At 41.5% G+C, this 70,189-nt stretch overlaps 7 protein-coding genes, 1 long non-coding RNA gene and 1 other non-coding gene across 15 annotated transcripts; all 9 read left to right on the forward strand.

Annotated features, from left to right (window-relative positions):
- Positions 1-10,574: 10,574 nt before the first annotated feature.
- Positions 10,575-16,519, forward strand: LOC125530902 (DNA (cytosine-5)-methyltransferase CMT3). 4 transcript variants are annotated; one of them, XM_087527714.1, is made up of 20 exons: positions 10,873-10,891; positions 10,998-11,097; positions 11,685-11,810; positions 11,891-12,130; positions 12,207-12,306; positions 13,181-13,335; positions 13,424-13,489; positions 13,572-13,784; positions 13,863-13,921; positions 14,028-14,094; positions 14,182-14,511; positions 14,597-14,665; positions 14,751-14,837; positions 14,903-14,990; positions 15,133-15,254; positions 15,336-15,440; positions 15,521-15,564; positions 15,656-15,725; positions 15,851-15,954; positions 16,050-16,519. In XM_087527714.1, the coding sequence occupies exons 3-20, from the start codon at positions 11,796-11,798 to the stop codon at positions 16,231-16,233; spliced, it is 2,118 nt and encodes a 705-aa protein (XP_087383840.1). In that variant the 5' UTR covers positions 10,873-10,891; positions 10,998-11,097; positions 11,685-11,795; the 3' UTR covers positions 16,234-16,519. The 4 variants fall into 4 exon arrangements, with proteins under 4 accessions (XP_087383842.1, XP_087383839.1, XP_087383840.1 ...); XM_087527715.1 differs by having other exon boundaries at positions 11,685-11,798; XM_087527713.1 differs by lacking the exon at positions 11,685-11,810 and having other exon boundaries at positions 10,576-10,891.
- Positions 16,520-17,171: 652 nt separating this feature from the next.
- On the forward strand, positions 17,172-18,161 carry LOC147963221 (transcription termination factor MTERF15, mitochondrial-like). Its single transcript, XM_087529518.1, has one exon. The coding sequence runs from the start codon at positions 17,172-17,174 to the stop codon at positions 18,159-18,161; it is 990 nt and encodes a 329-aa protein (XP_087385644.1).
- Positions 18,162-19,045: 884 nt separating this feature from the next.
- On the forward strand, positions 19,046-22,127 carry LOC147963222 (uncharacterized). 2 transcript variants are annotated; one of them, XR_015608305.1, is made up of 3 exons: positions 19,046-20,492; positions 21,120-21,179; positions 21,271-22,127. It is a non-coding gene; the product is annotated as an uncharacterized LOC147963222 (long non-coding RNA). The 2 variants fall into 2 exon arrangements; XR_015608304.1 differs by having other exon boundaries at positions 19,046-21,179.
- A 395-nt stretch (positions 22,128-22,522) lies between these two features.
- On the forward strand, positions 22,523-23,831 carry LOC147963223 (protein Rf1, mitochondrial-like). Its single transcript, XM_087528071.1, has 2 exons — positions 22,523-22,651; positions 23,155-23,831. Exons 1-2 carry the CDS (start codon positions 22,567-22,569, stop codon positions 23,754-23,756), a joined length of 687 nt encoding a protein of 228 aa, XP_087384197.1. The 5' UTR covers positions 22,523-22,566; the 3' UTR covers positions 23,757-23,831.
- On the forward strand, positions 22,925-22,995 carry TRNAG-GCC (transfer RNA glycine (anticodon GCC)). The gene has a single exon. It is a non-coding gene; the product is annotated as a tRNA-Gly (tRNA).
- Positions 23,832-34,473: 10,642 nt separating the features above from the next.
- LOC125511148 (uncharacterized) lies at positions 34,474-36,077 on the forward strand. The gene is given in 3 exon segments (XM_087527719.1): positions 34,474-34,985; positions 34,988-35,766; positions 35,768-36,077. Coding segments are annotated over 3 exon segments (1,188 nt in total). The 5' UTR covers positions 34,474-34,612; the 3' UTR covers positions 35,804-36,077.
- A 2,016-nt stretch (positions 36,078-38,093) lies between these two features.
- LOC147963224 (transcription termination factor MTERF8, chloroplastic-like) lies at positions 38,094-40,221 on the forward strand. The gene has a single exon (XM_087527718.1). The coding sequence runs from the start codon at positions 38,897-38,899 to the stop codon at positions 40,115-40,117; it is 1,221 nt and encodes a 406-aa protein (XP_087383844.1). The 5' UTR covers positions 38,094-38,896; the 3' UTR covers positions 40,118-40,221.
- Positions 40,222-40,643: 422 nt separating this feature from the next.
- Positions 40,644-42,972, forward strand: LOC147963225 (uncharacterized). Of its 3 annotated transcripts, XM_087527722.1 has the most exons (3): positions 40,647-40,802; positions 42,287-42,553; positions 42,638-42,972. In XM_087527722.1, exons 2-3 carry the CDS (start codon positions 42,332-42,334, stop codon positions 42,749-42,751), a joined length of 336 nt encoding a protein of 111 aa, XP_087383848.1. In that variant the 5' UTR covers positions 40,647-40,802; positions 42,287-42,331; the 3' UTR covers positions 42,752-42,972. The 3 variants fall into 3 exon arrangements, with proteins under 3 accessions (XP_087383847.1, XP_087383848.1, XP_087383846.1); XM_087527721.1 differs by having other exon boundaries at positions 40,644-40,802; positions 42,296-42,972; XM_087527720.1 differs by having other exon boundaries at positions 42,287-42,972.
- Positions 42,973-46,140: 3,168 nt separating this feature from the next.
- Positions 46,141-51,381, forward strand: LOC125513823 (NEDD8-conjugating enzyme Ubc12). The gene is made up of 6 exons (XM_048679032.2): positions 46,141-46,378; positions 47,190-47,302; positions 49,563-49,671; positions 50,629-50,707; positions 50,779-50,895; positions 51,078-51,381. The coding sequence occupies exons 2-6, from the start codon at positions 47,194-47,196 to the stop codon at positions 51,213-51,215; spliced, it is 552 nt and encodes a 183-aa protein (XP_048534989.2). The 5' UTR covers positions 46,141-46,378; positions 47,190-47,193; the 3' UTR covers positions 51,216-51,381.
- Positions 51,382-70,189: the final 18,808 nt, after the last annotated feature.

The following is a 70,189-nucleotide window of genomic DNA, read 5'->3' on the forward strand; positions in this document are numbered from 1 at the left end:
AATTTTCGCCCATTCAGAAGGAAACGTGTCAAATTTGAACTGCAGCTGCCTTATACTCTTTATTTTTTCCAAAAATTGTTTCTAGTTACATAAGTATCTATTTAATCATAAATACATGGTTTTGTGGTGATACGTCGTGGTTTGGACAGTGGCCCAGGGCCCCAACTCCAAAGCGCGTAGACTCGCATGCCCGCCGCGTGGTCACCGCCTGACCGTGGCATTGCCATGCGTTCTGGGTAGACTAGGCATGTCTAGTAGGTTGGGAACTCCTCAGGTAGATGCTAGGAAGAAAATAACAACAGAAGGATCTCACGAGGAGACCGAACTATGCTCAAAAATGAATTAGCAGCCAAGTGTTTGATAAGCAGTACGGGAAATTCACAAGGCTAATGGGCCTGAGTTTTGGCTGAGGATGATCATCTACTAGGGAGACTGTCTTGGCAAATTTTCAGCTCAAATGGAGGAGTTTGGATGGCACTTTCTTTGCAAAGTACCACATCGGGCAGAAATATGGATGTTGAATCTGGGCTCAAATGGATAAGTGGATTGAGCTGAAATTTTGTGGAGTATGGTAATTTGGGCATATTAAAGCACTGTAAAAGTTTTATACCATTTGGATAATCCTAGCTTGTACTTCCTTCACAAAGCTTCTCTCTGGATAGAAACTTTATAAATTTGCTGAGGAAGATTTAATAGGAAAATGGAGCTGAATATTGGAATGTGGCAATGATTTTTATATGTAAGATGGTACAAAAAGTTTGAGGACAATACGAGGTGTCTAGATAGCACTTCCTTTGCAATGTGCCAATTTGGACAGAAAATAGAAATTGAAGTTGGGCTTACATAGATGATAGGATTATGCTGAAATTCGGTGTAGGGGGTTTCTATAGTCAGGGTAATGTCCTGGCAAGTTTTCAGCAATTATAAAGCAATATAAAATGTAGTTGCTTCACAAACTAAAAATATTACCACGAACAAAGATTCGATGGTGAGCTCACATGTATTGTTAGATAGAGGTAAACTTTTGTGTAGAGTTATGACTTTGGCATATAGAATATGTCACAAAAATTAAACTCATAACGATATTCCTATCTTGTACTTCCTTCACAATGCTTCTAGGTGGACATAAACTTTGGAAATTTGCTGAGGAAGATTTACTAGGCAAATGGACCTGAATTTTATCATGCGGCAATGATTTGGATAGGAAAGAGTGCCCAAAAATTTTGAGGGCAATCAAGAATATATAAATAGCACTTCCTTCACAAAGTGTTTTTCTGAACAAAATAGGAAAATGAATATTGTTGAATTATTTTTGAACTAGGCAAGGAAGGTTTTGTACATATTTGACAAAGATATGACCCAAAGAATTTATGAATTTTTTTTGGGAATTTTGGGAATGACAGAAATATAGGTTGCTTCACAACCTAGGGCAAAAACTGACACATGGACATGACACATAGGCAAAACTGATGAGGTGACGCCTAGTCATAGCAACCCACCACAATTTACAAGGTTATGACCATCTATATTGGTCATGATCAGCTAGAAATAAGGCAGCGGACCAGTGCTATATGCTTTATGACCATTTCGTGTAAGGAAATTACGACCTTTCTGACCAAAATGGTCGTTATAGTTTAGGGTTTGGAGCCCCCCGAACAGCTTTTGACCAATTGGTCTTAAATGGTCATAGATCTATGACCAATTCTTCTAGGGTCACTGACAGAAGGTCACTAGTAGACATATTTCTTGTAGTGCCATAAGGTTGGATAACACCGATGGTACTGAAGAAGTTTAGCTCTGCATTGCTCTTGGTTGTACCTTTTGCCTGTATCGTGGTACTTACATTTATAGCTACTTGGTTATGTAGCATCACTCTTCATCTTATCTTAAATATTCTCCATTTTTTCTTATATTGTCACATCTATATTTACTCAACAAAATGTAGAATAAAGGCAATGCTTATGAAGAAGATTCTGTGGTAAACTTCTTGAATTGCCCCCCATCAGCATAGACAAGGGCTTTATAGAGCCTACCTTCACCAATAATGTAAGTTTGTCCTTCTCAAGCCTTCAAACTTTGTTGTGTATATTTGGTTAGGCATGACTGCAACAGCTGTTTATTTTTGGTGTTTGCATCAAATTGCATGTTTAAAGTTTATTATGTACTCTAGTTCATAAACAAAAGTTTGTCCTTCTCAATTTAAGTTTTCAGTTATACAACCAAGTTCCTTCTTCATACCATGTAAATTAAACTATACAGAGCAAGTGATCTTATTTTGCCAATCTAAAATGGGATAAATTGACAGCACACTAACCATTGATACTTATGAGTTCTTGATCTGTAATCCAGTGGTGTTGTGAAGCTGTCAACTCCTTCACAATGTCATTTCATGCCATGTCTTGACCTGAACAATACCATATTGTGTTAATGCTATTTTAAATTGTGTCACTTTATTCGTCAGTAAGAAATGTGATGAATTGTCAGCACTGATACTTATATGTGCAAAACTTGTCATCTGTCTGCTTGTTTATTTTTCAAAGTGAGGAGGATATAAGTGTCAAACAAGTGCAGTCTCACCAGCTTGCTCAGCTTCTTGCGCTGCAGCTCCCGAGCAGGGCTAACCTTTCTTGAACTCTATTGAAGTGCTGCCGGCTTTGTATATTATTTTGTCGGCGTGTTTAGTTGCACTGGTGGCGATCTTTGACGCCCAGTGTATGTAATCTGCTGTCTGCTTGAGGTTTTTTTCTTATACATGATGCTGCAGTTATTTTACTGTATATATATCCTGTCTTCGTAGTAAACCGGCCAAACGGCCGTCATGCAAATCACCATGTATGATCCGCATCATGGGCCCCGTCATCTTGGTCCGTTAACAGGCCTAAATGTAAACTGGCCCACTAGTAGATTCGGGCCTTTAATAGGCCGAGTAAACCGCCGGCCCTATTTTCCCAAGAAAACTCAATGGGCCTTTAGGAGGCTGAAAGGTAGGTTGGGCCTGAAACGTGTCGAACAGCTCACGGGCCGGCAGCAGGACGAAATAGACCCCGGCCCATGAATGTGCCAATCAAATCATGGGCTTATAACAGGCCAAAATTGTCTTAGTCCTTGTTTGGCCCAATCAGATTATCGGCTGCGAGCAGGCCGGATGCAAACCGAGCCGTAGTTAGGACCAACTATATGACATGCTTTTAACATGCCAAAATTAATATAGGGCCGAAATGTTAAACGGGCCCTTAACAGGCCGAAACTAATATCAGGCCGAATTACTAAATGGGCCTTTAGCAAGTGGGCCCAAAAGCACAGCATCCAATTAACGGGCCAAATCTGATATGGGCCATAATTTAGCCCAAATCCTCTTAAAGGGTCGGACCTGATCTGGCCGTAATTTGGCCCAGAACGTGGTAGGCTTTTAATGGGCCGAATCTCATATGGGCCATTATTAGGCCTGGAACGTGGCAGACCATTAATGGACCGGATCAAATATGGGTCAGCATTTGGCCCAGCAAAAAAAAGTTTGATTCAGAGGGAGAAGAAGCGGCAGAAATTAGAACAGAAATATCATTTGATTCGACATGGCAGCCAGTTAATGGGTCGGCCTATTAGGGTCCTCAAAATCTTGTGGGCCTACAGCTGGGCCGGCCCATTAATGTCGGCGAAATCTCATGGGCCTTTAACTGGGCCGGCCCATTATGGTCCACAAAAATCTTGTGGGCCTTCACCTAGGTCGGCCCATTATGGCCCGCAAAAATCTTGTGGGCCTTTACCTGGGTCGGCCCATTATGGCCCGTAAAATCTTGTGGGCCTTTAGCTGGGCCGGCCCATTATGTTCCGCAAAATCTTGTGGGCCTTTAGTTGGGCCGGCCCATTTAAACTTTATGGGCCACTTTTGGGTCGGTCCACGTGTTAACATATCATAGGCGCATCTCGCCCATTGGATGAGTGACACCTGTGCCAACGCGGAGCTGACACGTGTTTCCTACAGCCAATGATGATTTTACACGTGGAAAATCCCCATTGGTTCGGGCTTTTAACGGGTTATCGGATCCAAAACCGGACCCGATAGCTTAATGGCGTTCCGTTACGGTGGATGCCACGTGTCGGTCACCCTTGACGAAAGCACTTTTGTGACGCGCGATTTATCGTCATGGAAGTGGACACTTCCGTGATGATAATTTTGGTAATGTCATGGAACACTTCTACGACAGCACAGGTATGACTATCTTGATTCTGTCATAAATTTGTCATGGATCTACATGCATGACAGAAAACGTGACCTACTGTGACAAACATGTATCATCACGAAAGTGTATTTTTTGTAGTGAAACCTTCAAATGAAATTCTGTTTTGTATGCTCGAATAGCTCATGTATTAACTAGGGCTATCTATATCTTCCATGCTAGGTGGGTTATTCTCACGATGAGTGGACTCCACTCATCATTCACGAGAAAATGGCCGGTAACCGGAATGCCCAGTCCCATGCTCAAATCAAATCAAAATAATTGCAAACAAAACTCCTCCAGGATTGTTGTTAGTTGGATGGCACCCATTGTTTCGGACAAGCCATGGATTGATGTTTGTTGGTGTTGGGGGAGTATAAATTTTACCGTTCTGTTTGGGAACCGCCTATAATGTGTGTAGCATGGAAGATATCGAGATCTCTTGGTTGTTATGTAGACAATGAAAGTATGCCACTTAAAATATTATTTATCTCTATTTCAAAACTCGAGCTCTGGCACCTCTGCAAATCCCTTCTTCCGTCTGTAAAGGGCCTATCTATTTATTTCTATGTTGAGTCATCATCCTCTTATTAAAAAGCACCAGTTGGAGAGCACCGCTGTCATTCGCATGCATTGCTATTAATTTATATTGAGTATGAATGTGCTTGGATCTCTTTTACCATGAATTACAATGTCTAGTCAGTCCTTGATCTTCAGGGGTGCTCTGCATTTATGTTTTGCGGTCTCAGAAAGGGCTAGCGAGATACCATCTTGTTATATCATGTTATGATTGTTTTGAGAAAGTGTTGACATCCGAGATTTATTATTATTGCTCGCTAGTTGATTATGCCATTGATATGAGTAAACATGAGACCTAAATGTTACTGTGAATATGGTTAGTTCATAATCTTTGCTGAAAACTTGAATGCTGGCTTTACATATTTGCAACAACAAGATCAAACAGAGTTTGTAAAAGTTTTTCTTTATCACTTTCAGTTTGCCAACTGAATTGCTTGAGGACAAGCAATTGTTTAAGCTTGGGGGAGTTGATACGTCTCCAACGTATCTACTTTTCCAAACACTTTTGCCCTTGTTTTGGACTCTAACTTGCATGATTTGAATGGAACTAACCCGGACTGACGTTGTTTTCAGCAGAACTGCCATGGTGTTATTTTTGTGCAAAAAAAAAAGTTCTCAGAATGACATGAAAATCCACGGAGACACGTTTTGGAATTAATGAAAAATACTGGCAAAAGAATCAGTATCAGGGGACCCACACCTTGTCCACAAGGGTGCAGGGCGCCCCCCCCCCCGGGGGCGCACCCCCTGCCTCGTGGGTCCCCTGGGACTCCACCGACCTCAACTCCAACTCCATATATTCACTTTCGGGGAGGAAAAAATCAAAGAGAAGGATTCATCGCGTTTTACGATACGGAGCCGCCGCCAAACCCTAATCTTCCTCGGGAGGGCTGATCTGGAGTCCGTTTGGGGCTCCGGAGAGGGGAATCCATCGCCATCGTCATCATCAACTATCCTCTGTCACCAATTTCATGATGCTCACCGTCGTGCGTGAGTAATTCCATCGTAGGCTTGCTGGACGGTGATGGGTTGGATGAGATTTACCATGTAATCAAGTTAGTTTTGTTAGGGTTTGATTCCTAGTATCCATTATGTTCTAAGATTGATGTTGCTATGACTTTGCTATGCTTAATGCTTGTCACTAGGGTCCGAGTGACATGATTTCAGATCTGAACCTATTATGTTTTCATGAATATATGTGAGTTCTTGATCCTATCTTGCAAGTCAATAGTCACCTACTATGTGTTATGATCCGGCAACCCCGAAGTGACAATAATCGGGACCACTCCCGGTGATGACCGTAGTTTGAGGAGTTCATGTATTCACTAAGTGTTAATGCTTTGGTCCGGTACTCCATTAAAAGGAGGCCTTAATATCCCTTAGTTTTCAATAGGACCCCGCTGCCACGGGAGGGTAGGATAAAAGATGTCATGCAAGTTCTTTTCCATAAGCATGTATGATTATATTCGGAATACATGCCTACATTACATTGATGAACTAGAGCTAGTTCTGTGTAACCCCATGTTATAACTATTGCATGAGGAATCGCATCTGACATAATTATCCATCATTGATCCATTGCCTACGAGCTTTTCACATATTGATCTTTGCTTAGTTACTTTTCTGTTGCCACTGTTACGATTTCTACAAAAACTGCTATTGTTACTTTTGCCACCATTACCGTTACTTCCATACTACTTTGCTACTAAATACTTTGTTGTAGATATTAAGTCTTCCAGGTGTGATTGAATTGACAACTCAACTGCTAATACTTGAGAATATTCTTTGGGTCCCCTTGTGTCGAATCAATAAATTTGGGTTGAATGCTCTACCCTCGAAAACTGTTGCGATCCCCTATACTTGTGGGTTATCACACCACATGTTGGAGGATCCATAACAATATAACTTCTATGCAAATACACACAACCATAACTCATTACGTTGTATTCCTTGTCCATCTTCAACTAATTTGCTCAAGTTTGAAAATAATTAATGGGTATTAGCAATCATAAAAGATGTCCAAAATAATATATTTGTATGTGAAAGTTCTCTTCCTTATACTAATCATTCATGAATTGCTTGTATGACCAATATTGTGATTGTCAAGCTTCAAAAAAATCACTTTCTAGACCCAATGTGAAGCTACTACTAGGCATGAACATATTGAAGGAAATATGCCCTAGAGGCAATAATAAAGTTGATATTTTATATTTCCTTATTCATGATAAAGGTTTATTATTCATGCTAAAATTTTATTGATCGGAAACTTAATAATTTCACAAATTAAACAAAGTTCTCAAATTTTGTTCGGTAATTCAAAAAATCTTTGAGGAATTTCAAAAAATGTCCGCTTTCAAATAAAATATTGGCGTTTTTTGAAAAAAAACAAATAGTTTCAACATTTGTGTTTTTATTTTCACCCTTTTCAAAAAACAATTGTATAGAAATTTCAAATTTCGTTCACATTGTTTCAAAAAATTCTCCATGTTTTCAAAAATTTGTTCAAATAATTCAAAAAACTATATAGTTCAGTAAATGATTAGGCTGCACTAAAATGTTGGCGTTTTTTGAAAAAAAACAAATAGTTTCAACATTTGTGTTTTGATTTTCACCCTTTTCAAAAAACAATTGTATAGAAATTTCAAATATCGTTCACATTGTTTCAAAAAATTCTCCATGTTTTCAAAAATTTGTTCAAATAATTCAAAAAACTATACAGTTCAGTAAATGATTAGGCTGCACTAAATATCCCGCTTTAGTGAATTCTTAAAACCATTGCGCTAAAGTCTTTCACTAGTAGTCATTCGCCCTAGTGGCTAGCATCACTCGTCAACGATCTGTGCATCACTAGTTCGGCCAGCCTGTGCGTCGGCGCGCAGAGAGCTCCCATGGATTCAAGCCTGGGTCTCCTCCATGAGAAGTAGTGAAGCTAACCACTAGGTTAGCACAGTGTTCGTGATAAATGCTAGGGCGCGCCCTACTTATAGATAAAAAGTGTCGGGTTTACTCCTTTTTCTGTTTCTTGTTTTATTTTATTTTTCTCTGCCTTTTTTCATTTGTTTCTTCAGTTTTTTCATTTTCTCTTTCCTTTGATTTATTTTGTTTTCATTTTTTTGGGTTTTTTTGTTTCTTTTTGTTTTTCATTCTACATTCTTATATACATGATCATTTTTTTTCAAATACTTGTTCAACATTTTTCAAATACTTGTTCAATATTTTTCAAATACTTGTTCAACATTTCTAAAATACCTGCTCAACATTTATATATGTATGATTAAAAATTCAAATACTTGTTCAACCTTTTTTCAAATACATGTTCAGCATTTTTATATACATGATCAATATTATTTCCAAATACTTGTTCAATATTTTTTAAATACTTGTTCAGCATTTTTCAAATACATATTCTACATTTAAAAATACGTGTTCAACATTTTTATATTAATGATCAACATTTTTTTCAAATACTTGTTAATTAATTTTAAAACACTTTTTCAGCATTTTTAAAATGCGTATTCTACATTTAAAAAAATACTTGTTCAGCATTTTTATATACATGATCAATATTATTTCCAAATACTTGTTCAATATTTTTTAAATACTTGTTCAGCATTTTTCAAATACATATTCTACATTTAAAAATACGTGTTCAACATTTTTATATTAATGATCAACATTTTTTTCAAATACTTGTTAATTAATTTTAAAACACTTTTTCAGCATTTTTAAAATGCGTATTCTACATTTAAAAAATACTTGTTCAACATTTTTATATACATGATCAATATTATTTCCAAATACTTGTTCAATATTTTTTAAATACTTGTTCAGCATTTTTAAAATACATATTCTACATTTAAAAATACGTGTTCAACATTTTTATATTAATGATCAACATTTTTTCAAATACTTGTTAATTAATTTTAAAACACTTTTTCAGCATTTTTAAAATGTGTATTCTACATTTAAAAAATACTTGTTCAACATTTTTATATACATGATCAATATTATTTCCAAATACTTGTTCAATATTTTTTAAATACTTGTTCAGCATTTTTAAAATACATATTCTACATTTAAAAATACGTGTTCAACATTTTTATATTAATGATCAACATTTTTTTCAAATACTTGTTAATTAATTTTAAAACACTTTTTCAGCATCTTTAAAATGCGTATTCTACATTTAAAAAATACTTGTTCAACATTTTTATATACATGATCAATATTATTTCCAAATACTTGTTCAATATTTTTTAAATACTTGTTCAGCATTTTTAAAATACATATTCTACATTTAAAAATACGTGTTCAACATTTTTATATTAATGATCAACATTTTTTTCAAATACTTGTTAATTAATTTTAAAACACTTTTTCAGCATCTTTAAAATGCGTATTCTACATTTAAAAAATACTTGTTCAACATTTTTATATACATGATCAATATTATTTCCAAATACTTGTTCAATATTTTTTAAATACTTGTTCAGCATTTTTAAAATACATATTCTACATTTAAAAATACGTGTTCAACATTTTTATATTAATGATCAACATTTTTTCAAATACTTGTTAATTAATTTTAAAACACTTTTTCAGCATTTTTAAAATGCGTATTCTACATTTAAAAAATACTTGTTCAACATTTTTATATACATGATCAATATTATTTCCAAATACTTGTTCAATATTTTTTAAATACTTGTTCAGCATTTTTAAAATACATATTCTACATTTAAAATACGTGTTCAACATTTTTATATTAATGATCAACATTTTTTTCAAATACTTGTTAATTAATTTTAAAACACCTTTTCAGCATTTTTAAAATGCGTATTCTACATTTAAAAAATACTTGTTCAACATTTTTATATACATGATCAATATTATTTCCAAATACTTGTTCAATATTTTTTAAATACTTGTTCAGCATTTTTAAAATACATATTCTACATTTAAAAATACGTGTTCAACATTTTTATATTAATGATCAACATTTTTTTCAAATACTTGTTAATTAATTTTAAAACACCTTTTCAGCATTTTTAAAATGCGTATTCTACATTTAAAAAATACTTGTTCAACATTTTTATATACATGATCAATATTATTTCCAAATACTTGTTCAATATTTTTTAAATACTTGTTCAGCATTTTTAAAATACATATTCTACATTTAAAAATACGTTTTCAACATTTTTATATTAATGATCAACATTTTTTTCAAATACTTGTTAATTAATTTTAAAACACTTTTTCAGCATTTTTAAAATGCGTATTCTACATTTAAAAAATACTTGTTCAACATTTTTATATACATGATCAACATTTTTTCAAATACTTGTTCAAATTTTTTTAAATACTTGTTCAACAGTTTTCAAATACATGTTCTACATTTTAAAAGTACTTGTTCAAAAATTCTATATACATGATCAACATTTTTTCAAATACTTGTTCAACATATTTCAAGTAGTCGTACAACATTTTACAAATACTTGATCAACATTTTCAAATGTTTCTTGAAGAGTGTTTTTGTAAACAAAAGTATACAGAAAAATAAAAATACTTGTTCAACATTTTCAAATTCTTGAAGAATGGTATAATATGATATTTTAAAGTATAAACAAAAGCGAAAAAGCGAAAAAGAAAACAGAAAACGTAAAAAATATACAGGAAAAAGAGCTTATGGCCTCCCGCAGTAGTGGGCCGGCCCAGCTCGAGTGGATTTGCTTGCTTCCACCCGAACGGGCTCGCACTGAGCGGAGCGGGCTCCAATCCATCCCCGACATACTGCTCAAAAAAATAAAATAAAAATCCATCCCCGACATTGGTGCCCCGGAGGCGGAGACGCCGGCACTGGCACCAGTGACCCCCACCAACCGGCCGCTCTCCTCTTCCCCCCACTCTCCACAACCCGCAATGGCGCCGGCCCGCAAGCGGAGGTCCGCCGAAGAGCCGCCGCTCGTCGTGACCGAGCGCGCGACAAGGGGGCGTCCGCCCAGGGAGGATGGCGACCCCGAGTTCGTCGGGGACCCCATCCCCGCCGACGAAGCTCGGGCCAAGTTTCCCCACCGCTACCACCGCCAGCGCAGGTAGCTCACGCCCCCTCCCCTTGTGTCTGTTCTCTGAGCGTGTGTGTGGTGTGTGGATACTGTGCTGAATGCTTAGGGATTTCTGCATCCGCGTTCGTCTGGGCAGAAATGGGGAGGAGGAGGAGGAGGTGAAGGCGCGCTGCCATTACCGGGCAGCCAAGGTGGAAGGAATCGTCTATAACCTCCGTGACGATGTGTATGTAGTGGTAATCGTCTTCCTCTGCTTATCAACATGTTTGCTCCTCAATGGAGTATCTTTTACTACATGTTTCCAGTTATGCTTGCTGCTGATGAATGGTTGCTCCTTTATTTAGGCCGCCATGGTTAGTATCACTCTGTCATACGCTTCTGCTGTGAAATCGATGACCCTATCGTCATTGTTAATTAGCATGACTACTCTACTTCTCTGTAGAAAATTTGATGCATTTCCTCTGGTACCCAATTAGGCCCATGTGACTCTGCATATGGCTGCTGCTGTAAAAGAATCCTTGCTATCTTTTAGACTTTTTCATGCTACTGTTCTGCCCCCACAACTCATGTGACCGCTGTTATGCTTGCTGCTATGATTGCCTTTTTTGTTGTTGTTGTTGTTGTTGTTGTTGTTGTTGTTGTTGTTGCTAATTATTAGACTGTCATCATAATGCTTCTTTTCAACAGCTCATGCCATAGCGGTTATGCATGCTGCTGTGAAGTACTTGATGGCTGACCGTCATCTTAATGCTCTGTTCATGCACCTGATGTGATTGACATCGTGCTTCCTGCTTTGAAATACTCGCTCGCCTTAATGCCGCAGTTTGTACAAAATGAACTGGGGGGAGTACTATCTCAGTTCTTTTATAGCGGCAGATAAAACGGACCGGAGGGAGTACCGAACTGCATCCATACGACACCTTTCGCCGTGAATATGGTTTCTGCTGATGTAAAGAAAATCCTTGCTATCTGTCAGATGTTTGCATAGGTTTTTTCATTCCTGATTCCTTTATCATCATTTCTGTTTAGGCTGAGGAAGGAAAGCCCCATTTCATTGGTAGGATCACCGAACTTTTTGAGGGAACAGACCACGTCAAGTACTTCAACTGCCGTTGGTTCTTCCGATCGGAGGACACGGTGATCTCGACTGCGGAATTGGTTGATGATCATAGTCATGATCCCAAGCGGGTCTTCCTCTCTGACGAGAGGAACGACAACCCGCTTGACTGTATTGTGTCCAAGGTTAAAATACTGCAAGTCGATCCCAAGGTTACTGCTCTTGTTCAGAACTGTGTGTCCCCTCCTTAATGAAATGGTTCTCACTTTGTTGAACTCCACGTTTTAGCTTGATCTGGAAGCAAAAGCCCAACTAGCGGCTGACAGCGATCTGTACTATGACATGTCGTACACTGTGCCCTACTCTACCTTTGAAAATATCACAAATGGTAATTGCTGCTGTGACCTTTGTACTCATTTCAGTTATGCAAGCTTTTTATTGACCTATCTAATGCTTTAAACATGTTCAATACTGTTGCTATAATTTGCTGTAACTCTGTTTAGTTTTGTAAATTAACTCCTAAGAGTTGAACATTTTAACCAACATGTGAAATTTTTTTCCCATCAGACCATGTTGATCATAATCTGGTTTAAGTTAAAATCTAAACTCATTGTCTTATGCCCATGCTTTCTTCCTTCAAAATGTTATTTCAACCTGATACGTTCAATAGAAATTAGGATGTAACTCGTTTGTTAAAACAGTCAGTAAATATCATAAATGGCAATTATTGCTGCTAACCTATAACTCTGTTCAATTATGCAAGCTAATTATTGGCCTCCTTAATGTTTAAATATTTCCAATATTGTTGCTAAGTTTAACCTGTTTAGTCATGTAAATTAACTCCTGGGAGATAAACATTTTAGAGAATATGTAAAAACAAATCCCATCTGTCCATGTCGATCATAATCTAGGATTCTAGGTTAAGTTTAACCCAATCTCATTGTCCATGCTTTCTGCGTTTGGAATGTTAATTCTGCGGATAGGTTTGGTAGACATTAGGATGACATATTTTTTCTGTGCATGTAAGCTGTGTTCAAACATGCAAGAATATTTTTGGTAGAAAAAGATAGAATTAACTAAGGGGCATCATGGGCCTAGGAATTTTCATCTATTAGTTAACTTATCTTTGGTAGATACCACCTATAATCTTGGGCAATTAGGACATGAGCGCATCAGCATGTTCAGTAATTTTAATGATCTGTTGAATAATCTTGCCAGTTCAGTATTATAAATTTATAACTGAAGGTGTGTTTTGCGTGTAGATATAAATGAAATTTCAGGGATTTCTTCGGATGCTGATTCGGAGGTTGACACCTCTGTGGCAACCGCAACGCTACTTGACCTTTATTCTGGTTGCGGTGGCATGTCCACTGGATTGTGCTTGGGCGCTGCACTAGCTGGATTGAAACTTGAGACGGTATTACTTAGGCTTATATTTATTTGGAGAATAATTTGTCGACCACCCTTCATTATGTCTATAATTGCTTTCTTTTTTATATTTGTAGAGGTGGGCTGTTGATTTTAACAGCTACGCGTGCAATAGCTTGAAGTCCAACCATCCCAAGACCGAGGTTGGCTCATGAATCTTTAATTCTTTTTGGCTGGTACAAATCCTCTTGTTCTATCTTGACTAGATGTGATTTCTGAATATAGGTGCGGAACGAGAAGGCGGATGATTTTCTATCTCTTTTAAAAGAATGGGCAGTTCTATGTGACCAATATGTCCATGGTAATAATGCTGAGGCACCTCCTCCGATGGACGATGAGGAGGAAGAGGGTGAACTCGAAAAGGACGAATATGTCGTGCAAAAACTCACTGATATCTGCTATGGTGGCATTGATAGGAAAAGTTGCATTTATTTCAAAGTGCTACACTGTCCATCTAGCTCATTTCTAGTGCTCATACTTCTGTTACTTAGGTTGGTGTGATATTTTCTTGAACAGGTGCAATGGAAGGGATATGGCCCCGAAGAGGATACCTGGGAGCCCATTAAAAACCTTAGGTTTGTATCTAATTTGACATATTCCTATTACATAATAATGTCTATTTCCGTTGCAGTTATCCAGAAAGATCTATGTACAGTTCACTGATTCTTTTTTAATGTTCAGTGATTGCCCTTTAAAAATAAAGGAGTTTGTTCAAGAAGGCCACATGCGAAAAGTATTACCATTGCCTGTGAGTACTTGCTATTCTTTCTCCGTAATTTTGTACCTGAATATCAGGTTCCTGATGTTGTTTATTTGTTCTGTTATACTTTTAAAGGGTGACGTAGATGTCTTGTGTGGGGGGCCGCCTTGTCAAGGGATAAGCGGGTTAAATCGGTTCAGAAACCGTGACGACCCACTAAATGATGATAAGAATAGGCAGCTGGTCACTTTTATGAACATCGTTTCCTATTTGCGGCCGAAGTTCGTTTTGATGGAAAATGTGGTGGATATACTGCAATTTGCCGAAGGATATCTAGGTAGGTATGCGTTGAGCCGGTTGGTGGCTATGAACTACCAGTCTCGGCTGGGTATTATGTTAGCAGGTTGTTACGGGCTTCCACAGTTCCGCATGCGCACCTTCCTATGGGGTGCCCTCACTACAATGGTTTGTTTTAATATTCTTTGTCACTTACAGTTTTTGTTACAAATTTATTTCTGAGATGATTGATCAGTTGTATTTGGATATGCAGGTACTCCCAAAACATCCTCTCCCCACACATAATGTTGTTATACGAGGCGGGGCGCCGAATGCATTCACGGTAAGCAAAACTATAATAAAATTAAGACCGTAATGATATCCTATGAGAAGTGAAAATATGCTGACGAGCTTATTTTTTGTTGCAGCAAAGCATTGTGGCATATGACGAAATTCAAAATCCAACCTTGAAGAATGCCTTGGTTCTTGAAGATGCGATCTCAGATTTGCCGAAGGCATGTATTTACTTGACTTTTGTATGTCATATTTTCCACATATAGTCTTACATCTGTTTATGCAGGTTGGTAACGATCAAGCTGATGACGTACTTGAATACCTTGCGAAACCAAAGACAGAATTTCAGCGCTACATTCGTCTTAGCCGTAAAGGTAACCATATAGCTCTTTTGATAAGACGAATATACACTCATCTTTTTGTTTGTGAAAAATCCTTTCCTTTTGCATTTCACATTTCAATTCAGTTTTATGCATTTAAATTGTTATTTTTATTAATGTTGTTCCCATGGTCTAGAAATGTTGGACTACTCATTCGGTGATAAAACCGGTCCTGGAGAAGGCAAGCTAATGGATCACTGTCCTCTGAAGTTGAATAAAGATGATTATGAGCGCGTTAAGCGAATACCATTTGAGAAGGTAGGTGGCTGAATTTTTCCAAATGTTTCTTGCGTGATCACTCCTTTTTCCCTTTGTGAAAAATTTTGAATTCTCGCTTAGGGAGCCAACTTCCGTGACCTGGAAGGTGTAAGAGTAGGGCCAAACAACGTCGCTGAGTTTGACCCTGAGATTCCACGAGTTTACCTTGAGTCAGGCAATCCATTGGTACATGCTGTATCGCCCAATATCGATCGTCAGGATTTTTCTAGTCACAATTGCTGAAGATTGCATGTCTGTATGGCCAGGTCCCTGAATATGCAATAAAGTTCAGGAGCGGCAAGTCTCTCAGGTTAGTGCCTTATGTTCACTGTTTTCCTTTCTGAAACTATACTAGGTTGTCTGATGCTGCTCTCAAGATACACGTTGCGATGCATTTACAGGCCGTTTGGACGACTGTGGTGGGATGAGACGGTCCCTACAGTGGTGACCAGTGCAAATCCACACAGCCAGGTCAGCTTTGTCACAAGCTGCCTCAGTTTTCTGATCTGACCATTTAGGAAGCACATAACCTTTTCTTCAGTTTCGACAGTGTCAGGTCTAGAATCTCTAAATGCGTTTGGTGTTGCTGCCTGCAGAAAATATTACACCCGGGTCAGGCCCGGGTTCTGACCGTCCGTGAGAATGCGAGGCTGCAGGGGTTCCCGGATTATTATCGCCTGGATGGTTCCATCAAGGAGCGGCAAGTTTACGAACTGCTCTGCTAGTCATACTTTCATAAATAAATCAAGACTGAAACTGAACATCTGTTGGTGTCTTGAACCCTGGTGCTGGCAGGTACATGCAAGTCGGCAACGCGGTGGCGGTCCCTGTGGCCCGGGCCTTGGGATACTCTCTGGGCCTGGCGTACCTGCGCAAACACGACGGCAGTGACGGCCCGATGCTGGTGCTGCCTGCCAACTTCTTTAGCCCGGGGCAGACCGAGGCCGTCGCGCCCGCGGACGGGGTTGCAGAGGAGTAGGACACAGATAGCAAACGTTGCTGCTGGTGTATTGAACTGGGGCCATTTTCTGAAATTGAACTAGGTTGCTGTTATTGGCTAGGATTGGAGATTTGTGATTGGCTGGGATTGGAGATTGTGCACACGCCTGTTTGAGCGCGTTTTTTCTGCCTTGGTTGTATTTTTCTCAGCATTATCATTGGTTTCCAATTGATGATTTTCATCAGTAGAGTGGTGGTCATATGTCTGTTTATGAATAGTCGAGTTTGTGGTCAGCTCAAGTTGCATCTCATTGTGCCTGTGGTGACTCAGGTGATGTTTGTACAGTAACCAGTCACACATAGAGAAACCAACAGATCTCTCGTCCCACACTTGTGGTTCCCCACAGATTTGGAAAAAGAGTTGGACCTTTTTATAAGGGTTCCTCTTTCAGATGCTATTGGAGCTTGACAAAAGAAGAAGTGGTTCCCGTTGCCCGCCTCACGCCATGCGTGCGCGTCGTGTTTTGTAAATGAACCCCAGATTATTTTTCACATCATATTTTTTTCACTATGATACATGCATATTACTACCTATGTTACTTTCATTATGATTTATTCTAAAGTGAAAGTACTATTCTACTCCGTGAACTGTCAATTTGAAGAAATAGTGAGAAAATTCATTAAAAGAAAGTTGTTTATTTATGCCAAACATTGTTGAATGTTTCAGTGCTTACAAATTCCCCTGGAAAAAGGAGTGTTTGTAAAGTTTCATCATGTAATGACATTCACGGAGTCATGGCAAAAATAAATAAATTAAATCAACGCTCTAAAATGCTTACAAAAATAGCATTTTTTTGGAGCATCTGTTTTGTTTTTATGCTACAACTTTCACGAATGTCATCCCACCGTGAAACATTGCAAACACACCAAACATTCAACAGTGTATTCCGATGGACGCAGTTTTTTTTTAAGGTAACGATGGACGCAGTTTTCCTCTGGGCAACGTGTGGATGGAAATGGGCCGTTGGATGTCATTTGGATGGTAACTTGGCCCAGCCGCTGGATGTTCATTTCAGAGTCGATCCCTGTCCAGCACACCACACCACCGGAGACATCCGACGCCACTCGAATTCCCCACCGCCCGCCGTCGTCGTCGTCGGGCTGACCGGCCTCGGTCTATCCCCTTGTGATATCGCGCGCCTCGTCTCGCTCGTCCCCGACAACTTCCGCCAGAGATGCGTCGTCTCCAAGCTAGAGTACTACCTGCCACTCTTCGGCTCCTTCGAAAACATGATCCGGCCGCTCAAACATGGCTCCTCCATCCTCGACTCTGACCTCGAGAGGGTGGTCAAGCCCAATGTCAGTCTCCTAGCAGAGTGCGGGCTAGGTGCTTGTGATATTGCCAAGCTCTTCGTCTGTTCGCCGTGGATACTGTGTGCCAAACCAGGGCGTGTCCTGGAGATGGTTGCGTGTGCCGAAGGTATAGGTGTGCCCTGTGGCTCTGGAATGTTCAGGCAAGCGCTGCAGGCCGTCTCATACTTGAGCGAGGACAAGCTCGCTGCCAAAGTGGACTACTTGAAGGAGACATTTAGGTGGTCAGATACGGAGGTCCGCATTGCTGTGTCCAAGTGGCCGGTTGTGCTGAGGTGCTCAAAGGACACGCTGCAGCGCAAGTCCGAGTTCCTCATCTCTAAGGTGGGCTTGGAACCGGGGCGCATTGCTCACTGGCCGGTTATCCTCGATCTTAACCTGGAGGGCCGGCTCAGGCCCCGGTACCATGTTATGAGGTTTCTTAAGGAAAATGGATTGCTCAAGCGTGACCCAAGCTACTGTACAATTGTTAAATTGACTGAGAAAGAGTTCTTGGAGAAGTTCATATGCCCTCACAAGGACGCTGCACCATACCTTGCTGAAGACTATGCAACCGCTTGCAGAGGGGAAGTGCCTGCGAGATTCATATTTGCATGAACCAAGAAGCAGGAAAATGGATTGCTAGAGCGCGAGGGGAACTACTGTTCAGCAGCCTTATTTACTGGGAAGATTTTCATGGAAAAGTTCGTATGTCCATACAAGGAAGCTGCCCCCACCTTGCCAAACACTGTGCTGCCACTTGTAGGGGAAGTGCCTTCTAATTTCAGACTTACATCACCAATAACGGGTTATGAGAATTGGTAACTGCGTATGTCTACATGTAGTGAGCTGGTAATTTTTGTCTCAGTGTTCTTTGCCTAACTAGATGTTGGTTATCTGCTATAGTATATCTGGTACATGTTAATTCAGTGTCGCCAGTCCTGGTTGAAACTAATCATTTGATTTTAGAGTACTTGTACGTCCACTATATCATTTAGAGAGAAGAAAGAATCACATTGCGATGAACTTTTCCATCCTCATCTCATATTGATACGCATTCTGAACTAAGAAAGTGACATCAGGGCATTCTGCAAATGCTTTCAAGTATTAATGAAAAGTATATCTGCACGCTCTATATCTTTATGTTCTGAGTGGCAATTGCAGCTTTCAATGCGATCCTGAGTTAATCTATCTTTCCACGAAAAAGGGTTCTCAATATGGCCATAAAGATGACAAGAAGTCCCGAAATTTGTTGAACTTTTTTTCGGGAACAATTCTGGAGTTGTTGATGGTCACAACGTGTTGATCACTGTTGAGGGTGCAGTTTTGATATAGTCTGTTGGTTCCTCTAGTTCTTCTTGCTTAGCTGAATGCCTTCATTTTTCAAGCAGTAGCTTTGTTTATAAAATATTAACTGTTGTGAAAGCAGCTCATCGTTTTCTAGTACTTTGTATCAGTTTTTTCCTTTATTTTTCTCTTATATTCTTGGATGGCATACCGGCTGATGATACTTTTTCTGGGAGCATCTGATGTCAAAACTGAATAGTAAAGTAGTTGGCCAGTAGCATTTTTGTCGATGGCCTACCCATATAGCACTATGTAATGGATATGTCGAAGGCCCAGGTATTTGTACTGGAGAAGCAAATTGATGCTTGTATGGTGTGGTGCTGAAAAGCAGAGGGCAATTCAGACAATACAGGAATATGTTAAGGTGGTCTTAAAAAGGTGCTGGCATTACCATGTTACTCTCTGCCTTACCTTTTAGCTAGTTTTAATCTATATTAGCACTATCTATATAGATACTCAGGACATTTTTATCATTGGTGTGCTTTATTGGGATAGCAAGCCACCCTCTGTCTTTATGTTTGATATTTTGCTTTTTTAGATGCTCTTTTATATTTGCTTTAGTTGTGTTGATTACAATATTTTGTGAGGACATGTATGCTGGTATTGGAAAAAACAGAATGAAGATACCTTAGCCAAGAGATGGTCCGAGAGATGATATCTTAACAAAAAAAGGGCAGCCCCAGTGCATGTAGCTCCCGCTTGCGCAGGGTCTGGGGAAGGGTCCGACCACTTTGGGTCTATTGTACGCAGCCTTTCCCTACATTTCTGCAAGAGGCTGATTCCAGGACTTGAACCCGTGACCTCATGGTCACAAGGCAGCAGCTTTACCACTGCGCCAAGGCTCCCCTTCAGATGATATCTTAACAAAGCCTGGTCTTAATATTTAGGGGAATGCAGTATTTTTTCTCAGTTATACTGAATGCCATCTCTTCGTGCACTCCTTTCAGTTAAATCTCAGCCTAGGCTTGCAAGTACTAGCTGTCAGATAGCGAGCGTAGTTATGGAATCTTGGAGAATTGCAAACACAGAAACTGTAGACATGCTGGCCTACCTCCAATTAAGAATCAAGATGTGTGAGGAGAGGATGGTGAGCATATGTTTATTCCTGATGTTAGGCTGTAGAAATTGGAATAAATGAGATCTCAGCTGTGTGCTTGCAGTAACACAAAGGAGATGGGCACATGCTATTATTGGCGCAGAGCTCTGATTTGAAATGAAGATCAGTTGCGTGTCTCTTCTCTAGTGCCTAGTTTAGCCTGTGGGAATTATAGAAATAATATTAATGCAATGAAGGCGAGGGGAAGGGGTCTATTAAGGAATGAAGTGACTTGCCAGGTGAGTGATTTGTTTTTAAAAAAGTAGTTTCCTTGAGTAAGAATTGGCCGGGCAATAAAGAGCATACTGACTGATTTATTGACTGTTGTAGATTGATGGTGCTTTCTTACTTTCTTGAGAAGAAGTGATGAAACTAGATATAGATGCATAGTTCTTTCTTCTTCTTTCAGGAGATCGACCAAGCATGGTGGTTGGGGATTTGCTATACTACACATGATTCTGATGGTTCTGTTAGTTGATGATGCCTGAGACTTCCTTCAGTTACAAGTATTTATTCAAGTGTTGATGATGCCTTTCTCCTTCTGAATTTTGCAAGTTGTGCAATCCTTCTGAACCTGATACTTGCATGATAATTTACTTTCACACTAGAACATTTTCTACTCTGGGATAGAAACTTGTGCTCTAAACTTTCTTTTGTACGCTGGGAAACTTCTGGTGTTATCAAATGGTCTTTGCTTTTACTCCACCTCTATGAGCACTGTTACCGAAGAATGGGTTATTGAAATACTTGGGCAAAGAAGCTGCTGTTCAATCGACAGTTGCATTTAGCACCAGCTAGTGCTGCAATTTCTTATTATTTTAATAGAAAGCCGCAAATGATCGAGGCGCTATGTAGTATGTGAATTATGTGTTTTCATCTTCACCTGTACAGTTTTATTGAGTCAACCATGCATGCCATCACTTTTTTTCTGGAGCTGATAAACGAATGTAAACAAACATATTTCTCTGTTTTCCATCCATTTATATGCCATGTAAGCAATTAGATGTGGAATTTAAAGCCGCTAGCTAATTGATGGTGATTTACTCAGACTAATATTTAGTTTGCCCTTTCTTTTGGTCTTACCAGAGCTTTCCTTTAACGGGAACAGTCTTAATAGAGCTTTTTATGTGTAGGAATTTGGTGCATGGAAGCAAGCAGAGGGCAGTTATGGATAAAGTTCAGCAAGCTAACTGGTACGAATAAAGCTATGTTGTTATTCACCCTCCATTTACCGGGGTATCCAATCTGCTTAGATTGATCTGCACTTGCACTTCCTTTGACTAGGTATGCGCTGAAGTTTATTCCCTTTTTTCTGTGATTTCCTGGCTGTGGCTGCATACCATTTTGAAATCCTGAGCAATTTCCGCAGTACAAGTGCGGAGTGGTAATTTGATATTTAGGATCGGAACAAGTTAAATATGCACTCTTCCTAAGACTTGAGAATGATGCAGCAATGTATCATCCATAGTATCCTGCGTATTGATTCTGAGGATGCTCTGAGATCTGGCAATACAAACGCAAGGGGCCGAAGGTACCGCTGCAGTCAGGCTGGATATACCGCTGCAGACGCAAGCTTACATGATCGCTGGAGGAGAGACATGGTTTCAGCCGTGGCGGCGCGAGATTACTCGACACTCTATTAAGACGGCGGGGGAAGATCAGTGTCGCCGTCCAATCAAGTGTCGCTAGCTGGGGAAGTTGGCAGCAGTCTGGGAGGTGAGGAAGATGAGATGATCGTGTAATTGCTGGGCGTTTTTGAACCCTATCAGTAGAGAAGAAAGATTGATATGTGTGAGCGCCTGCTAAGATGCTGACTCAGTGTTGCAAATCGATCGCTAGATCACAGCTGAGCTAATATTGCTGAATAATGGTGAGGGAGAAGGTATTTGTTGATAACCTTACAAGGAAGCTGCCTCACCCTGCTGAATGCTCTGCTGCCGCTTGCAGAAGGCAATTGTGCACTAGATTCAGATTTTCCTGATAAAAGGAACAGTGTGTCAAATTTCAAAAGTAATCAGTTAGTTCTTTTTCTCCCGACTAAAAGTTTGATTTCTTAACATGGTGGCATACTGTTGGAATATTTGTCTGAAGCTGGGTATTCATATTTGTATAGAAAGCAAGGGATGCTGATATCTTGGATATTACTTCCGTAGCTTTGTCATCATTTATACTTCCATTTTGTGCTTTGATCTGGGGTGCAGCATCTACTAGTTTCTGTTACCACTATATTGCGTCAACTATCTTAGGTGCCATCTGCGCCGTATTTGAGATCCGTCACTTTCTCAAGTTCTATAAATGTGCTCACTTTTTTCGTCCTGTCGAGTGCTAACAGGGGGCAAATTGTGATATCCTCTGAAGTCTGAACAGGGAGCAAATGGCTCCTGGCTTCCATTTGGAAGAGGACCAAGATGATAATAGTACCTACCATGTTATCTCAAGGCCGCCATCGTGTAGCAAAAGCTTCATCCACTGCCTCCTTTCTACTCCCTCCGTAAACTAATATAAGAGCGTTTAGAATACTAAAATAGTGATCTAAACACTCTTATATTAGTTTACAGAGGGAGTATTATACAGAGGACGATGTTCAATATTTGGTACCGCAAACGACGGTCGTTTCACAGACTGGTTTTGGAAAATGGATATAACTTGCCTGGATCTTTTTTGGGTGAGTGAATTTTGGTAGGGCATTGGCCGAGGAAAATGGGCATATCTTACCTGAAATTGTTCCCAGTGTGTAGATTAGATAGGTTGCAAGGGAGCCTCTTTTTATTTTCTTCATGTGAAGAATGCTTTTAACTGAAATGCAAATGTGTACTTGTAAAAAAAATTCAGTGTTCACATTTGTACTGAAATCCTTTGAGTTCGATTGTAGGACGCATCCCGTTTGCTAAGCTAGTGAAGTGGTTGTTAAGTTTCTGCAAATAAAATTGGCATCTAGGCACCAGTGGTCTAGTGGTAGAATAGTACCCTGCCACGGTACAGACCCGGGTTCGATTCCCGGCTGGTGCATTTTTTCTGTCTTCATTTTTATGTCCTTTTTTCATCTATGTTTTTTTTATTCCTGACGTTAAATCCTGCATGCCATATAAGTATTTTTTTTTGCTTTATAGACATCAAAAGCAGAGGGAGAAGAGTAGTGAGAGCGAAATCAAATTTTTTTCACTACAGATGCTATCATCACTTTCAACCACCTACTCAAGGCCATCTGCGCGGAGAAGAAGACCAGCTATGCAATGGAAATCGTACTCCGAATAATGCCCGAGCTTAACTGCATACCGGATGTTTTCTCCTACACCATTCTTTTCAAGGGTCTCTGCAACGAGAAAAGAAGCCAAGAGGCTCTAGAGCTGATTCACATCATGGCTGAGGATGGGGGTAGCTGCCAACCTAATGTGGTGTCATATAGCACCGTAGTTGATGGCTTGTTGAAAGAGGGTGAGGTGGACAAAGCTTACAGCCTATTTTGTCAAGTGCTAAAGAGGCGAATTTCACCGAATGTTGTGACCTGTAGTTCAATCATCTCTGGCATGTGCAAGGTTCATGCGATGGACAAGGCTGAGCAGGTTCTTCAACAGATGTTTGATACAAGAATTCTGTCAAATGTTGCTACATATACTAGTCTCATACAAGGATACTATTCATTAGGACACTGCGAAGAGGTGGATCGGATTTTCAAGAAAATGTCTAGAAATGGTGTTCAACCAAATATTGTAGCTTACAAACATACGGATGGATTATCTTTGCAAGAGCGGAAGATGCGGAGAAGCTAGGAAGCTTTTTGATTCTATGATCAGTTTGGGCCAAAAACCGACGGTTACTACATACAACATTCTGCTCCATGGGTATGCCACGGAAAGATATTTTGATGATATGCATTGTCTCATCGATTTGATGGCAGAAAATGGCATTTCACCGGATCATTATGAAGGAAATATGCCCTAGAGGCAATAATAAAGTTGTTATTTATTTCCTTATATCATGATAAATGTTTATTATTCATGCTAGAATTGTATTAATCACGAAACATAATACATGTGTGAATACATAGACAAACAGAGTGTCACTAGTATGCCTCTACTTGACTAGCTCATTAATCAAAGATGGTTATGTTTCCTAACCATGGACAAAGAGTTGTTATTTGATTAACGGGATCACATCATTAGATGAATGATCTGATTGACATGACCCATTCCGTTAGCTTAGCACCTGATCGTTTAGTATGTTGCTATTGCTTTCTTCATAACTTATACATGTTCCTATGACTATGAGATTATGCAACTCCCGTTTGCCGGAGGAACACTTTGTGTGCTACCAAACGTCACAACGTAACTGGGTGATTATAAAGGTGCTCTACAGGTGTCTCCAAAGGTACATGTTGGGTTGGCGTATTTCGAGATTAGGATTTGTCACTCCGATTGTCAGAGAGGTATCTCTGGGCCCTCTCGGTAATGCACATCACATAAGCCTTGCAAGCATTGCAATTAATGAGTTAGTTGTGAGATGATGTATTACGGAACGAGTGAAGAGACTTGCCGGTAACGAGATTGAACTAGGTATTAAGATACCGACGATCGAATCTCGGGCAAGTAACATACCGATGACAAAGGGAACAACGTATGTTGTTATGCGGTCTGACCGATAAAAGATCTTTGTAGAATATGTAGGAGCCAATATGAGCATCCAGGTTCCGCTATTGGTTATTGACCGGAGACGTGTCTCGGTCATGTCTACATTGTTCTCGAACCCGTAGGGTCCGCACGCTTAAGGTTTCGATGACAGTTATATTATGAGTTTATGAGTTTTGATGCACCAAAGGAGTTCGGAGTCCCGGATGAGATCGGGGACATGATGAGGAGTCTCGAAATGGTCGAGACGTAAAGATCGATATATTGGACGACTATATTCGGACATCGGAAAGGTTCCGAGTGATTCGGGTATTTTTTGGAGTACCGGGTAGTTACGGGAGAAGCAATGGGCCTTGATGGGCTTTAGTGGGAAGAGGAGAAAGGGCCAAGGGGCTGCTGCGCCCCCCTCCCCTCTGGTCCGAATTGGACTAGGGAAAAGGGGGCCGGCCACCTTTCCTTCTCCTCCGCTTCCTTCTCCCTTCCTCCCCTCTTGGTGGACTCCTACTAGGACTTGGAGTCCTAGTAGGACTCCACATCCTGGCCGCACCAATTGCCTTGGCCGGCCTCCTCCTCCTCCATCCTTTATATACTGAGGCAAGGGGCACCCCATAGACACAAGTTGATCTTCGTGATCGTTCCTTAGCCGTGTGCGGTGCCCCCCTCCACCATATTCCACCTCGGTCATATTGTAGCGGTGCTTAGGCGAAGCCCTGCGACGGTAGAACATCAAGATCGTCACCACGCTGTCGTGTTGACGAAACTCCTCCCCGACGCTTTGCTGGATCGGAGCCCGGGGATCATCATCGAGCTGAACGTGTGCCAAGAACTCGGAGGTGCCGGAGTAACGGTGCTTGGATCGGTCGGACCGTGAAGACGTACGACTACATCAACCGCGTTGTCACAACGCTTCCGCTGTCGGTCTACAAGGGTGCGTAGATCACACTCTCCCCTCTCGTTGCTATGCATCACCATGATCTTGCGTGTGCGTAGGAATTTTTTTGAAATTACTACGTTCCCCAACAGTGGCATCCGAGCCTAGGTTTTATGTGTTGATGTTATATGCACGAGTAGAACACAAGTGAGTTGTGGGCGATATAAGTCATACTGCTTACCAGCATGTCATACTTTGGTTCGGCGGTATTGTTGGACGAAGCGGCCCGGACCGACATTATGCGTACGCTTACGCGAGACCGGTTCTCCCGACGTGCTTTGCACAAAGGTGGCTAGCGGGTGACAGTTTCTCCAACTTTAGTTGAACCGAGTGTGGCTACGCCCGGTCCTTGCGAAGGTTAAAACAGCACCAACTTGACAAACTATCGTTGTGGTTTTGATGCGTAGGTAAGATTGGTTCTTGCTTAAGCCCGTAGCAGCCACGTAAAACTTGCAACAACAAAGTAGAGGACGTCTAACTTGTTTTTGCAGGCATGTTGTGATGTGATATGGTCAAGACATGATGCTAAATTTTATTGTATGAGATGATCATGTTTTGTAACCGAGTTATCGGCAACTGGCAGGAGCCATATGGTTGTCGCTTTATTGTATGCAATGCAATCGCGCTGTAATGCTTTACTTTATCACTAAGCGGCAGCGATAGTCGTGGAAGCATAAGATTGGCGAGACGACAACGATGCTACGATAGAGATCAAGGTGTCGCGCCGATGACGATGGTGATCACGACGGTGCTTCGAAGATGGAGATCACAAGCACAAGATGATGATGGCCATATCATATCACTTATATTGATTGCATGTGATGTTTATCTTTTATGCATCTTATCTTGCTTAGATTGACGGTAGCATTATAAGATGATCTCTCACTAATTATCAAGAAGTGTTCTTCCTGAGTATGCACCATTGCGAAAGTTCTTCGTGCTGAGACACCACGTGATGATCGGGTGTGATAGGCTCTATGTTCAAATACAACGGGTGCAAAAGAGTTGCACACGCGGAATACTCAGGTTATACTTGACGAGCCAAGCATATACAGATATGGCCTCGGAACACGGAGACCGAAAGGTCGAGCGTGAATCATATAGTAGATATGATCAACATAGTGATGTTCACCAATGAAACTACTCCATCTCACGTGATGATCGGACATGGTTTAGTTGATTTGGATCACGTAATCACTTAGAGGATTAGAGAGATGTCTATCTAAGTGGGAGTTCTTAAGTAATATGATTAATTGAACTTAAATTTATCATGAACTTAGTCCTGGTAGTATTTTGCAAATTATGTTGTAGATCAATAGCTCGCGTTGTTGCTTCCCTGTGTTTATTTTGATATGTTCCTAGAGAAAATTGTGTTGAAATATGTTAGTAGCAATGATGCGGATTGGATCCGTGATCTGAGGTTTATCCTCATTGCTGCACAGAAGAATTATGTCCTTAATGCACCGCTAGGTGACGGACCTATTGCAGGAGCAGATGCAGACGTTATGAACGTTTGGCTAGCTCAATATGATGACTACTTGATAGTTTAGTGCACCATGCTTAATGGCTTAGAATCGGGACTTCAAAGACGTTTTGAACGTCATGGAGCATATGAGATGTTCCAGGAGTTGAAGTTAATATTTCAAGCAAATACACGAGTTGAGAGATATGAAGTCTCCAACAAGTTCTATAGCTAAAAGATGGAGGAGAATCGCTCAACTAGTGAGCATGTGCCCAGATTGTCTGAGTACTACAATCGCTTGAATCAAGTGGGAGTTAATCTTCCAGATAAGATAGTGATTGACAGAATTCTCTAGTCACCATCACCAAGTTAGTAGAACTTCGTGATGAACTATGATATGCAAGGGATAACGGAAACGATTCCCAAGCTCTTCGTAATGCGGAAATTGACGAAGGTAGAAATCGAGAAAAACATCAAGTGTTGATGGTAGACAAGACCACTAGTTTCAAGAAAAGGGCAGAGGGAAGAAGGGGAATTTCAAGAAGAACAGCAAGCAAGTTGCTGCTCAAGTGAAGAAGCCCAAGTCTGGTCCTAAGCCTGAGACTAAGTGCTTCTACTGCAAAGGGACTGGTCACTGGAAGTGGAACTACCCCAAGTGATTGGCGGATAAGAAGGATGGCAAAGTGAACATAAGTATATTTGATATACATGTTATTGATGTGTACTTTACTAGTGTTTATAGCAACCCCTCAATATTTGATACTAGTTCAGTTGCTAAGATTAGTAACTCGAAACGGGAGTTGCAGAATAAACAGAGACTAGTTAAGGGTGAAGTGACGATGTGTGTTGGAAGTGGTTCCAAGATTGATATGATCATCATCGCACACTCCCTATACTTTCGGGATTAGTGTTGAACCTGAATAAGTGTTATTTGGTGTTTGTGTTAAGCATGAATATGATTTGATCATGTTTATTGTAATACGGTTATTCATTTAAGTAAGAGAATAAATTGTTGTTCTGTTTACATGAATAAAACCTTATATGGTTACACACCCAATGAAAATAGTTCGTTGGATCTCGATCGTAGTGATACACATAATCATAATATTGAAATCAAAAGATGCAAAGTTAATAATGATAGTGCAACTTATTTGTAGCACTGCCGTTTAGGTCATATTGGTGTAAAGCGCATGAAGAAACTCCATGTTGATGGGATTTTGGAATCACTTGATTATGAATCACTTGATGCTTGCAAACCATGCCTCATGGGCAAGATGACTAAGACTCCGCTCTCCGGAGCGAGCAACTGACTTATTGGAAATAATACATACTGATGTATGCGGTCCGATGAGTGTTAAGGCTCACGGCAAGTATCGTTATTTTCTGAACTTCACAAATGATTTGAGCATATATGGGTATATCTACTTGATGAAACATAAGTATGAAACATTTGAAAAGTTCAAAGAATTTCAGAGTGAAGTGGAAAATCATCGTGACAAGAAAATAAAGTTTCTATGATCTGATCGCGGAGACAAATATTTGAGTTACGAGTTTGGTCTTCAATTAAAACAATGTGGAATAGTTTCACAAACTCATGCCACATGGAACACCACAGCATAATGGTGTGTCCGAGCGTCATAACCATACTTTATTGGATATAGTGCAATCTATGATGTCTCTTACCGATCTACCACTATCGTTTTGAGGTTATGCATTAGAGACAGCTGCATTCACGTTAAAAGGGCACCATCTAAATCTGTTGAGACGACACCGTATGAACTGTGGTTTGGCAAGAAACCAAAGTTGTCGTTTCTTAAAGTTTGGGGTTGCAATGCTTATGTGAAAAAGTTTCATCCTGATAAGCTCAAACCCAAATCGGAAAAGTGTGTCTTCATAGGATACCCAAAAAGTTACTGTTGGGTACACCTTCTATCACAGATCCAAAGGCAAGACATTCGTTGCTAAGAATGGATCCTTTCTAGAGAAGGAGGTTCTCTCGAAAGAAGTGAGTGGGAGGAAAGTAGAACTTGATAAGGTAATTGTACCTTCTCCCTTATTGGAAAGTAGTTCATCACAGAAATCTGTTCCTGTGACTACTACACCAATTAGTGAGGAAGCTAATGATGATGATCATGTAACTTCAGATCAAATTACTACCGAATCTCATAGGTAAACCAGAGTGAGATCCACACCAGAGTGGTACGGTAATCCTGTTCTGGAAGTCATGTTACTAGACCATGAGGAACTTGCGAACTATGAGGAAGCGATGATGAGCCTAGATTCCGTGAAATGGCTTGAGGCCATGAAATCTGAGATGAGATCCATGTATGAGAACAAAGTATGGACTTTGATTGACTTGCCCAATGATCGGCGAGCCATTGAGATTAAGTGGATCTTCAAGAGGAAGACGGACGCTGATAGTAGTGTTACTATCTATAAAGCTAGAATTGTCGCAAAAAGGTTTTTGACAAGTTCAAGGTGTTGACTATGATGAGAGTTTCTCACTCGTATCTATGCTTAAGTCTGTTCGAATCATGTTAGCAATTGCCGCATTTTATGAAATCCAGCAAATGGATGTCAAAACTGCATTCCTGAATGGATTTCTGGAAGAAGAGTTGTATATGATGCAGCCGGAAGGTTTTGTCGATCCAAAAGGAGCTAACAAAGTGTGCAAGCTCCAACGATCCATTTATGGACTGGTGCAAGCCTCTCGGAGTTGGAATAAACGCTTTGATAGTATGATCAAAGCATATAGTTTTATACAGACTTACGGTGAAGCCTGTATTTACAAGAAAGTGAGTGGGAGCACTACAGCATTTCTGATAAGTATATGTGAATGACATATTGTTGATCGAAAATAATGTAGAATTATTCTGCAAAGCATAAAGGAGTGTTTTTAAAGAAGTTTTTCAAAGAAAGACCTCGGTGAAGCTGCTTACATATTAAGCATCAAAATCTATAGAGATAGATCAAGACGTTTGATAAGTTTTTTCAATGAGTACATACCTTGACAATATTTTGAAGTAGTTCAAAAATGGAACAGTCAAAGAAAGATTTCTTGGCTGTGTTACAAGGTATGAAATTGAGTAAGACTCAAAGCCCGACCACGGCAGAAGATAGAAAGAGAATGAAAGTCATTCCGTATGCCTCAGCCATAGGTTCTATAAAGTATGCCATGATGTGTACCAGATCTATCATACACTGTGTTAAGCAAGGAAATACAATAGTGATCTAAGAGTAGATCACTGGACATTGGTCAAAATTATCCTTAGTGGGATAAAGAAATATTTCTCGATTATGGAGGTGACAAAAGGTTCGTCGTAAAAAGTTACGTCGATGCAAGTTTTGACACAGATCTGGATGACTCTAAGTCTCGATCTAGATACATATTGAAAGTGGGAGAAATAAGCTAGAGTAGCTCCGTGCAGAGCATTGTTGACATAGAAATTCGCAAAATACTTACGGATCTGAATGTGACAGACCCATTGACTAAAATTATCTCACAAGCAAAACATGATCACACCTTAGTACTCTTTGGATGTTAATCACATAGCGATGTGAAACTAGATTACTGACTCTAGTAAACCCTTTGGGTGTTGATCACATATCGATGTGAACTATGGGTGTTAATCACATGGTGATGTGAACTATTGCTGTTAAATCACATGGCGATGTGAACTAGATTATTGACTCTAGTGCAAGTGGGAGACTGAAGGAAATATGCCCTAGAGGCAATAATAAAGTTATTATTTATTTCCTTATATCATGATAAATGTTTATTATTCATGCTAGAATTGTATTAACCAGGAAACATAATACATGTGTGAATACATAGACAAACAGAGTGTCACTAGTATGCCTCTACTTGACTAGCTCATTAATCAAAGATGGTTATGTTTCCTAACCATGGACAAAGAGTTGTTATTTGATTAACGGGATCACATCATTAGATGAATGATCTGATTGACATGACCCATTCCGTTAGCTTAGCACCTGATCGTTTAGTATGTTGCTATTGCTTTCTTCATAACTTATACATGTTCCTATGACTATGAGATTATGCAACTCCCGTTTGCCGGAGGAACACTTTGTGTGCTACCAAACGTCACAACGTAACTGGGTGATTATAAAGGTGCTCTACAGGTGTCTCCAAAGGTACATGTTGGGTTGGCGTATTTCGAGATTAGGATTTGTCACTCCGATTGTCGGAGAGGTATCTCTGGGCCCTCTCGGTAATGCACATCACATAAGCCTTGCAAGCATTGCAACTAATGAGTTAGTTGTGAGATGATGTATTACGGAACGAGTAAAGAGACTTGCCGGTAACGAGATTGAACTAGGTATTAAGATACCGATGATCGAATCTCAGGCAAGTAACATACCGATGACAAAGGGAACAACGTATGTTGTTATGCGGTCTGACCCATAAAAGATCTTCGTAGAATATGTAGGAGCCAATATGAGCATCCAGGTTCCGCTATTGGTTATTGACCGGAGATGTGTCTCGGTCATGTCTACATTGTTCTCGAACCCGTAGGGTCCGCACGCTTAAGGTTTCGATGACAGTTATATTATGAGTTTATGAGTTTTGATGCACCAAAGGAGTTCGGAGTCCCATATGAGATCGGGGACATGACGAGGAGTCTCGAAATGGTCGAGACGTAAAGATCGATATATTGGACGACTATATTCGGACATCGGAAAGGTTCCGAGTGATTCGGGTATTTTTCGGAGTACCGGGTAGTTACGGGAGAAGCAATGGGCCTTGATGGGCTTTAGTGGGAAGAGGAGAAAGAGCCAAGGGGCTGCTGCGCCCCCCCTCCCCTCTGGTCCGAATTGGACTAGGGAAAAAGGGGCCGGCCACCTTTCCTTCTCCTCCACTTCCTTCTCCCTTCCTCCCCTCTTGGTGGACTCCTACTAGGACGGACTTGGAGTCCTAGTAGGACTCCACATCTTGGCCACACCAATTGCCTTGGCTGGCCTCCTCCTCCTCCATCCTTTATATACTGAGGCAAGGGGCACCCCATAGACACAAGTTGATCTTCGTGATCGTTCCTTAGCCGTGTGCGGTGCCCCCCTCCACCATATTCCACCTCGGTCATATTGTAGCGGTGCTTAGGCGAAGTCCTGCGACGGTAGAACATCAAGATCGTCACCACGCCGTCGTGCTGACGAAACTCCTCCCCGACGCTTTGCTGGATCGGAGTCCGGGGATCGTCATCGAGCTGAACGTGTGCCAAGAACTCGGAGATGCCGGAATAACGGTGCTTGGATCGGTCGGATCGTGAAGACGTACGACTACATCAACCGCGTTGTCACAACGCTTCCGCTGTCGGTCTACAAGGGTACGTAGATCACACTCTCCCCTCTCGTTGCTATGCATCACCATGATCTTGCGTGTGCGTAGGAATTTTTTTGAAATTACTACGTTCCCCAACACATTATGTCTACAACATACTGATATTTGCATATGCTAAAGAAAAAATGGTTGGTGAGGTAATGCATATATTTACAAAAATGCGGCAACAAGGATTCAGCCCTGATGCAGCGAGCTATGGGACGGGAATAAACTTACTTTGCAGCATTGGCCGAATGGATGATGCTGTGTTGCAATTCAATCAAATGGTAACGGAAGGATTAGCTCCTGATATCATAGATTTCACCACCCATTTGAGTGGTTTTTGTTCTTGTGGCAAATGGGAGAAGGTTCATGAACTATTTTCTGAAATGTTGAATCGTGGAATCTATCCCAATGTTGTGTTCTTCAACAGAATTATGAGCCCCCTTTGCAAAAATGGAAGGGTTATGGAAGCCCAAGATCTCTTTGACCTGATGATACACATGGGTGTAAAGCCGGACATGCATACTTATAACACGATGATGGGTGGATACATGTTCGTTGGCAAGATGGATGAAGTGAGGAAGTTACTTGACAATATGGTCTCAACTGGCCTGGAACCAGATATTTTCACATATGGATGACTACAAATTGAAGGAAGTTGCACATTTGGCCTAAGCTAAGCTGTAATTTTGTAGTTACTTTTGTCAGTCCTGGATCTCCCTTGTTTCTTTGATTTGTGTCATTCCTGTTTGCACATAAACCCATGTTATGGTTGAGTAGATAATTAGAGGGGGCATGAGCTAGCTGCTCTTCATGACTTCCATCTGGTAGCACAAGGAAAAAGACCTTGGTAAGCACATGAGGTGATAATGGTACGAAAGAACTCTTTGTTGCCTCACACCAATTATGAAACCATGGTGATCTCCTGATGCATGTTGCCAGCGGGATGAGATGCGTTCAGATCAAACCAGTGCTTGTATTTACATACAAGTATGTTCCAAATGATTAGCAACACAAAGCTAGGGATTCGCCTGACTTATTCAGTTCTAGCACCCAGGGGCGAACCCAGAACAAAAAAGATCCGGTGTCCACATGCAAACCATACATGGGAGGATAACAAGCAATAATACACATAGAAGTAGCACACAAGAATAATTTAAATGTGATGGGCATCATTTGGTCACATGAAGGGCCAAGATTGTCTTAAGCTTCTTAAGAAACATTTCCATAAATTACCCTAGAATTTATTGGTTATTATGTTGGCACAGATGCACAACGAATTATATTATTTGTGTTCATCGATGAAAAAAATAAAAAATAGTAAATAAAGCATATTGTTTGAATTGCATGGTTCCAAAGTTAAACTTATTCGACATTGGTTCTTACCGCCATCGTGCGTGGCCAAGAAATAATCCAACTAGATATGAATCATTCAAAAGATTGACAAATTGCGGCCATGAATTAAAAACCCTAGCCATACAATTTAGAGAAAAAGAATTAGATAAAATTAAACAATTATAATACCCTCAAATGTGGATCCTGGTTGTACAGTTTAGAGAACGAGAATTACACAATTAAGATACATACATGACCTAACTCAGATACATACATACATACATACATACATACATACATACATACATACATACATACATACACAATTAAGATACATACATCGATCTGCCGACTCCAGTAGCGACCGAGGGCAGGGACGGGCGCTTGGTGTCTGTCTCTAACTGAGCAGGCGACAGCGGAGAGGAGGCAGAGGCGGCGAGCAGCTGAACAGAACACGTACTACATAGAGGGCAACGCACATGAGGGGCTTGATCCAATTGACCCAAAGCAGACAGAAGAGAAGGAAGCCCACACGACCCTAGATGAGCGGGCATCACAAGGAGAACAACAAGTTTATAGCATAATGGACCGGTACAACTTTGTAATAAATTATCAACAATTAATATAGATGAGTGAGTACCCTAATTGAGTATTTTTTTTCTTTGTACTGTAAAATTTGCTAAAAAATTCATTTTAGTTTGAGATCAAATGTGCTCCAAATGAGTTGAACAAAAATATTGCACAAACATAACGAGAGAAAAACCTTGTAAACGGGCCCACTCCAGAGAGCAGCACCCAGATGAGAGTGAGACCGACGCGTGGGGCCCACTCCAGAGCACCCACGGAAATCTTCTCCACGGCCTCCTCCTCATTCCCGCACCAATGCGTTCCCCTTTACCTCGCCGCCGGCGCCACCGCGCCGTCGCGCCGCCATGCTCCGCCTCCGCCTCCGATGCCGCGCCCTGTCCCAGCTCCTCCCGCCCCCATCCTCGTCTCCCATCTCCCAGCTCCTCGGCTACCACAGCCGCCTCCTCTCCGCGGCCGCGCCCGTCGTCTCCCCGAACCCTAGCTTCGCCGTCGAGGATTACCTCGTCTCCACCTGCGGCCTGACCCGAGCCCAGGCACTCAAGGCCTCCCCCAAGCTCGCCCACCTCAGGTCCCCCGCCAACCCCGACGCCGTGCTCGCCTTCCTCGCCGGCCTCGGCCTCTCCGGCGCCGACGTGGCCGCCCTCGTCGCCAGGGAGCCCCAGTTGCTCTGCGCCAAAGTGGAGAGGACCCTGGCCCCCAACGTCGCCGCGCTCACCGGCGTTCTGAGATCGTCGGCCTCCTGTCGCTCGGATGCGGCAAACTCCGCTCTAGATCCGACGTCTCCAAGCTGCAGTACCACCTGTCCCTCTTCGGCTCCACCGACAACTTCCTCCATGCTCTCAAGCGCAAGGGATGCTCCATTCTCTGGGCTGACCTCGAGAGGGTGGTCAAGCCCAATGTCGCTTTCCTGCGAGAGTTTGGGCTTGGTCCTTGTGCTATTGCCAAGCTGTGCGTCGCTCAGCCATGGCTACTCACCTCCAGGGCAGAGCGTGTCCGGGCGACGGCGGTGTGCGTCGAAGGTCTGGGTATACCCCGAGGGTCTGGGATGTTTAGGCATGCACTCAATGCTGTTGCATTCGTCAGCAAGGAGAAAATCGCCGCCAAAGTGGAGCACCTGAAGAAAACGTTCAGGTGGTCGGATGCTGAGGTGGGCATTGCTATTTCTAGGGCTCCAAATGTGCTGAATAAGACTAAGGAGTTTCTGCAGAGAAGGTCAGAGTTCCTCATCTCTGATTTGGGGTTGGAACCCGCATACATTGCTCGTCACCCCGTAATGCTCTCGTACAGCCTGGAGCGCCGGCTAAGGCCCCGGAGCTACGTTGTGAAGTTTCTCAAGGCAAATGGATTGCTAGATCCCGACCGGGACTTGTATTCCGTGCTTGTACTGTCTGAGAAGGTATTCATGGAGAAGTACATATGCCCTCACAAGGAAGCTGCACCGTGCCTCGCTGGAGACTATGCTGATGCTTGCAAAGGGCTACTGCCGACTAATTTCAGATTTACATGAAGCAAGGACCGGCTATGGAAATTGGTAATTGTGTATGGCATAACAGAGTTTTCACCATTCCTAGTAAGCTGGTAATTCACATTAGTATTTTTCCCCCTAAATAGAGATTGGTTTTCTGCTGTAGTATGTCTTCCATATGCTGGTTTGGTCGCTGCTAATGCCTAATGAAATTGATAGTCTAATTCATGAACCCTGTGGTGTTGATGTATTGATGTTCTAGTTAAGTAGACATGAAAGCATCGCCTGCAATCTCTGGAAATGAGAGTCCATGAATATATTTGTGTTTCTGACTTCCATTTTTAGGATAATGGAAATTGAATATGTGGGTAGACCAATTTTCTTGTGAAACCAGAACCCAGAGAACAAGAAAGGATGAGAACTGTATTGCATCGTTTTCCAGTAAATATATCATATGAGTTGCTTTCATCCATATTTTTATTTCCATTTTCATTTCTGTCTTTTTTTTTGTTTTTCATCATTTACAGTTCATTTTTTCTATCCAGGTTATGCTTAGAAATGTATGTTTCCATTCGGTGTCTCATCATGCCTTTTGGTTTCTTTCCCACTTTTCCTTCTAAGATTGAATATCTTTGTTCCTAAATCCTGTACCTGATTTTACTTCCGCTGAGAAAATTTCAAAGTTGAAAAGGTAATCTATTTGGGACTAAACCATGGTCAACAATGAATTAGTCTCGTCATTTACATCTGTCACAGTTTGTCAGAACTAGAGGGCCTGCTTAGGCCCTGATACTATGCTGTAAAGTTTCTCAAGGAAATTGATTGCTCAAGCGCAATCTGAGCTACAATACCGTTTTCGTGGTAACCAATAAGGTTCTCATTGAAAATTTTCGTATTGCCCTCACAAGGAAGCTGCCCCGCACCTCGCTAAAGAATATGCTGCCACTTGCAGAGGGGAAGTGCTATCTAATTTCTTTTTTTTCTTGGAATACTTTTTTCTAGAAATCTGATCTCAAAACTGACAGCATTTATGTTGGCGCTAGCTGTTTATGTTATGAAAAATACTTGGCTGTTCCCCGGATACTTAGAATTTTGGCTACCTTTGGAAAACTTTATATTACTTTGCAATATTAATTTAAATGCATTATATATCTTGAGGACTACTAGGACTGAAGCTGTAGCCGTTGGGTGCATTTTATGCGAATATCCACACATACAGGTTAAAGTTGGACTCTTGGAGTTAACGAGTTGCCATTGCGGTTGACACACTTGAGTTATTTTCCCCTTGTTTTTTTTTACTTGTGTCATTCCTGTTTGCACAGAGACCCATGTTATGGTTGAGTAGATAAGCTGGTTGCTCTTCATCTGGTAGCACAAGGAAAAAGAGACCTGGGAAGCACAGGGGGGTGATAATGGTCCATGTAGCATTACTACTGGGTTCAATCCCGTTACACGCATGGTACATCACATCGGTTGAATTCTTGAGGGATTGATCCTTGCCTCCTTTGTACATACAGTCTATACATAGCTTTGCCTTGAAGGGCTCATCAACAAAGAGGAAGATGTCCGGCATACTTGTTTGATTATACTCGGTTGTGGTGATTTCCTGATTCCGATCATTCTTTCAGGTAGCAGGAGCCTTGATTTAAAAGCTTGGCTACCAGAGAAGACATATTGTGTGTGCTCAGTGCTAACCAGAGAAGACATAGCATGCATGCACATAGGCTGTACTTGTTGAGCAGCCGCCGAGCAGGGGATGTTTACCTGGAGATATTGGCTTAGCCTAATCCATCCAAACTCAGTCTTCAATTTACTGAATTTAAATTAGATGTTGCTTTCTTTCTACCGGGAGAAGATGTCGGATGCAGACGCGAACCCGCCTGAATGAGGCAGAGGATCGGCCTCGCTTCGGGGCGCACACACTGCAAGCACATGCTGCAGTCAGATTCCAATGTCCAAAGTTTTCAGCTTGCTTACACAGTTTCTTTTGCTTGGGCCCAGTTTCTTTTGCTTGGGCCCAGAATAAGGGAAAATCTTGTTTTTGCCACTCTAGATTTCGCCAATTTTCCTTATGCCACTCTAGATTTTGACATTTCACTTTTGCCATTCTTAGTTTTTGACAATTATCACAATTGCCATTCTGTGGCAAAAGCAAAATAATTTTATTTCATTTTTGCCACTCTTAGCTTTTGACAATTATCACAATTGCCACTCTGAAAATTTTGCTTTTGCCACGGGAATGGCAATTGTGATAATTGTCAAAAACTAAGAATGGCAAAAGTGATGTCAAAATCTAGAGTGGCATAAGGAAAATTGGCGAAATCTAGAGTGGCCAAAATAAAATTTTCCTGAATAATTAGGGGGGGGGGGGGGGGTTGTAAAACAATCTTGTTCCACTGGATGCAGCCTCTTTTTTCATCTGAAAGACACCCAGCATTTCTGAAGATACATATACACCTACAGTTTCAGCAGTGAAATTCTGTTTCCAGTTGCAATAAGGTTGGTTACTTATCAGCTGAGTGCAGTAGTGGAGACTGATCGGTGTTGAATTCGCTGCCGGCTCCGAGATCTCGACCAGACCGATGGATGGATGGATGGACGGAAGGCGCTTTGAAATCGTTGCTCTGGCGCCGTATATTATATGCAGTCCTATGTTTTTTCTTCCTCTATTTAGGGGAGCATCATCAGGTTTAACAGGTGACTATTTGGTTGGTTACATCTCGTACAAGGGAAAAGCGTATCAGGTACCCCAACGCCCACACCAGATATGGATTCTCAGTTCTACTAGAATTTTTATGAAACCGTTTCATTCGATGTAAGTTCCATTTTTCCTACAGTGTGTCCCAAGAATTCATCGACGGAACCGACGCTCAATGTCGGCTCATCTTCTTGCAATCACAAAGAAAAATAAAGAAATATTTAACTCATCAAAATATTGCCAGTCACTCAATTTCTTTTTTGACGGGTGCTCAAATTTTTTTTAGAGAAGACAGGGCATCTATCTAAAGAAAAGAGTGTAAGCCCAGGGCTGTGGCAGCCCAGCCCATTTCACGCAGACGAAAAGCCCAGCCCAATTGTATATGTCTGTCAGTCAATGTGACAGAGACTGACCCACGGCTTCCCCTTCCTTCGCGCAGCTCCCTCCCTCGCCGCCGGCGCCGCCATGCTCCGGCGCCGAGGCCGCGTTCTCATCCAGATGCTCTCCTCTCCCTCCGCCGCCACCACCTCCCCCCTCCACCGCCTCATATCCGCAGCCGCCCCACCACAGGTACACGCGCGGAGCAGCATCCTCTCCTCTCCCCGCCGCCTCCTCTCCGGCGCCACAGCCCCCGGCATCTCCCCGACCACCGGGTTCGCCGTGGAGGACTACCTCGTCTCCACCTGCGGCCTCACCCGACCCCAGGCACTCAAGGCCTCCCCCAAGCTGTCCCACCTCAGGTCCGCCGCCAACCCCGACGCCGTGCTCGCCTTCCTCGCCGGCCGCGGCCTCTCCGGCGCCGACGTCGCCGCCCTCGTCGCCAAGGACCCCAAGTTCCTCTGCACCAAGGTCGACAAGGGCCTGTCCCCCATCGTCGCGGGCCTCTCCGGCCTCGGCCTGTCAGATCCCGAGATGGCGCGCCTCCTCTCGCTCGCCCCACACAAATTCCGCTGCAGATCCATCGTCGCCAAGCTGCACTACTACCTGCCCCTCTTCGGCGGCTCCTTGGAGAAGCTGCTCCGGGCCATCAACTTCAACACCAACCTCCTCTGCTGCAAGGGGAGGGTGGAGCCCAATGTCGCGTTCCTGCGCGAGTGCGGGCTGGGTGACCGCGACATTGCCAAGCTGTGCAGCTCGATACCGAGGATGGTCACGGCCAACCTGGAGCGCGTTCAGACAATGGTGGCGTTGACCGAAGGCCTCGGCGTGCCCCGGGGGTCCAGAATGTTCAGGCATGCTCTCAGTGCCGTCGCGTTCCTCGACGAGAAGAAGATCGCGGCCAAAGTGGATCACCTGAAGAAGACGGTCGGGTGGTCGGATGCCGAGGTGAGCGTTGCTCTCCCTAAGGCCCCGTTTCTGCTCGCCAAGTCGAACGAATCGCTGCAGCACGGGTCCGAGTTCCTCATCTCTGAGGTGGGGTTGGAACCGGCGTACATTGCTCGTCAGCCGTCATTGCTCACTTACAGCCTGGAGGGCCGGATGAGACCTCGGTACTACGTTGTGAAGTTTCTCAAGGAAAATGGATTGCTCAAGCGCGACCCCAGCTACTATACTGTTTTCAAGGAGACCGACACGTATTTTGTGGAGAAGTTCATATGCCCTCACAAGGAAGCTGCACCGTACCTCGCTGAAGACTATGCCGCCGCTTGCGGAGGGGAAGTGCCCGCTAGATTTAGATTTACATGAACCAAGAATTCTGAGTAATATATGTAGAATCACGATGTAGTTCTGAAGCCAGCTATGTTTTGGTCATTATTTGGTAATGGAGAAGAACATACATGTTTTCTGAAGATTAATGTGGCTTTCTAAAATCTATCCTTTTATTATGTATTGATTTCTCCTTTGTGCCATGCTAATCAGAAGATTACTTTATACGTTGAGCTTTTACTTCATTAATCGTCATGGGAAGTTCACTGCTTCATAAATACTTTTTATTGCCGTTTTGTGAATTTCAGTTCATGTCATGGTTATCTTGACTTTCAGGATTGTTGGTTGCAGCATCAGAGAAAGGTAGGTCACAAGCTGTAGGTGCATGCCAACCTCAGAGGCCAGAGACCCCAGATCTGGGAGAGGCAGTGCTGATTGAGGGGGGCAGCTGGAAGACGTGATGACCCATGGACTTGGAACATCGACGCTTAAGCTTTGGTATGAGATATATGTGATTTTGTCAAGCCGGTCTTCCAAAACTGAAAGGAGTTTTCTGTCTATGAAGCAGGCGACTTGTGATGATTATCGGAGGTCATTCAATTACTTTTAGATGATGCCCATCATCTTTTTGTGCAGTTCATGTTGGCAACCTTGCTATTGTGCTTGCTGGTTGATGATAGTGTCCGTGCAATGATATAAGCTTGCTAAAGGAAACCCATGTGAGGTACTTCATAATCTAGAGACCTTTACTTCCTGCTTCTTTTTCATCACTAACATATGTTCACAAAAAATGGGCACCCGCATTTACCGAAGCAAACTGTGAGCTGCATTGGTTTCAGTTGCACACATCACTGAATTCATTGGTGGCCTCACTTTCTTTTGTGAATTCCGCAGTCTGTTGAGGTTGTGATTAGTTCACTTGGTCTAATCATGTTAGTACAGAACTAAATATCTGTTGAAAACTTGCCCACTATCTGATAGAACTCCCTCCAATGTTATGAAGGAGGTAAACCTTGATAGCTGGGCAGGTAAAGAAACTGAGGTGGCATGTCGATTTTTTCCCATCATGATCTAATTGGTTTGCATGACCTGTCAGCTATCCTGTGTAGAATATGCATGTTCTTTCAGCATTGCTAAACCTGCACGGAACTTAATTCGCTAAGTACGTCCTACTCCATGATGTAACTTGTGATCTTGATCTGAATGAGCTATAGTATGTTCAATACAGTTAGTTTGTAGCTTGTGATCTTGATGTGAATGAGCTGTAGTATGTTCCACTACAGTAGTATGTTAATTGCAGTTAGTTTGTACTGGATCTATCAGGGATGTTATGTAACTCAAGAAGTGTTGCTTATCGTTTGCAAGTTGTTAAATTAATTCGAGGCGCCAGCTATACTGAGGTTCTGGGTAGATCAAGATTTGAGAGTGAAAAATCTGACCCATATGCTGATCTGTTCTTGTCTTGTACAGTGCGTGTGCTACTGCTTGTGTTCATGCTAGAATGCTAGTAGCTGTGTTACATGCTAGATTCATGTTCATGCTAGAATCCTAGAATCATGCTAGTCCGAGTCCTACTACATGCTAGATTTGTGCTACATGCTAGTAGTTGTGTTCATGGTAGAATCATGTTCATGTTGAGTGATGAATACTAGAATCATGCTGACTGATGGCATGTTCATGTTAGGATCATGTCCTTGTTTCATGTTGCATGTTGAAACTAGGGTTTATGCCATGAGTGGATGTTATACGTGCATGTAGTAGGACCATTTTAGGATGGTTCCAAATCTGCATGGCTCCACATGGGTGCTATTGGCACTTGCTGTTGTTATTTTTAGATGTTTCCTTGTTTAGGATAGTGTAGTGATCAGTGCCAGTTGCAGCAAAGAAGATGCCACTGATCAGTGACTTGCCCAACAACAAGTGTCATTGATAAGTGGCATTTGTCCACTTGCTGTTGGGTAAAAGGGCACTTGCTGTTGGGCAAAATGGCACTTATCAATGGCACTTGCTATTGGGCAAGTCACTGATCAGTGTCATTGATCAGTGCCATTTGCACTACAGCAAGTAGATTAGTGCTCTTGCCCAACACCAAGTGCCACTGATCATTGCCATTTGGCCATGAGCACATGCCATTGATCAGTGGCACTTGCTTGTTTGCTTGCTTGCTTGCTTTATTTGATACTAATACTTGTCATGTTGTCTGACAAGATACTGAAGACTGACTGGGATGTGACGGGTGGAGGAGCTCAGGTCATGGTCGGAGCTGAGCGCGCCGAGGATTTCATCCCCACGAACAGGTTGCTCAGGACGGTGGACCTGCCTGGCAGGATCGCCTTCATGAGCGTGCCTCGTTTAAGGGAACTATCTTCGAGGCAGGGCCACGATGAGGGAGCCAGGGAGCCGATGATATTCTACCAGCAGATCAAGGACAACGAGGACCTCGCCATGCTCGTCGTCCCTCCAAAGTTCGTGGAGGTGATGAACACCTGGCTGGTCATCAAGCGACTCCCGCGTGTGGTCAGGCTCTCAGCCAACAAGGGGTGCGTGTTATGGGTGCAGGTCCAGAACTTCGAGGGCCAGATGGTGCTTGGCCGGGGTGGAACTACTTCTGCCGCCGCCACCGCATCGTCCCCGATGACCTCGTCGTTGTGCGCATCTCCGGACTCGGACTGAAGGTTCAGATCTATAACCACGACTCGTCGGTGATGTGCAGGTATCGTTGCAGCAGGCACAACTGCCTTGGTGGCATCGAGCATGCTATGTATTTAAGTTAAGTCAGGTGTTAGTGGAGAACTTTTAGGGTGTGTGGCGAGACTTGTGCTGGGAACTTATTCATATTTTGGCTAGGAGCAACACCCTGGCACAACAGGTAAGGAGAATGCCCCTGCTCTTAATCTAGACTTATGCTATCTAGTTAAGTAGTTTGTTGTGTTAAGTTTGTTGTCATTACATTGCTTGCTTTGTTTGATCTTGCTGTTGTGATGTTGCTGTTGTGCTGATCATGTGTGGTGGTAAGGCCATCACATTTGAATGGGATGAGCAGAACACAAACGCTAATTGCAATCAAACAGCTGAAGTTTGCATCTGCTCACACTCTAAGCACAAATGCGGGCAACCAAACAGCAGGGGGTAAGTGCTTCTCGATGCGATGCAGGCAACCAAACAGGTTGCATCTGCTGCATATGAGGCTGTTTTTCAGCAACCAGGCTGATTAAAGATGGACATGCAATGCAACTACTGTTGCAAACTGCAATCAAACACGCTCATGGTGTAGCAGCTGCAGCCCTGCTCCACCTCCTTTACAATGCTGCGAAGTAAGGAAGCTTATAGAAGTATCCGTGTGTCATTCCTTCACCATCACGCTTGAGAGTTCCAGTTTTGATTTTTGATCCTTGCATATCATGTGTTCGCTCGTAATAATATCTGATGAGTTTTAACTGCCCTGATTTGTTTCCTCTACAAACTGTAGATCTCCAATCCAGATAAATAATGTTTGCATGCTCTCCTCTATGATTGTGGGTGCTTAAATCTAAGCTGTACTGTTTCCTTGGTCGTTGTTTGGTAACTCGGTCATGTTGAATATGTTACTATTTGAATTAAAACCACCACAAGAATTATGTAATGGAGTAAGTAGCAATTACGCACATGTATAATGTTGTTGAAGTGTGGAACCATGCGTCTCATGGAATTGTGTTGTTGATTTTTCTTCTACCATGCCGACAACTATTATTATTTAGTGTTTATACACCATCTTATTATTATTTGTTTCTCGAACCACAACTTTCATGCCTTCTAGTAAAAAGTAATGATAAAATTAAGAATCTGAGAGAAATATGTACCAAAAAATGGAACCGTGTTGTAGGATATAACTAGATTTTGTAATTACCGACAAAGCCACCTGTCATCTTAAAAATATAAGCTAATTAACGCTAAATTTACGTTGTAGTAACCCAACTTTGCATCTTTCTATTTTTCAGCTTGACTTCCTTTTCTCCAATAAATTTCGCAACTTATGGTTTTTGGTCTTTCCGGTCTACTATGTAGAATTAGGGATTAATTCCTTCATAAATAGTGCATCCAAGAATTAATATGTGGCAATGTGCTCTAGGAAAAATACACGGAATCTTGATGCAATGAATTTTCAATGGTGTGGCTGAATTCGAAATGTGTCGTTCACGCAAGCAATTGCGGCCTTGTAACCAAAACAAGGAGGCAAAATAGGTATTTTTCATGAACCAAACGTAAGTGCATACATATGTAAAATTAATGATATTCGTGTGTTCTAACCAAAAGCTTGATATGTTGAACTAGTACTATTTGCATTCATGTATGTTAATCGGTTTACTTGAGAATGCATGGGTTTACATGTCGCAAATCAACATGCATATATGCCAGAGATGAATACTCCCTCCACCCCAACTTACTTGGCAGTCTTTTCTTGATCGGGGCGGTACTAAATTTTCAGTTAGCCTCGACATGGTAACCGATTTCTAACATCCAAGCACAATCTGATCTGATTGCAAGTCTGGGTGACATGATATTGCATTGTTGATATACAATGATGCATGATAATCCCGCGTTTGAAATATGGGTATTGTTTTTTCTTTTGGGAGAAAAAAGGTCAAAGGATCAAAGCAGCTCTAACCAAACTCCTAAAAAGGGTTAACTCCACAAAATATTATGTTTTAAGGAGTCAAGCTGCACCTATCCAAACTCTCAAAAGGTTTACTCCTCAAAGTTCTAAAGTCCCGCCTTCCACCCAAGGCCCTGATTCTGACAGGAAAGGAAGTGCCAGCCGCCTACACAACCCCCGCCGACCACTCCTAGCGACGCTACATCGCCGGAGTTGGCCAACGTGTCAACACCAAAGAAGCAAATCGAAATGGTCTGCCGCGCCATCCACGGCTGCGACTGGTAAGGCCCTCAACGAGGCGATAGCAAAGAAGTGGAAGAAGCCCTTTGCTCCAACGCCTTCTCCATGTTTGGTAGCTCGCACAGATTCCACTCCATATCCGGCGACCTCCTCACCTCCTCCTCCGCCACCTACGGCCACCGCAACCGTCGACGATGATCATGCCCGCCAAGTGTCTGACGCAATGCCCAAAAGGTAAATAAAAACACTTTCCTTTTTTAGCTAGGGGTCTTGATGATGTAATGTGGGGATGATCGTGTGACGTGTTTGTCCTTGTTGATTGTAGTGCGGGGTGAACATGATGTTGCAAGTTCCATATCCCAATTGGATGAGTCGCGCATATTTAGACTCGTTGACATGGAGTTGTCAATGGCCGATGATTATGAGAGGTTTGAAGATGACAAGGGTGAGGAGAATGACCCCGAAGTAGAGGAGGTCGATGATCCCGTGGAGACACAAACAAACATCAATAAGATAAGGTCAGCGAAGTACAGTAGCCAAGAGAACATTGCCTTGTGGCTTGCTTGGATGAATATCTCGCTTGATGCCTTGGTTGGTGCGGATCCACACCGAAGGAGAAGTCTGGAGTAGGATTGAAGAATACCACTCCAACAAGGTGACCATCCATTCCCACCGCACTCAAGGTTCTCTTGCCCCACTGATGGAGTGTGATACAAGAGCAGTGTAGTCCATGGCCTAGTGCGCTGGTCAAGTCAACATTGCACCGCCGAGCCGGCTACGGTGGTGTCGGAGGCAGGGGACGAGAGTTGGCAACAAGCTCAGAGGATTCCTCGGTGGCGACTGTAACTTCCTTCGACATCCACTATTGTGACGTCGGGGGCGAACGGCGGAAGTTGGCGTCAAACTGGGGGGATTCTTCTGTTTTGATTGTAGTTTTCTTTCTTGGCTGAGGCCGTCAGAACCAAACCTTATCTATCATATTGTCCTTTCGGTTTTGTCAGGTGGGTGTCTGCATGACTTCTACCTCGTCCCTGGCCAAATAAAAGAGAATCTGATATAAATAATAATTGGGTATTCGAATCCGGAGAAAGAAGAGCATTGATGATTGGAGCGAATCCGCTTTGGCCTCGTCCCTACCCGAAGTGCCCTCCTACTTCCCGCAAAACTACGGCCGGACTGCCACCGCATAGATTCCCCACCCCGCCCTCCCTTCTTCCCCTCGTCTCCCCTATTTCACTTCCGCCCCCCACACGGCGCCCCACCGCGACCGCGAGCGAGGAGACCGACCGAGCTATCTAGGGTTCGCGCCTCCCCGCCGGTCGCCGCCCGCCCGCCGATCCTCTCCCCGCCGCCGCCCACGCCCGCTCCGGCCGCTCGCCGCTCCGGATCCGCGCCCCTCGACCTCGGGCCCCGCCCCCGGGCCGCCGGTACTTCCTCTGCCCCCCTCTGGTCGCGCTTCTGTATGCCGATCTGTGCCGTGCCGCTGTATGAACTCGCCGCTGCTTACCCCGTCGCTGTTGCGTTGCTGTCGGAGTTAGCGCCCCATGCCACTGCTGCAGCTGTTTGCCGCCCCACGATTTCGCATGACGAGTCGATTAGAGGAGATGGCCGGAGAGGACGATTTCGGGACGCATGCCGTGCTAGGATCTATATTATACAGGAGGTAGGGGCGTAGGGCAGGAGCTGGCAGTAGGCCGCGTCGGTTCCCAGTCAAGTCCCAATGGACGCAAAAGCCCTCGGGAGAGGCTCTTCCAAATAACCGCGACAATAGATGGGATTCGCCCGAGACGAGAAGAGTTTAGGCGTAACGCCGCACAAGTGTTAGATTAAGAGGGTTGACGGTCCGTCACGGTTAACCTGACCATAAAACTTCAGAAGCTAATCCTACAAAGATAAGGAACTCGACAATGCAGGCTAGTCATGATATTAAACTAATCTCTGAGTTAACTATGTTGTTAGGATTGGTTTCTTTTGTTTTATCTTCTGGGCAATCATCATTGCTAGTGCCATCAGGGCTGAATAGGTTGACGACAACGCACTTGTTATCGATGGAACGCAGTAATTAAAGAGAACCAACCTGCTTCTGTTGATTTCTGCTGCATCGTTTCTACATGTTTGTGTGTAAAACCATTCTTATGCTTGAATGGTGCTTTTCTTGTTTTTGTCATTTTTGTTCCTACGAAAAGTCTGCTCTCTTTAGCTCATGCTCGTTACCTCCTCCCCTCATATGTTTCACAGGAAGATGATAAACCTTTTTAAGATCAAGGGGCAGAAGAAGGAAGAGGCGGCCAACTCAAATGGGGGGCCTCCTGTTAAGAAACAAAGTCCAGGGGAATTACGTCTCCACAAAGGTTTGTTTTACCACAAGTGATTTGATCTTATGTTGCTTTCTGGCAATTGGCGTGTCACTTCCTAATGTTGACACTTTATGTATGGTTCAGCTTGTGGTTTTTGTACTCGTTTCTAAAGCTGCTGTGGAACGTATGTTCATATGTTTGATAAATTGGAGTAGTTAATTACAGTTATTGACTGCTGCCCTCTGAGTCTCTTCGATTCATCCCATATGTTCTATATAACAAAAATATATTAGAGAGCACCTTATATTATAGTTAAGATTAAAACCACTAGCCAGTGGTCAAACAAATGAGATTATCATAATCCACCACAGTGACATGCTATACATTGTGTATTGGTAAGTGCTAGGCTGAAATCCATTTCTTGCAACCGTGTGCATTTACATCGCCCTGTAAGCATGCCATGTTTTTTTTTCGTTTCTCATTACAAATGTACTACTCCCTCCGGATGGGAATATAGGCGGGAGGGCCATGCACTGCGGCCCAAGATGGGCAGTTAACTCTCCCAAACGATTGGTTGCCTTCGTAAAAGAAGCCAATCAACGCGCATATATCACTCATGCATGCAGCAGTTAATTGGCCGGTCCTTGGCCTCCTGCATCCAGCGGTCCAGAGCGCATGTCGCTCCCTGCCAATGCCCACTCAACGGTGAAAATTAATTCGTGGCTAATTAATGTGTGGGCGAGGGCAAGAAAACCACTTCAGATTTGGCGTGATTAATGAGTAGGGGACTCTTTTCGCAAAAAAAAGTAGATTACTCACCTGCTTTGTGACATTTATATTTTGAGGAAATTATGTACATATTACCCCTTATTTTTTATGTAACATATATAACATAAGACTTCTCCCCCAATTCTGTTTAGTCGAGCTTCTCGATCTGTCATTATTCCTCGAGAAGTAGAAAGAATAGCAATTCCCATTCCACCCAAAACTTTAGGAATTCCTTGATAGTTGGTATAAATTCGTAAGCCGGGTCGGCTGATACGCTTTAAAAAGGTTCTTGTTCTATATATTCCTTTTCTAGTCTCTCTTTTGATGTCGCAAAGTTGAAACCAAGAAATATCTGTTACGTTCCTGATGTTTCCGAACACTTTCAATAAAACCCTCTCGTAGAAGTATTTTAACAATTGACTAATCTTGTAATTCAAAGGGGTCTGTTTGGTTGTACTGGTCTAGATACTGCTTTCCATGTCAAAAAAAAATGTTACCTTTCTGTATAAGCTCTGTTGCCATATTGGCTGAGCTTCTACTGGTTATTGACCCACCATTTCATGGGCTATGGTTCATGTGTGGAAAATTGGGAAATCTCTGTACCAATGATTATGATCTGTTTGTTCTTCTTTTTGTTTAACTTGCATAATATAGTTATTAGTTGTCACACTGTCGCCCAGTCAACACATAGCTGCCACCTAGTCATCCTGGTCCAGAGGAGGGACGCCATGGCCTCTTGTCTAGCCTGGAGGTCATGGGGAAGTGGCGAAAGAAGAGAATTGGCGGCGTGTTCAGCAATCTGGACCCCACCACGTTCTCCTTGCCACTGTATTTGGTTATGATGGAGCTGTCTTGCCCATAGTCAGGCTTGTCTCTAGGCCTGCTTACGACAGTTTGAGAATTGAGGTGGAGCAGCAGCAGGAGCAGGGCCGAAGGGATATGGTGGGGCATGGGAGGGCGTGGAGGAGAGGATGAGCTGGCAACATGGCTGAAGTTGTGGGTAGTAGGGCACCGAAGGTGGTGGTGGCACTGGGCAATGGGTATGAGAGTAGAGAGGGTGCAGGCTTGAGTTTGTTGGGGTAGTATGCTGAGTGATAGTAGTTGCCTAGTGGGTGCCTGGGTGGCACATCAATCCCCTGTTTTCCTTTTTGGTTTGGCATCGCCTAATTGTCATTAGTACTATTGTTTATGACTAATACTCCCTCCGTCCCATAATATAAGAACGCTTTTCAAGCTATTTTAGCTTGAAAAATGTTCTTATATTATGGGACAGAGGGAGTAGTTCTTTATAAGGAAGACCCAGATATCTTATTGTCTCAAACGCACTATTTTAACTACAGTTGGATACGAGAAATACAATTCACTATGGACATACTTACATATTAAAAATCGAACACTGATTTTTCCATCGTTCAAACCTGTGGTGTTAACATTCACCTATAGGTTCATGTGTTCCTGATTTATGTACATGATCTATATCGTGCCTTTCTAATTGGATAGTTTTCAAAATATGGATCTTGTTGACAGTTTCTGTCCTAACTCGCAGATATTGCTGAGCTTAACCTACCAAAGACAACTAAAATTTCCTTCCCAAACGGAAAGGATGATCTCATGAACTTTGAAGCTACTCTACGACCTGACGAAGGATACTATCTGTAAGTATCTTATTATAGATGCTTCTTTTATACCTACTCTTCTTTTCGTCCTTTTGTCATGCCATAGTAATCTTCACTGAACATTCAAGCTACTAAAAAACATGCACTGTTGCTAGTTACCACATAAATGGAGGGATAGGTAGTTTTAGATGGCTTTTAACAAATTTCAGTCTTGCATTTTGGTGTACGTGTTTCAAGGAATATTTGTTGATGAATATAAATTAATAAGAGAAATCAAGTTAGTTTTATTTTACAGTTAAATCACACCTCCCACAAATATCTCTTGACATAGCATGAAGAAAGATTATTCCATTTATAGTACTTACTATAAATAGAATATGAGGAGCAGTTGCTGACTACTGTTAAATTAGTTTATTTTTCATCATTTCGATATCATTCACGTCACACTCCCCTGGCCATTATATCTCATCTTTTCACTACTAATTCAGTTTTCTTATGGTGAGAGAACTTACTTTTGTTGGCCCCCTTTATAGTTGATGAAGAAGTATTTACCTAAAATGTAGATACGGGGATGCGAAAATGGATCACCTATACGGCGTCATGTGTACACGTAGCCCCAATCGAGCTATAAAAGCAGCAGATGATAGCTAGTTCTCATATAAGATATTTACTTGTGTTAGTTATCTTCCTTATTTTCTTAGAAGCATTTTGTGTCTTTATGTTTTTCTAGCAACTCTTGTAAGAAGAGTTAGTCTTATGGTTTGCATGAAGCAAGAATAAGGGAAACCATTCTCTCATGTAAGGTCTTTCTTACAGTCATTTTTCTCCTATATCCCTCCCCTGGAGCGGTGCAGACTGGCCCCACCTTTGTACAGTAGTTATCTGGTTACCCTGATGAACCAAGGCCCATCACCATAGAGATATATTAACCTTATCAGTTGATGAAAATAATATTAGTCAGTTATTCTAATATCCACAATATGTTTTCTTTCTTAGAGGTGGGTCATTCACTTTCACCTTCCAAGTTTCTCCTTCCTACCCTCATGAGGCACCGAAGGTCAAGTGCAAGACTAAGGTAAGCACCACAGCTTTGACTCCTTTCGTTCATCATCATAAGTTGACTGTTGCTAATGTGGTAACTTTCAGGTTTACCATCCCAATATTGACCTAGAAGGAAATGTCTGCCTGAACATTCTGCGTGAAGACTGGAAGCCCGTCTTGAATATCAACACCATAATATATGGTTTAAACCTTCTTTTCTCGGTAAGTGCCATCATATCCTATTAGGTTAACTGTGCAATGGTTGATTTTCCATTCGAAATGTAGTTTATCTGTTTGTTTTCTTATGAAATTTATTAGATGTCTGGGAATAATTGAAGTAATTGTTTCTGTTTTGTTTTCTCATCATGTGTTCTGGTCACAAACCATCTTGTTAATGTCTGCAGCAACCCAATGACGAGGACCCATTGAATCATGAAGCCGCGGCCGTCCTCCGAGACAACCCGCAGAAGTTCCAGAGAAACGTCCAAATGGCGATGTCGGGAGGCTATGTCGATAACACCCATTTCCCAAGGTGCAAGTAAGGCGGGCGGGTGGGCGGGCCTTCTATGTGCTTTGCTTCTGGCTTGCGCCCCCTACCTTATCCCCGAATGCCAACCATTGCACAATCTGAAGAAATGCGGGCGGCATACCCAGGAAATGTATCTATCATACTTGTTTGTGTCAAGAAGATGTGACTGTTATTGTGCTTGTTTGGTGGGATGTTCTGGAATTGTCGTGTAACATGAAGAAACGTGGTGACATTATGCAGCGAAGCGAAACTCGCCTGTATCGAGCTGAAAAGTAAGTCAGGGGTGTGGATGTGTGGAACTGAATTATCTTGACCCAACAAAGAAATCACCTACGCAGGTCTTGTATCTACCTTTTGGGGAGGGAAAAAAGGCACTCTGAAGGCTGAAATCTATCCTTTTGAATTTAATGTTATCATATCAAAATCTCTAGGCAAACCTAATAATCTTAGGGTTGCTTAAGACTCTTTGAATTTGCAGTTGCAAAATGTTCTAGAAAATCGCAGCGAACAAGATGTCAGGACCGGAGAAAATATCTGGTGAAAACCAAGTTACAATGAAAACAAGCTGACTTGTGAATGGAAGTCCCGCTTCTTAGCTTGAGCTGTAAATTTTAAAAAAATTGATTTTTTTTGTGGCAAACATTGGTGGAAATTTTTAGTGCTTATGAAGTTCCATTACGAAGTGACATTTGTGGAAGTTGTGCCAAAAAATAACAAAATCGATGCTCCCAAGCTGCTTTCAGAAAATAGCATTTTTGGACCTCTGATTTTTTTCCATGAGTTACACGAATGTTATTACATGATGAAACTTTGCAAGCACTCAAAATATTCATCAATTTTTGCCAAATTTTATTTCATTTTTTTAAATTTTACTGTTCACACGAGCTCATTTGAGCTGGAGCTAAGATACTCCGTGTCCACTTAGTTGTGGCATGTGGCTTCCAACTGAACACCAATACATACTTCTTTTTGCAAAAAAGAAAAAACATCACACTAATACATGCTTCGGGAGGTTTGCTTGAATACTGTTTCTTTTTGGTACCACTAGGTGTGTCTATCTAGCTTCTCCACCATTCACAGCCGTTAGATTAGAAACGAACAGAAGAGATGCACCCGTTACTCTAACACGAGTACTGTATTGATTCTACGTGACGAGCAGATAAAAAAGTTGGGAGTGGATATTTGCAAAAAAGAAGAAGACGAGCTCTGATCCCGTGGCACACAATCCGAACCTTTTTAAGTGAACCAAACAAGGCCTCAGCGGTTTCCTATTCAAAAGGGGGGAAATTTGAATCTGATTCACAAACATTACACCGTTTCAACTGAAACCAAACACATATTCTGATTATTTACTTATATCAGTTTTTTGTTTGTTTGTGAAACTAAACTTGTGAAATGTGACTCCAAAATTTATTTCAATTCTTTCTATCAATTCTATCAATTTTTTAAATCAGTTGCCTAAACATTAAATTGTGTCAAAATTAAATTGAACAAAAGTTTCAATTATTTCACTCAATTCCAACAAAATTGAACACATATTTAGATTATTTCACTCAATTCCAGAAAAGTTGAACACATACTTCGATTATTTCACCCAAATTCTTATAATATACACATGCATTTTAGATGTGATTATTTCACATACATTAGACTCATATTCCAATTATTTCAGAAAAAATGAAAACAAGTTTCAACTATTTCACTCAATTTTAGAAAAAAACTAACAAATATTTCGACCATTCCACTCAATTTTGGATCAAAATGCAATATGAAAGTGATTTGACATAAAGTTGTTGTACAGGATGGGGTATGAGAAATACATGGAATACTTTCAGCCTTTCAGGTGTGGCTTTGCATAGATGGATCTTGATGAGTTTGGAGGGTGGATCCTTCACCAGTGCAGTTTTTTTTTTCGCGATGGCCTTCACCAGTGCAGTTGGAGAAGGCAAGATGACGTCCCCACAGATTCTAATCCCGTTGGACATGGAGCCTTCTGATGTATCAAGGCTGTTTTTGCCTTAGTGGCTCCACATGTCAGGGAGTGGATCAATTGTGCGGACAGCCGGACACGCATCGTTCATAGGCCTTGGTCATGCCTACACGTGCCAACAATGTAGGGAAGTTAGAGAAAAGAAATATCCATTTTGGTGTATATGGTCAGTTTAGTATATATATATATGCATGCTTTGTTTTATTCTTATGATGCCGAGGAAATTTTGAAGTTACGTAATCCGACTGTAGGTGAGGAAGATTTTATTGCTTGGTACTATGAGAAAAATGGAATGTTCTCGGTTAAAAGTGCGTACATGCTGGCGCTGAATTTGAAGAACAATAAGAGTGAGACGGGGAGCTCTAGTGATGCTGGGAATGGAGAAAGGAGGCTTTGGAACATTATTTGGAAGGCTCAAGTCCCTCAGAAAATCGGAATTTTTGCTTGGCGTACTGCTACTAATAGTTTGGCGGTTCAAGTTAACAGGGTTAAACACCATTAAACTATCATTGGCTTATGTTTGATTTGTGGCGTCGAAGATGAATGTGTGTTTCATGCTCTGGTGAGATGTCCCAAGGCGCGGGCGCTCCGTATGGCGGTAAGGGAGGTATGGAACTTACCAAATGATGAGATATTCAATTTTTCAGGGCCGGATTGGCTACTTATTTTATTGAAGCAATTAACGTCGCCGGTGCATGAGCAAGTTATATTCATGTTTTGGAGGGCATGGCACCTGAGGAATGACTTGATCTTTGGTAAGAGAAAGGAAACTATCTCTACCTCTGTGAGCTTTATTCAAAACTACCGGGGGTCCTTCTCGTTCTGTCATACCAATAGGAAGATAAAGGTCACCAACAAAGGTAAGGAAAGGGTTGATGGCTTTTATGATACCATTGAAGTGAAAGAAAAAGTTGTGAATTGATAGCCACCCGGCCCGGAGTCCATTAAGATTAATGTTGATGCAAGCTTTGTGGAGGCCATTAGCTCTGCAAGTGTGGGTGTGGTTGCCAGGAATCATTTGAGAGAAGTGATCATTTCCTCATGGGATTATATTGGGGTTTGCAATAGCGTGGATGAAGCGGAACTTAGAGCGACCCTCGCAGGGCTTTACATCGGTATTACTCTACACAAGCCCATCATCTTAGAAACTGATTGTTCTTTTATGGCTTCCTTTCTAGGAAATGATTATTTGGACAGGTCTTCCCTAGCTGATCTGAAGGTGGAAGCATTGAGCATTTCTAGGTTGATGACAAGTTTCAAGATTTTTAAGATTAACAGAAGGGCTAATAGGGTGGCGCATGAAATTGCTAAATTCAGTCTTGTTAATAGGTCTGATGGTGTGAGTCTTAATAGTGTTCCGCCCTGCGTGGCTGAAGTTGTAATAGACGATTGTATGAACATTTTTAATTAATTAATATATGAGAGGGGTTAAAAAAAAGAAATAGACGATACACCTGAATATCAAAGAACCAGCAACGGAAACACCGAACTGAACACCATAATAAACTGAATAAATCTGGAATGTCAGTCAACTCAGTTTGGTTCCCCGATATTCAACTTTCGGGGTAAAGGTGCCCACCCCGAACCATAATAGCCCGCGGTAAAAAGACTTAACTTATGACCGAGGAAAGGCACGACAACGTGATCGTCACCCTCTAGTATATATAAACATGGGTTCCTATTGTTTGGGGCACACCACTTCCTATGTATACATTTTCACTTTAGCTATATATAAGCCGTCTGAAAATTAATTTTGGTTGATTTTTGAACTGTCGATTTCAGCATTAAGATTCATGTAACTTTTTCTTTGTGTTGGTCTGTGTGTTGTTGTGGGCTGTTTTTCCTTTTTACTGACCCAATATTTGGGTCAATCAATTCTTTAACAGGCCGAAGCCCATTCTAGTGCAACATAGTCTTCTTATTTTCCCTGTTTTATGTTTTTATGTGTTTTTGCTTCTGTTTTTTATTTTTTGTTTATTAGTTCATTTTTATTTTTTTATTTTGTGAGTATTTTTGGGATGTTGGGTGAGTGTAAACATATACATGTAAATAATATTAATATGTGCCAAAATTTCACTTTTATATGATTACTTTTTGCATATTACAGAAAGTGCAATTTTCATGCAAAGTTGTGTGCAAGTTTTTATTTTTATTTCTTTTTAAAGGAAAATAACAACACCACTAATTCATTCTTTATTAGAAAATTTATTATTTTGATATTATTTTATTTTTTATTTAATTTTCATTCTACATTAAGGGTAATACCAATGCCACTAATTCATCCGTTCTTAGATTTTTTTTGCAGAAGTCTCTCACATTTATATGCTTATGTTTGCATATTTTTAAAAAGCACAATTTTTATGTATATTTTGTGCAAATGATGTCACCCTTAGTTTTAGAAAATTTCCCCATTTTCTTTCTTCTTAAATGGCTATACCAATGCCACAAATTCATTCTTCCTTAGAAATTACAATTTTGATTTTTTTCACTTCTTTCCTCTTAAAGGGTAATGCCAATTTCACTAATTCATTCCGTCTTAGGAAGCGCATTATTTTTATTTTTGTGTGTGTAAGCATACATGCAAGTACTAGATAATAAATGAGCAAATTATAGTAGAATGCGAAAAATGCAACATTATATGCTTATTCTTTGCATAATTTCAGAAGTGCAATTTTAGTGCAAAATTATTTGCAAGTTTTTTTTTTCAATTTTCTTTCTTAAAGGGTTTCAGTTTTCATAGAAAACTTCATTATTTTGATTTTGTTTCACTTTTTTCTTTCTTTCTTCTGAAAGGGTAATACCAATGTCAGGAATTCATTATTCCTTACAAAACTTCATTATTTATTTATTTGATTTTGTAAGGGTAGTTTTTATGTCACTATCCATTAATTTTTAAAGTTTTTTTTATTTCTTCTTAAAGGGTTTCATTTTTTCATAGAAAACTTCATTATTTTGATTTTGTTTTACTTTTTTATTTTCTTTCTTATGAAAGTGTAATACCAATGTCACGAATTCATTCTTCCTTACAAAAATTCATTTATTTATTTGATTTTGTAGGGGTAGTTTATATTTCACTAATCCATTAGATTTTAATGTTTTTTAATTTTGTTTCTTCTTAAAGGGTTTCATTTTTTCATAGAAACTTCATTATTTTGATTTTGTTGTACTTTTTTCATTTTCTTTCTTCAGAAAGGGTAATACCAATATCACAAATTCATTCTTCCTTACAAAACTTGATATATTTATTTATTTGATTTTGTAAGGGTAGTTTCTATGTCACTAATCCATTACTTTTTAAAGTTTTTTAATTTTCTTTCTTCTTAAAGGGTTTTACTTTTTCATAGGAAACTTCATTATTTTGATTTTGTTTTACTTGTTTTATTTTCTTTCTTCCGAAAGGGCAATACTAATGTTACGAATTCATTCTTCCTTACAAAACTTCATTTATTTATTTATTTGATTTTGTAAGGCTAGTTTCTATGTCACAAATCCATTAGTTTTTATTTTTTTATTTTTCTTTCTTCTTAAAGGGTTTCATTTTTTCATAGAAAACTTCATTATTTTGATTTTGCTTTACTTTTTTATTGTCTTTCTTCTGAAATGGTAATACCAATGTCACGAATTCATTTTTCCTTTACAAAACTTCATTTATTTATTTATTTGATTTTTAAGGGTAGTTTCTATGTCACTAATCCATTAGTTTTAAAGTTTTTTTAATATTCTTTCTTCTTAAAGGGTTTCATTTTTTCATAGAAAACTTCATTATTTTGGTTTTGTTTTACTTTTTTTATGTTATTCTTCTGAAAGGGTAATACCAATGTCATGAATTCATTCTTCCTTACAAAACTTCATTTCTTTATTTATTTGGTTTGTAAAGGTAGTTTCTATGTCACTAATCCATTAGTTTTTTGAAAATTGCACTATTATATGGTTATTTTTGTATATTGTAATAATCAATTACCGCAACTTGCATATTTCAGTAGTGTTATGCACACACTTCAAAAATAGGAGAAAATCTTTGTAAGCCATGAAAATACAGTGACATTGGAAGATGTGTCAAAGGAACGGTAGGCATGCAGAGGATATAACATATAATAGAAAATAATGACACTGAAAGATAAGATTTTTTACGGGTAGAAAGATAAGGGTCTGACAAGTCAAATTTCATGCGGTTGTATGCATGTAGTGTAGTTAGATAAATTCTCCCAGAGCTTAAGAATCTTGCTAGGCTTGCACTAGCTACCAATCAAAATAAAAGCTTGCACTAGCTGGCTATCACGACCATGATTGCTTGTGTGAAAATTCTTGTGGTGCCTGTGTACCATGTACGTGTAGTTAAGCAATAAGGATCATTAAATACGTCAGGCTAATTGATTAAATCACATACACATGCAGTTAATCTCATCAAGTAAATAAAGTGACATACCCAAATACTAGAATCAGACTCCTAGCCGCTCCCATATATTTTCTCTTGTGTCACTAATGTACACTGTTAGTAATATTTACAAGGGTATTCCAAGCTTGAAATATGTGAACTGAGCGTAGCTAATACGGTTAGGATCTTTATGGTGGAACTAATCCACCAAGATTTAAATTTTAGATGGCATTGGTGCTCGCATTTTTTTGGATTTGCTTTTGGCTTTCTGACGATGTTAGTTTAGTGAGAGATCGACGTTCTCATCGGTTATGATGCGTCCGTGTGGTTACCCCGTCAATATTAAGATACCATGTCGGCTCAGTATCTCGGATGTGCTCATATACCTCCGAGATGCCCTCGCTACAGCGTCCGGCGCCGACGAGGCTTGTGTGCAATGCTTGATCACCGGAAAAAAATCAACTGAATCACGTATGAACCAGTGCATCTGGTCATGATCAATCAATTTATTGTAGTACATGGTGATTTCCTCAGCCAAAAATACCATCCGGCAGGAACCCATCGACTATGTACAATCCTGTCGTTGGATCTCTGGACCGGTTTCTGCAGTCCCATCGGAGCACGAGAAAAAACACATGGATTTTATTTTGTATGTCTTCCAATTTTATCCCTTCAACAAAATATACTACTGATTTTTTCTAGTGGTATTGATGGATCTAGTCCATTAAATGGCTGGAAATAGACGGCTCATATTATTTTAATGTATTGTAAAAGGTCTCGAAAATTAAATTCAAAAGAATAGGTTTCAGCCTTCAGAGTGCCTTTTTTTCCTTCCCAAAAGGTAGATGTAAGACCTGCATAGGTGATTTCTTTGTTGGGTCAAGATAATTCCCGAGTCTCCTAGCAAACACCCGTCGCTGGGATGACGAGGGCCAGGGCACCGGTCCACTCGTGACGAGTGCGTTGGTGTTGACCAGAGGAGGAAGAGGAGTGGGAGTGAGAATGACGGGTGGGCCCTACGCCGGCCTAATATTTGAGACAAACGGTGTGAGTTGTTTTCAAGCTACGTCATCATTTATGGAGGGACCCAGCTGTCATTTTTTTGTCAAACAGGTCTAATCGGTCAATTGGCGTTTTTTGCAAATTGTCAGTACAATGATGGTGGGTTTTCGAAAAAAAAACCCGAATGGTGGTGGTTTTTTTAATTAGGGTCCTCAATTGTGGTGTTTTTTGTAATTTACTCCATCAAAACACACTGAACATCTATGTTGCATACGATTCCTCGACTTGGATAACGAACACCAGGTAAAACATGTATTTTAGAGGAAATATTAACCAGGTAAGTAAAACACAAGTTTATGTGAAGTGACGTCCAAGGAATAAATTTGTGATCAAAGTAACAAATGTGGACCGCACAACATAAGAGGCTCGATTATATAATTTGTCGGTAACCAATACCACATATGCAATCATATGTGATAAACTTATTCCTCTAGCTAGAAAAGAAGCATTATTCTAGGCACAACAACACTGATCCTTCTTGCAATACGCATGAGCCGAGGGCTTAAAGCTCAAGCTGCATACGGTCTGGCAACGATCTTTGCACTTTTCCTGATGGAAGCATGGAATATTCACTCCATCTTCAACTGCAAGTTCAATCCATGATCCATGTAAGTCCCAACATGCACCAAAAATAGTATGGAATTGATGTATGTATGTAGGGGGAAATAGTGACGGTTTTTGTTAACTAAACAGGTGCAATGACTTGAATACGAATGAAGGTAACTGATCAATACTTGAGAGGACAAAAAAAAATTGGCAACACATTAACAAAACAAGAAGAGATGTTATTACTTGTGCGGGCGTAGCAAGACGATGATGATAGGGTGGAAGCCACGATCATAAGAACCACGAAAATCACAGCCTTCCTGGTAGTGTTGCTCTTGGGTGCCATGACGAAGAGATCAAAAAAGAATCGCTTCTTTCTTTGTTGTGTGCTAAGGATGTCGTAAGCTCTGGCCTTTGCATAGTCGTTTATATAGAGGGACAATAATCAGATCTTTGGCGTTGAATTAATGTATCAGGTTGTGGATATGCATTCTTGATGTTTCTGCAGGAATTAATGTATTAATAGATATTTAATGACACATTTATGTAAAGACAGTAGATATACCTCCTTTTGATATATTTTTAGCTGGAATTGATTGGTTTCCAAAGATGTATCCTCCTCCTTTTCTGGGCAATGGCCTCTTGCCTGGTTTTTAGATTGAGGCGAATTCAAGGAAATCCTCAACATTTTGAGGCATGCTTGGTATTACAGTTTTTTGGTCTGACTATATCTCATCTAGATGTGAGATAATATCTCACATCTAATATGATGTCATCCTATATCAGCCCACCTCATCCCAAAAATAAATCCACCCGGTCTTGTTTATTTGTTAGTTTTTCAATTTTTATTCGGCCGGGGTGTGTGCCCACGCAGAGCCAAACACTTACGGCAGCAACACTTTGCTTGTTCCATCGAAGAGGATCCATGCAAGATCTTTGCTAGTGTTTTTTCTACACTTTCGTTTGTTCGACCACTTTCCGGTTGTTCCGTATATCTTTCTGCGCCACACATTTTGCTTTTTTCTTTCTTTACTGCCCATCTTCCAGACTAACACAAACAACGAACCAACAACATCGTTCCTTACCCCTCAAAAAAAAAACATCGTCCCTTCTTTGGATTTTATTTGTTTTTGTAACTGAGCCTTCGTGTTGTTACTGGGCTTCTGAAAAAATGCGTATAAAAAAGAAAATGGGGGCGCTAGATAGCTGTTTATTGCAGTAATATACACATCACTGTTCTGGAAATTCATAAATCTAAAAATGCCTACTACTTTGGTAGATAGAAAATCAACTACAAACTAATGTTGTCTGCATGAGGCTTGTCAGCCCAAGCAAAAGCATCAACATTTTACAAACCACATACTCTATATATGAGAAATCTGAAGCTTTTGTATCTTTGTATGTATGAGGTGTATAGGGATTTCGGTTTGTTTGACCCAAACAACGTGACACCCCATCATGTATTTAAAAATGGTTTACTTTTATTTAAAAAATATTAATCATGTATTTAAAAATAATTCGTCATAAAGCCAACAATGTTCACATTCCTCTTCTCAAAATTTGTTTGTACTCACAGTAAAAACAAACAATTGTACCATAATGTTGGACATGCAATTGCCCTCCAACAACACGAATTCCGCAGCCCGGGCCCAACCACCCCAAATTGAAGTCCCGGGAGGGGAGGGGGGGGGGGCAATGCTAGTAGTTACGAGCCGATGGCGGACATGCAACTAAAGCAAGAAAAAATGGCCATACCTAGATTAGCCTAGTTACGAGTTGATGGTGTACTTGCAACTAGGACACAAAATAATTTCTGGCCCAATCGCAAGTTGACGGAGGAGTTGCAAGTGGGACAAGAAAACTCCGGGCATAGTTGCGAGTTAAAGGTGAACTTGCAACCGGGACCAAAAAAGGGTCAGACCCCATCCACCCCCAATTGCAGTAGCTTTGAAGGCTTGCAATTTCAGTCGATGGAAAACACTAGCAGTTGTGCCTCAAGGGTGGAATTGCAACTGAGGTAGAAATAAAAGGTCAAGCCCATATTGAGGCCAGTTGTGAGTTGATGATGCATGGATTAGCAACTAGGACAAAAAAACTTTGGGCCCAGTTGGGAGTTGTTGGTGAACTCGCAACTGGACAAAAAAACTTTGGGCCCAGTTAGAAGTTGAGGGTGAACTGGGATAAAAAGATGTCGGACCCCAACCAGCACTAGTTGTAGTATTGTTGAAAGGCTTCCAATTGCAATAGGTGGAAGACACTGTCAGTTGCGATTCGAGGGTGGAATTGCAACCGAGGTAGAAATAAAAGGTCAGGCCTAGATTGAGCCCAATTGCGGTTTGATGGTGGATTTGCAACTGGGACTACAAGCCTAGTTGCGAGTTGGGGGTGGACTTGCAACTCAAATAACTACGAGACTAGCTAGTTGCGAGTTGAGGGTGGACTTGCAACTAGGATGAAAAACAAACTGCAGACCAAGTTACAAGCCGTGAGGGGTCTTGCATCTCGGATGAAAAACAAAATATGGCCCTAGTTGTGATTTGAGGGTGGACTCACAATTGGGACAACTGCACAAAACTATGAGACCAATTGTGAGTCAAGGGTGGACTCGCAACTCGGAAAACTACGAGCCTAGTTGTGAGTCGAGGATGGACATGAAACTGAGGTAAAAAAACTATATTCCTGGTTGTAAGTCGGGGTGGACTTGCATCTGGGATGAAAAAGCAAACTATAGGCCTAGTTACGAGTTGATGGTGGTCTTGCAACTGGCACACATACACAAAACTATGACGCCAGTTGATGAGCCACAAGTATAGGGGATCAATTGTAGTCCCTTCGATAAGTAAGAGTGTCGAACCCAACGAGGAGCAGAAGGAAATGACAAGTGGTTTTCAGTAAGGTAATGTCTGCAAGCGCTGAAATTGTAAGTAACATATAATTTGGTAGCAGGATAATTTGTAACGAGCACATAACAGTAATGGAAAATAATATGCAGCAAGATAGCCCAATCCTTTTGTGGCAAAGGACAGGCTAAAATGGTTTCTTATAATAAGCAAAGTGTTCATCTAGTCACTTTTACCATCTTGGCTTGATTTGTGTTCACTACTTTGATAATTTGATATGTGGGTGGATCGGTGCTTAGTTGCTGTTCTTACTTGAACAAATCTCCTACTGATGATTAACTCCCTCGCAAGCATCTGCAACTATGAGAAAAGTATTAAGATAGAATCTAACCATAGAATTAAACTTTTGGATCCAAATCGGTCCCTTATGAAGTAGCACATAAACCAGGGTTTAAGCTTCTGTCACTCTAGCAACCCATCATCTAATAACTACTCCACAATGCATTCCCTTAGGCCCAAATATGGTGAAGTGTCATGTAGTCGACGTTCACATGACACCACTAAGGGAATCACAACATACATATTATCAAAATATCGAACACATATCAAGTTCACATGATTACTTGCAACATGATTTCTCTCGTGACCTCAAGAACAAAAGTAAATACTCACAAGTGATAAACATGTTCATGAACAAAGGGGTATTAAATAGCATAATGGATCTGAACATATAATCTTCCACCAAATAAACCATATAGTGATCAACTACAAGATGTAATCAACACTACAGTCACCCACAGGTACCAATCAGATTGAACACAGGAGATGAACTAGGGTTTGAGAGGGTTGTTGGTGATGGTGAATATGTTGATGAAGATTGGCCTCCCCAAGATTAGAGGGTTGTTGGTGATGATGATGACGATGATTTCCCCCTCCGGGAGGGAAGTTCCCCCGGCGGAATCGCTCCGCCGGAGGGCAAAAGTGCTTCTGCCCATGTTCCGCCTCGAGACGGCGGCGCTCTGTCCCGAAACTCCTCTCCTTATTTTTTCTAGGTCAAAATGACTTATATACCAAAAGATGGGCACCGGAGGTGGGCCGAGGAGGGCACAACCCACCAGGGCGCGCCTGGGCTCCCTGGCGCGCCCAGGTGGGTTGTGGCCGCCTCGTGGGCCCCCTCTGGTAGTTATTCGCTTCAATAATTCTTATTTATTCCATAAAAATTCCTCGTGAAGTTTCAGCTCATTTGGAGTTGTGCAGAATAGGTAACCTGATGTAGCTTTTTTAGGTCCAGATTTCCAGCTACCGGAATTCTCCCTCTTTGTGTGAACCTTACATATTATGAGAGAAAAGGCATTAGAATTACTCCCAAAAGAATTATTATGCATAAAAACATTATAAATAACAATAGGTAAACATGATGCAAAATGGACGTATCAACTCCCCCAAGTTTAGACCTCACTTGTCCTCAAGCGAAAACCAAAATCGGAAAATATGTCCACATGCTTGGAGAGAGGGGTGTCGATAAAAACAAAATATGGACATAGAAGCATCATGTAAATTATTATAACAATAACAAACTTTAACATAAAACTTTTATCATAGACTTCTCATGAATAAGTAACAATTCATCACAACATTGAAGTATAAAGCATAAGCTCTATTGGAAACCAACAAACTATGTTCTCAGTCAACTTTGCAACTACAATTCATCATCTTTTCAGGAAGGGTCACGTATCGGAGCCTTTAGGCAAGTCCACATACTCAACCATCATATATTCTTCTACGATTGTTAACACTCACCGCATACACATGAGCAAAACGTTTCAACCGGACACATAGAAAGATAGGTGCTTATAATTTCGCCTCCCAACGTATTCACCTCAAGGGTGATGTCAACAATAATAACTCATGCTACCCATATCCAACTGGATATATGTGCCTAGATCTTTCCTCACCACATGATGCTTGCCAAAAGAGAAAAATAAAAAGGAATATAGAGAAAAACTTTGGCTCTTGCATGAAAGTAAATACATAAAATTAAAAGGTAGGCCCTTCACAGAGCGAAGCAGAGGTTGCCATGCGCTTTTTGTTTGTATGATCAATCCCTTAGTGCAAAAGAACGTCACGTTATATTGCCCCTTATGATAGCAACCTTTATTATGCAGTCTGTCGCTTTTATTCTTTGCCATCACAAGTTGGTACAACAGACAATTTTCTCTTACACTAAATGATCTAACACTTTTAGAAGCAATTTTTATTGCCTTATTGCACCGATGACAACTTATTTGAATGATCTTACTCAATCCTTAGGTAGGTATGGTGGACTCTTGAAAATAAGATTTGGGTTTAAGGGTTTTTGGATGCACAAGTAGTATCTCTACTTGGTGCGGAATTTTTGGCTAGCAAAGATGGGGGGTGGGGGGGGGGAGCACCACATGTTGAAGGATCTATGACAATATAACTTCTATGTGAATATGAACAAACATAAATCATTATGTTGTCTTCCTTGTCCAACGTCAACAATTTTGGCATATACTATTTTATGGGGGCTCACAATCACAAAAGATTTCCAAGATAGTGTATTTGCATGTGAATCTTCTCTTCCCTTATTAATTCTTTCATGAATTGTATCACTGACCAATGCTATGTTTGTCAATCTCCAAAAAAAAATTCTACTTATACTTTTCCTTATGTGATGTCATTACTTACCATAAGATTAGCATATGATCTTTTTCATTTATTTCCTTCCTTTTTTGTTGAACATGAAAGTAAAGAAAACAAAACTCCATCTAAACTTTATTATATATCTCGCATACGATTACAAAGATAAACTACTAAGCAAACTCTCGAAAAAGGATCGAACTAAACTTTTATTCATCTAAAGCAAAATATAACTATGGATCGAACTAAGGTAAATAAAGGCAAAAGATAGTGGAGGTGATACGATACTGGGGCACTGATACGTATCCAACGTATCTATAATTTTTGATTGCTCCATGCTATATTATCTACTGTTTTGGACATTATTGGGCTTTATTATCCACTTTTATATTATTTTTGGGACTAACCTATTAACCGGAGGCCCAGTCCAGAATTGCTGTTTTTGCCTGTTTTAGGGTTTCGAAGAAAAGGAATATCAAACGGAGTCCAAACGGAATGAAACCTTTGGGAACGTGATTTTCTCAACAGATAACACTCGGGAGACTTGGACCCTACATCAAGGCACGTAACAGAAGGCCACGAGGTAGGGGAGTGCGCCCTACCCTACCAGGCGCGCCCCCACCCTCATGGGCCCCCTGTTGCTCCACCGACGTACTTCTTATTCCTATATATATTCACGTACCCCCAAATGATCAGAACAGGAGCCAAAACCCTAATTCCACCGCCGTAACTTTTTGTATCCACGAGATCCCATCTTGGGGCATGTTCCGGAGCTCCGCCGGAGGGGGCATCGATCACGGAGGGCTTCTACATCAACACCATAGCCCCTCCGATGAAGTGTGAGTAGTTCACCTCAGACCTACGGGTCCATAGTTATTAGCTAGATGGCTTCTTCTCTCTTTTTGGATCTCAATACAATGTTCTCCCCCTTTCTTGTGGAGATCTATTCGATGTAATCTTCTTTTTGCGGTGTGTTTGTTGAGATCGATGAATTGTGGGTTTATGATCAAGTCTATCTATGAATAATATTTGAATCTTCTCTGAATTCTTTTATGTATGATTGGTTATCTTTGCAAGTCTCTTCAAATTATCAGTTTGGTTTGGCCTACTAGATTGATCTTTCTTGCAATGGGAGAATTGCTTAGCTTTGGGTTCAATCTTGCGGTGTCCTTTCCCGGTGACAGTAAGGGCAGCAAGGCACGTATTGTATTGTTGCCATCGAGGATAACAAGATGGGGTTTTCTTCATATTGCATGAGTCTATCCCTCTACATCATGTCATCTTGCTTAAGGCGTTACTCTGTTTTTAACTTAATACTCTAGATGCATGCTGGATAGCGGTCGATGAGTGGAGTAATAGTAGTAGTGAAGGAAATATGCCCTAGAGGCAATAATAAAGTTATTAGTTATTTCCTTATATCATGATAAATGTTTATTATTCATGCTAGAATTGTATTAACCGGAAACATAATACATGTGTGAATACATAGACAAACAGAGTGTCACTAGTATGCCTCTACTTGACTAGCTCGTTAATCAAAGATGGTTATGTTTCCTAACCATGAACAAAGAGTTGTTATTTGATTAACGAGGTCACATCATTAGTTGAATGATCTGATTGACATGACCCATTCCATTAGCTTAGCACCCGATCGTTTAGTATGTTGCTATTGCTTTCTTCATGACTTATACATGTTCCTATGACTATGAGATTATGCAACTCCCGTTTACTGGAGGAACACTTTGGGTGCTACCAAACGTCACAACGTAACTGGGTGATTATAAAGGAGCATTACAGGTGTCTCCAAAGGTACAAGTTGGGTTGGCGTATTTCGAGATTAGGATTTGTCACTCCGACTATCGGAGAGGTATCTCTGGGCCCTCTCGGTAATGCACATCAGATAAGCCTTGCAAGCATTACAACTAATATGTTAGTTGTGAGATGATGTATTACGGAACGAGTAAAGAGACTTGCCGGTAACGAGATTGAACTAGGTATTGGATACCGATGATCGAATCTCGGGCAAGTAACATACCGATGACAAAGGGAACAACGTATGTTGTTATGCGGTCTGACCGATAAAGATCTTCGTAGAATATGTAGGAGCCAATATGGGCATCCAGGTCCCGCTATTGGTTATTGACCGGAGACGTGTCTCGGTCATGTCTACATTGTTCTCGAACCGTAGGGTCCGCACGCTTAACGTTACGATGACAGTTATTATGAGTTTATGCATTTTGATGTACCAAAGTTAGTTCGGAGTCCCGGATGTGATCACAGACATGACGAGGAGTCTCGAAATGGCCGAGACATAAAGATTGATATATGGGATGACTATATTCGGACACCGGAAGGGTTCCGAAAGAGTATCGGATAAAACCGGAGCACCGGGGGGTTACCGGAACCCCCCGGGGGGTTAATGGGCCTTATGGGCCTAAAGTGGAGAAGTGGAAGGGGCTGCCAGGGCAGGCCACGCGCCCCCTCTCCCCCTGGTCCGAATTGGACTAGGAGGGAGGGGCGGCGCCCCCCTCTTTCCCTTTCTTCTCCACCAATCCTACTTGGACTAGGAAAAGGGGGGGAGTCCTACTCCCGGTAGGAGTAGGACTCCTCCTGCGCCACCATAGGGCCGGCCGAACCCCTCCCCCTTGGATCCTTTATATACGGGGGCAGGGGGGCACCTCTAGACACACAAGTTGATCCTTGAGATCGTTCCTTAGCCGTGTGCGGTGCCCCCTGCCACCATATTCCACCTCGATCATATTGTAGCGGTGCTTAGGCGAAGCCCTGCGACGGTAGAACATCAAGATCGTCACCACGCCGTCGTGCTGACGGAACTCTTCCCCGACGCTTTGCTGGATCGGAGCCCGGGGATCGTCATCGAGCTGTACGTGTGCTAAGAACTCGGAGGTGCCGGAGTAACGGTGCTTGGATCGGTCGGATCGGGAAGAAGACGTACGGCTACTTCCTCTACGTTGTGTCAACGCTTCCGTTGCGATCTACAAGTGTACGTAGATCATACTCTCCCCTCTCGTTGCTGTGCATCACCATGATCTTGCGTGTGCGTAGGAAATATTTTGAAATTACTACGTTCCCCAACAGTGGCATCCGAGCCTAGGTTTTATGGTTTGATGTTATTTGCACGAGTAGAACACAAGTGAGTTGTGGGCGATATAAGTCATACTGCCTACCAGCATGTCATACTTTGGTTCGGCGGTATTGTTGGACGAGACGACCCGGACCAACATTACGCGTATGCTTACGCGAGACCGGTTCTCCCGACGTGCTTTGCACATAGGTGGCTTGCGGGCGACAGTCTCTCCAACTTTAGTTGAACCAAGTGTGGCTACGCCCGGTCCTTGCGAAGGTTAAAACGGAATCTATTTGACAAACTATCATTGTGGTTTTGATGCGTAGGTGAGATTGGGTCTTGCTTAAGCCCGTAGCAGCCTCGTAAAACTTGCAACAACAAAGTAGAGGACGTCTAACTTGTTTTTGCAGGGCATGTTGTGATGTGATATGGTCAAGGCATGATGCTAAATTTTATTGTATGAGATGATCATGTTTTGTAACCAAGTTATCAGCAATTGGCAGGAGCCATATGGTTGTCGCTTTATTGTATGCAATGCAATCGCGATGTAATGCTTTACTTTATTACTAAGCGGTAGTGATAGTCGTGGAAGCATAAGATTGGCGAGACGACAACGATGCTACGATGGAGATCAAGGTGTCGCGCCGGTGACGATGGTGATCACGACGGTGCTTCGGAGATGGAGATCACAAGCACAAGATGATGATGGCCATATCATATCACTTATATTGATTGCATGTGATGTTTATCTTTTATGCATCTTATCTTGCTTTGATTGACGGTAGCATTATAAGATGATCTCTCACTAAATTATCAAGAAGTGTTCTCCCTGAGTATGCACCGTTGCCAAAGTTCATCGTGCCCAGACACCACGTGATGATCGGGTGTGATAAGCTCTACGTCCATCTACAACGGGTGCAAGCCAGTTTTTGCACACGCAGAATACTCAGGTTAAACTTGACGAGCCTAGCATATGCAGATATGGCCTCGGAACACGGAGACAGAAAGGTCGAGCGTGAATCATATAGTAGATATGATCAACATAACGATGTTCACCATTGAAAACTACTCCATCTCACGTGATGATCGGTTATGGTTTAGTTGATTTGGATCACGTGATCACTTAGAAGATTAGAGGGATGTCTATCTAAGTGGGAGTTCTTAAGTAATATGATTAATTGAACTTAAATTTATCATGAACTTAGTCCCTGATAGTATCTTGCTTGTTTATGTTGATTGTAGATAGACGGCTCGTGCTGTTGTTCCGTTGAATTTTAATGCGTTCCTTGAGAAAGCAAAGTTGAAAGATGATGGTAGCAATTACACGGACTGGGTCCGTAACTTGAGGATTATCCTCATTGCTGCACAGAAGAATTACATCCTGGAAGCACCGCTGGGTGCCAGGCCTGCTGCTGGAGCAACACCAGATGTTATGAACGTCTGGCAGAGCAAAGCTGATGACTACTCGATAGTTCAGTGTGCCATGCTTTACGGCTTAGAATCGGGACTTCAACGACGTTTTGAACGTCACGGAGCATATGAGATGTTTCAGGAGTTGAAGTTAATATTTCAAGCAAATGCCCGGATTGAGAGATATGAAGTCTCCAATAAGTTCTATAGCTGCAAGATGGAGGAGAACAGTTCTGTCAGTGAGCATATACTCAAAATGTCTGGGGTATAATAATCACTTAATTCAATTGGGAGTTAATCTTCCAGATGATTGCGTCATTGACAGAATTCTCCAATCACTGCCACCAAGCTACAAGAGCTTCGTGATGAACTATAATATGCAAGGGATGAACAAGACTATTCCCGAGCTCTTCGCAATGCCGAAAGCCGCGGAGGTAGAAATCAAGAAGGAGCATCAAGTGTTGATGGTCAACAAGACCACTAGTTTCAAGAAGGGCAAAGGGAAGAAGAAGGGGAACTTCAAGAAGAACAGCAAACAAGTTGCTGATCAAGAGAAGAAACCCAAGTCTGGACCTAAGCCTGAAACTGAGTGCTTCTACTGCAAGCAGACTGGTCACTGGAAGCGGAACTGCCCCAAGTATTTGGCGGATAAGAAGGATGGCAAGGTGAACAAAGGTATATGTGATATACATGTTATTGATGTGTACCTTACTAGAGCTCGCAGTAGCACCTGGGTATTTGATACTGGTTCTGTTGCTAATATTTGCAACTCGAAACAGGGACTACGGATTAAGCGAACACTGGCAAAGGACGAGGTGACGATGCGCGTGGGAAATGGTTCCAAAGTCGATGTGATCGCGGTCGGCACGCTACCTCTACATCTACCTTCGGGATTAATATTAGACCTAAATAATTGTTATTTGGTGCCTGCGTTGAGCATGAACATTATATCTGGATCTTGTTTAATGCGAGACGGTTATTCATTTAAATCAGAGAATAATGGTTGTTCTATTTA

The sequence above is a fragment of the Triticum urartu genome, chromosome 6A (genome assembly GCF_056163025.1).
Source record: "Triticum urartu cultivar PI428250 chromosome 6A, HENAU_Tu73, whole genome shotgun sequence".
Lineage (NCBI taxonomy): Eukaryota > Viridiplantae > Streptophyta > Magnoliopsida > Poales > Poaceae > Triticum > Triticum urartu.

What these genes read in the sequence shown, in the direction of transcription:
- LOC147963224 (XM_087527718.1), top strand. Translation starts at nt 38,897, where the DNA reads ATGCTCCGGCGCCGAGGCCGCGTTCTCATCCAGATGCTCTCCTCTCCC.
- LOC125513823 (XM_048679032.2), top strand. Translation starts at nt 47,194, where the DNA reads ATGATAAACCTTTTTAAGATCAAGGGGCAGAAGAAGGAAGAGGCGGCC. An exon ending in CCTGACGAAGGATACTATCT is followed by an intron (nt 49,672 to 50,628) that starts GTAAGTATCTTA and finishes TTTCTTTCTTAG; the next exon opens with AGGTGGGTCATTCACTTTCA. An exon ending in GTTTAAACCTTCTTTTCTCG is followed by an intron (nt 50,896 to 51,077) that starts GTAAGTGCCATC and finishes TAATGTCTGCAG; the next exon opens with CAACCCAATGACGAGGACCC.
- LOC147963221 (XM_087529518.1), top strand. Translation starts at nt 17,172, where the DNA reads ATGGACGCAGTTTTCCTCTGGGCAACGTGTGGATGGAAATGGGCCGTT.
- LOC125530902 (XM_087527713.1), top strand. Translation starts at nt 10,719, where the DNA reads ATGGCGCCGGCCCGCAAGCGGAGGTCCGCCGAAGAGCCGCCGCTCGTC. An exon ending in GTGACGATGTGTATGTAGTG is followed by an intron (nt 11,098 to 11,890) that starts GTAATCGTCTTC and finishes ATTTCTGTTTAG; the next exon opens with GCTGAGGAAGGAAAGCCCCA. An exon ending in GATGGTTCCATCAAGGAGCG is followed by an intron (nt 15,955 to 16,049) that starts GCAAGTTTACGA and finishes TGGTGCTGGCAG; the next exon opens with GTACATGCAAGTCGGCAACG.
- LOC147963223 (XM_087528071.1), top strand. Translation starts at nt 22,567, where the DNA reads ATGTTCAATATTTGGTACCGCAAACGACGGTCGTTTCACAGACTGGTT. An exon ending in CTTGCCTGGATCTTTTTTGG is followed by an intron (nt 22,652 to 23,154) that starts GTGAGTGAATTT and finishes TTTTCACTACAG; the next exon opens with ATGCTATCATCACTTTCAAC.
- LOC147963225 (XM_087527721.1), top strand. Translation starts at nt 42,332, where the DNA reads ATGGTCGGAGCTGAGCGCGCCGAGGATTTCATCCCCACGAACAGGTTG.